The following is a 72089-nucleotide window of genomic DNA, read 5'->3' as shown; positions in this document are numbered from 1 at the left end:
GAGATGTTGTGTTCCAGCACTTTATTCCAACACGAGACGTTGTATTCCAGTATATTATTCCAACATGAGACGTTGTGTTCCAGTACATTATTCCAACATGAGACATTGTGTTCCAGGACATAACTCCAACACGAGACGTTGTGTTCTAGTATATTATTCCAAGACGAGACTTTGTGTTCCAGTACGTTATTCCAACAGGAGTCGTTGTGTTCCAGAATATTATTCCAACATAAAACATTGTGTTCCAGTACATCGCTCCAACATGACCCGTTGTGTTCCAGTACATTATTCCAACACTAGACATTGTGTTCTAGTACATTATTCTAACATGAGACAATGTGTTCCAGTACATTATTCCAAAATGAGACGTTGTGTTCCAGTACATTATTCCAACACGAGACATTGTGTTCCAGTACATTATTCCAACACAAGACATTGTGCTCCAGTACATTATTCCAACATGAGACATTGTGTTCCAGTACATTATTCCAACATGAGACGTTGTGTTCCAGTACATTATTCCAACACGAGACGTTGTGTTCCAGTAGATTATTCCAACATGAGACGTTGTGTTCCAGTACATTATTCCAACACGAGACGTTGTGTTCCAGTACATTATTCCAACACGAGATTTTGTATTCCAGTACATTATTCCAACATGAGATGTTGTATTCCAGTACATTATTCCAACACAAGATGTTGTGTTCCAGTACATTATTCCAACACGATAAATTGTGCTCCAGTACATTATTCCAATATGAGACGTTGTTTTCCAGTACATTATTCCAACACGAGACGTTGTGCTCCAGTACATTATTACAACACGAGACGTTGTGTTCTAGTACATTATTCCAACATGAGACGTTGTGTTCCAGTACATTATTCCAACACGAGATGTTGTGTTCTAGTACATTATTCCAACACGAGACGTTGTGTTCCAGTACATTATTCCAACAGGAGTCGTTGTGTTCCAGAATATTATTCCAACATAAGACATTGTGTTCTAGTACATTATTCTAACATGAGACCATGTGTTCCAGTACATTATTCCAAAATGAGACGTTGTGTTCCAGTACATTATTCCAACACGAGACGTTGTGTTCCAGTAGATTATTCCAACATGAGACGTTGTGTTCCAGTACATTAATCCAACACGACCCGCTGTGTTCCAGTACATTATTCCAACACGAGACATTGTGTTCCAGTACATTATTCCAACACGAGACATTGTGTTCCAGTACATTATTCCAACATGAGACATTGTGTTCCAGTACATTATTCCAACATGAGACGTTGTGTTCCTGTACATTATTCCAACACGAGACATTGTGTTCCAGTACATTACTCCAACACGCGACATTATGTTCCAGTGTTCCAGTACATTGTTCCAACAGGAGACGTTGTGTTCCAGTACATTATTCCAACACGAGACGTTGTATTCCAGTACATAATTCCAACACGAGACGTTGTGATCCAGTACATTATTCCAACATGAGACGTTGTATTCCAGTACATTATTCCAACACGAGACGTTGTGTTCCAGTACATTATTCCCACACGAGACGTTTTATTCCAGTACATTATTCCAACACGAGACATTGTGTTCCAGTACATTTTTCCAACATGAGACGTTGTGTTCCAGTACATTATTCCAACATGAGACGTTGTGTTCCAGTACATTATTCCAACAGGAGACGTTGTATTCCAGTACATTATTCCAACACGAGACGTTGTGTTCCAGTACATTATTCCCACACGAGACGTTTTATTCCAGTACATTATTCCAACACGAGACATTGTGTTCCAGTACATTATTCCAACATGAGACATTGTGTTCCAGTACATTATTCCAACAGGAGTCGTTGTGTTCCAGAATATTATTCCAACATAAAACATTGCGTACCAGTACATCGCTCCAACACGACCCGTTGTGTTCCAGTACATTATTCCAACACTAGACATTGTGTTCTAGTACATTATTCTAACATGAGACATTGTGTTCCAGTACATTATTCCAACATGAGACGTTGTGTTCCAGTACATTATTCCAACACGAGACGTTGTGTTCCAGTACATTATTCCAACACGAGACGTTGTGTTCCAGTAGATTATTCCAACATGAGACGTTGTGTTCCAGTACATTATTCCAACACGAGACGTTGTGTTCCAGTACATTATTCCAACACGAGATTTTGTATTCCAGTACAATATTCCAACATGAGATGTTGTATTCCAGTACATTATTCCAACACAAGATGTTGTGTTCCAGTACATTATTCCAACACGATACATTGTGTTCCAGTACATTATTCCAACACGAGACGTTGTGTTCCAGTACATTATTCCAACACGAGACATTGTGTTCTAGTACATTATTCCAACACGAGACATTGTGTTCCAGTACATTATTCCAACAGGAGGCGTTGTGTTCCAGTACATTATTCCAACACGAGACGTTGTGTTCCAGTACACTATTCCAACATGAGACATTGTGTTCCAGTACATTATTCCAGGGCCTGTTAATCTACATCCTTGGGTACTTAAGGAAAGGGCCCTAGAAATAGTAGATGCATTGCTGATCATCTTCCAACATTCGATAGAATCTGGAACAGTACCGATGGATTGGAGGGTAGCTAATGTTACCCCACTATTCAAAAAAGTTGAGAGAAAATGGGGAATTACAGACTGGTAAGCCTGACATCGGTAGTGGGGAAAATGCTAGAGTCCATTATAAATGCTGTAATAGCAGAGCACTTGGAAAACAATGACAGGATCGAACAAAGTCAACATGGATTTACAAAAGGTAAATCATGCTTGACTAATCTACTGGAATTTTTTGAGGATGTAACTGGTAAAATAGATAAGGGAGAACCAGTGGATGTGGTGTATTTGGACTTTTAAAAGGCTTTCGATAAGGTCCCGCATAAGAGATTAGTGTGTAAAGTTAAGGCACATGGGATTGGGGGCAAGGTTTTGACTTGGATAGAAAACTGGTTGGCACACAGGAAGCAAAGAGTTGGAATAAACGGGTCTTATTCCGAGTGGCAGGCAGTGACTAGAGAGGTACCTCAGGGATCGGTCCTTGGACCCCAGCTATTCACAATATATATTAATGATTTAGACGAGGGAACTAGATGTAATATCTCCAAGTTTGCAGACGACACAAAGCTGGGTGGGCGTGTGTGCTGTGAGGAGGATGCCGAGAAACTCCAGTATGATTTGGACAGGTTGGGTGATTGGGCAGAAGCATGGCAGATGCAATATAACGTGGATAAATGCGAGGATATCCACTTTGGTGTCAAAAACAGGAAGGCAGATTATTATCTGAATGGCAATAGATTGGGAGAAGCGGAAGTGCAACGGGACCTGGGTGTCCTTGTGCACCAGTCGCTGAAGGTAAGCATGAAGGTGCAGCAGGCGGTTAAGAAGGCAAATGGTATGTTGGCCTTCTTAGCGAGAGGGTTTGAGTACAGGAACAAAGATGTCTTGCTGCAGTTGCACAGGGCCTTGGTGAGAGCACATCTTGAGTATTGTGTGCAGTTTTGGTCGCCTTATCTGAGGAAGGATGTTCTTGCAATGGAGGGAGTGCAGCGAAGATTCATCAGGCTGAAACCTGGGATGGCAGGAATGACATATGAGGAGAGATTGGGTCAATTGGGCTTATACTTGTTGGAGTTTAGAAGAATGAGAGGGGTTCTCATTGAAACTTCTAAAATTCTGACAGGACTGGACAGACTAGATGCAGGAAGGATGTTTCCGATGGTCACGGAGTCCAGAACCATGGGTCACATTATAAGGATAAGGGTTAAGGCATTTAGGTCAGAGATGAGGAGGAATTTCTTCACCCAGAGAGTGGTGAACCTGTGGAATTCTCTCCCACAGAAGGCAGTGGAGGCCAATTCATTAAGGATATTCTAGAAGGAGTTGGATATATTTCTTAAGGCTAAAGGGATCAAGGGATATGGGGAGAAAGCATTGAATGGCAGAGCAGGTTTGAGGGGCCGAATGGACTAGTCCAGCTCCTATCTTCTATGTTTCTATGTTTCTATTCCAGTACATTATTCCAACACGAGAGGCTTTGTTCCAGTACATTATTACAACATGAGACGTTGTATTCTAGTACATTATTCCAACACGAGACATTGTATTCCTGAACATTATTCCAACACTAGATGTTGTGTTCCAGTACAATACTCCAACATGAGATGTTGTGTTCCAGTGCATTATTCCAACACGAGACATTGTGTTCCAGTACATTATTCCAACACGAGACGTTGTGTTCCAGTACATTATTCCAACACGAGACATTGTGTTCCAGTACATTATTCCAACACGAGACGTTGTGTTCCAGTACATTATTCCAACACGAGATGTTGTGTTCCAGTACTTTATTCCAACACGAGACGTTGTATTCCAGTATATTATTCCAACACGAGACGTTGTGTTCCAGTACATTATTCCAACACGAGATGTTGTGTTCCAGTACATAACTCCAACATGAGACATTGCGTTCCAGCATATTATTCCAACATGCGACGTTGTATTCCAGTACATTATTCCAACACGAGACGTTGTGTTCCAGTACATTATTCCAACACGAGAAGTTGTGTTCCAGTACATTATTCCAACACGAGATGTTGTATTCCAGTACATTATTCCAACATGAGATGTTGTATTCCAGTACATTATTCCAACACAAGATGTTGTGTTCCAGTACATTATTCCAACACGAGACATTGTGTTCCAGTACATTATTCCAACATGAGACGTTGTGTTCCAGTACATTATTCCAACACGAGACATTGTGTTCCAGTAAATTATTCCAACATGAGACATTGTGTTCCAGTACATTATTCCAACACGAGACATTGTGTTCCAGTAAATTATTCCAACATGAGACATTGCGTTCCAGTACATTATTCCAACACGAGACGTTGTGTTCCAATACATTATTACAACATGAGACGTTGTGTTCCAGTACATTCTTACAACACAAGACGTTGTGTTCCAGTACATTATTCCAACACGAGACGTTGTCTTCCAGTACATTATTCCAACACGAGACGTTCTGTTCCAGTACATTGTTCCAACACGAGATGTTGTGTTCAGTACATTATTCCAACACGAGACGTTGTGTTCCAGTACATTATTCCAACAGGAGACGTTGCCAGTACATAATTCCAACACGTAACGTTGTGTTCCAGTACATTATTCCAACATGAGACGTTGTGTTCCAGTACATTATTCCAACATGAGACGTTGTATTCCAGCACATTATTCCAACACGAGACGTTGTGTTCCAGTACATTATTCCCACACGAGACGTTTTATTCCAGTACATTATTCCAACACGAGACATTGTGTTCCAGTACATTATTCCAACATGAGACATTGTGTTCCAGTACATTATTCCAACACGAGACATTGTGTTCCAGTAAATTATTCCAACATGAGACATTGTGTTCCAGTACATTATTCCAACACGAGACGTTGTGTTCCAGTACATTATTCCAACATGAGACATTGTGTTCCAGTACATTATTCCAACACGAGACGTTGTGTTCCAGTACATTATTCCAACACGAGATGTTGTGTTCCAGTACATTATTCCAACACGAGACATTGTATTCCAGTACATTATTCCAACATGAGACGTTGTGTTCCAGTACATTATTCCAACATGAGACATTGTGTTCCAGTACATAACTCCAACACGAGACGTTGTGTTCTAGTATATTATTCCAAGACGAGACTTTGTGTTCCAGTACGTTATTCCAACAGGAGTCGTTGTGTTCCAGAATATTATTCCAACATAAAACATTGTGTTCCAGTACATCGCTCCAACACGACCCGTTGTGTTCCAGTACATTATTCCAACACTAGACATTGTGTTCTAGTACATTATTCTAACATGAGACAATGTGTTCCAGTACATTATTCCAAAATGAGACGTTGTGTTCCAGTACATTATTCCAACACGAGACATTGTGTTCCAGTACATTATTCCAACACAAGACATTGTGCTCCAGTACATTATTCCAACATGAGACATTGTGTTCCAGTACATTATTCCAACATGAGACGTTGTGTTCCAGTACATTATTCCAACACGAGACGTTGTGTTCCAGTAGATTATTCCAACATGAGACGTTGTGTTCCAGTACATTATTCCAACACGAGACGTTGTGTTCCAGTACATTATTCCAACACGAGATTTTGTATTCCAGTACATTATTCCAACATGAGATGTTGTATTCCAGTACATTATTCCAACACAAGATGTTGTGTTCCAGTACATTATTCCAACACGATACATTGTGCTCCAGTACATTATTCCAACACGAGACATTGTATTCCAGTACATTATTCCAACATGAGACGTTGTGTTCCAGTACATTATTCCAACATGAGACATTGTGTTCCAGTACATAACTCCAACACGAGACGTTGTGTTCTAGTATATTATTCCAAGACGAGACTTTGTGTTCCAGTACGTTATTCCAACAGGAGTCGTTGTGTTCCAGAATATTATTCCAACATAAAACATTGTGTTCCAGTACATCGCTCCAACACGACCCGTTGTGTTCCAGTACATTATTCCAACACTAGACATTCTGTTCTAGTACATTATTCTAACATGAGACAATGTGTTCCAGTACATTATTCCAAAATGAGACGTTGTGTTCCAGTACATTATTCCAACACAAGACATTGTGCTCCAGTACATTATTCCAACATGAGACATTGTGTTCCAGTACATTATTCCAACATGAGACGTTGTGTTCCAGCACATTATTCCAACACGAGACGTTGTGTTCCAGTAGATTATTCCAACATGAGACGTTGTGTTCCAGTACATTATTCCAACACGAGACGTTGTGTTCCAGTACATTATTCCAACACGAGATTTTGTATTCCAGTACATTATTCCAACATGAGATGTTGTATTCCAGTACATTATTCCAACACAAGATGTTGTGTTCCAGTACATTATTCCAACACGATACATTGTGCTCCAGTACATTATTCCAACATGAGACGTTGTTTTCCAGTACATTATTCCAACACGAGACGTTGTGTTCCAGTACATTATTACAACACGAGATGTTGTGTTCTAGTACATTATTCCAACACGAGACGTTGTGTTCCAGTACATTATTCCAACACGAGACGTTGTGTTCCAGTACATTATTCCAACACGAGACATTGTATTCCAGTACATTATTCCAACATGAGACGTTGTGTTCCAGTACATTATTCCAACATGAGACATTGTGTTCCAGTACATAACTCCAACACTAGACGTTGTGTTCTAGAATATTATTCCAAGACGAGACTTTGTGTTCCAGTACATTATTCCAACAGGAGTCGTTGTGTTCCAGAATATTATTCCAACATAAGACATTGTGTTCTAGTACATTATTCTAACATGAGACAATGTGTTCCAGTACATTATTCCAAAATGAGACGTTGTGTTCCAGTACATTATTCCAACACGAGACGTTGTGTTCCAGTAGATTATTCCAACATGAGACGTTGTGTTCCAGTACATTAATCCAACACGACCCGCTGTGTTCCAGTACATTATTCCAACATGAGACATTGTGTTCCAGTACATTATTCCAACACGAGACATTGTGTTCCAGTACATTATTCCAACATGAGACATTGTGTTCCAGTACATTATTCCAACATGAGACGTTGTGTTCCTGTACATTATTGCAACACGAGACATTGTGTTCCAGTACATTACTCCAACACGAGACATTATGTTCCAGTGTTCCAGTACATTGTTCCAACAGGAGACGTTGTGTTCCAGTACATTATTCCAACACGAGACGTTGTATTCCAGTACATAATTCCAACACGAGACGTTGTGATCCAGTACATTATTCCAACATGAGACGTTGTATTCCAGTACATTATTCCAACACGAGACGTTGTGTTCCAGTACATTATTCCCACACGAGACGTTTTATTCCAGTACATTATTCCAACACGAGACATTGTGTTCCAGTACATTATTCCAACATGAGACATTGTGTTCCAGTACATTATTCCAACACGAGACGTTGTGTTCCAATACATTATTACAACACGAGACGTTGTGTTCCAGTACATTCTTACAACACGAGACGTTGTGTTCCAGTACATTATTCCAACACGAGACGTTGTCTTCCAGTACATTATGCCAACACGAGACGTTCTGTTCCAGTACATTGTTCCAACACGAGATGTTGTGTTCAGTACATTATTCCAACACGAGACGTTGTGTTCCAGTACATTATTCCAACAGGAGACGTTGTATTCCAGTACATAATTCCAACACGTAACGTTGTGTTCCAGTACATTATTCCAACATGAGACGTTGTGTTCCAGTACATTATTCCAACATGAGACGTTGTATTCCAGTACATTATTCCAACACGAGACGTTGTGTTCCAGTACATTATTCCCACACGAGACGTTTTATTCCAGTACATTATTCCAACACGAGACATTGTGTTCCAGTACATTATTCCAACATGAGACATTGTGTTCCAGTACATTATTCCAACACGAGACATTGTGTTCCAGTAAATTATTCCAACATGAGACATTGTGTTCCAGTACATTATTCCAACACGAGACATTGTGTTCCAGTAAATTATTCCAACATGAGACATTGTGTTCCAGTACATTATTCCAACACGAGACATTGTGTTCCAGTACATTATTCCAACATGAGACGTTCTGTTCCAGTACATTATTCCAACATGAGACATTGTGCTCCAGTACATTATTCCAACATGAGACGTTGTTTTCCAGTACATTATTCCAACACGAGACGTTGTGTTCCAGTACATTATTACAACACGAGACGTTGTGTTCTAGTACATTATTCCAACACGAGACGTTGTGTTCCAGTACATTATTCCAACACGAGACGTTGTGTTCCAGTACATTGTTCCAACACGAGACATTCTATTCCAGTACATTATTCCAACATGAGACGTTGTGTTCCAGTACATTATTCCAACATGAGACATTGTGTTCCAGTACATAACTCCAACACGAGACGTTGTGTTCTAGTATATTATTCCAAGACGAGACTTTGTGTTCCAGTACGTTATTCCAACAGGAGTCGTTGTGTACCAGAATATTATTCCAACATAAAACATTGTGTTCCAGTACATCGCTCCAACACGACCCGTTGTGTTCCAGTACATTATTCCAACACTAGACATTGTGTTCTGGTACATTATTCTAACATGAGACAATGTGTTCCAGTACATTATTCCAAAATGAGACGTTGTGTTCCAGTACATTATTCCAACACGAGACATTGTGTTCCAGTACATTATTCCAACACAAGACATTGTGCTCCAGTACATTATTCCAACATGAGACATTGTGTTCCAGTACATTATTCCAACATGAGACGTTGTGTTCCAGTACATTATTCCAACACGAGACGTTGTGTTCCAGTAGATTATTCCAACATGAGACGTTGTGTTCCAGTACATTATTCCAACACGAGACGTTGTGTTCCAGTACATTATTCCAACACGAGATTTTGTATTCCAGTACATTATTCCAACATGAGATGTTGTATTCCAGTACATTATTCCAACACAAGATGTTGTGTTCCAGTACATTATTCCAACACGATACATTGTGTTCCAGTACATTATTCCAACACGAGACGTTGTGTTCCAGTACATTATTCCAACACGAGACATTGTGTTCTAGTACATTATTCCAACACGAGACATTGTGTTCCAGTACATTATTCCAACAGGAGGCGTTGTGTTCCAGTACATTATTCCAACACGAGACGTTGTGTTCCAGTACATTATTCCAACATGAGACGTTGTATTCTAGTACATTATTCCAACATGAGACATTGTGTTCCAGTACACTATTCCAACATGAGACATTGTGTTTCAGTACATTATTCCAGGGCCTGTTAATCTACATCCTAGGGTACTTAAGGAAAGGGCCCTAGAAATAGTAGATGCATTGCTGATCATCTTCCAACATTCGATAGAATCTGGAACAGTACCCATGGATTGGAGGGTAGCTAATGTTACCCCACTATTCAAAAAAGTTGAGAGAAAATGGGGAATTACAGACTGGTAAGCCTGACATCGGTAGTGGGGAAAATGCTAGAGTCCATTATAAATGATGTAATAGCAGAGCACTTGGAAAACAATGACAGGATCGAACAAAGTCAACATGGATTTACAAAAGGTAAATCATGCTTGACTAATCTACTGGAATTTTTTGAGGATGTAACTGATAAAATAGATAAGGGAGAACCAGTGGATGTGGTGTATTTGGACTTTTAAAAGGCTTTCGATAAGGTCCCGCATAAGAGATTAGTGTGTAAAGTTAAGGCACATGGGATTGGGGGCAAGGTTTTGACTTGGATAGAAAACTGGTTGGCACACAGGAAGCAAAGAGTTGGAATAAACGGGTCTTATTCCGAGTGGCAGGCAGTGACTAGAGAGGTACCTCAGGGATCGGTCCTTGGACCCCAGCTATTCACAATATATATTAATTATTTAGACGAGGGAACTAGATGTAATATCTCCAAGTTTGCAGACGACACAAAGCTGGGTGGGCGTGTGTGCTGTGAGGAGGATGCCGAGAAACTCCAGTATGATTTGGACAGGTTGGGTGATTGGGCAGAAGCATGGCAGATGCAATATAACGTGGATAAATGCGAGGATATCCACTTTGGTGTCAAAAACAGGAAGGCAGATTATTATCTGAATGGCAATAGATTGGGAGAAGCGGAAGTGCAACGAGACCTGGGTGTCCTTGTGCACCAGTCGCTGAAGGTAAGCATGCAGGTGCAGCAGGCGGTTAAGAAGGCAAATGGTATGTTGGCCTTCTTAGCGAGAGGGTTTGAGTACAGGAACAAAGATGTCTTGCTGCAGTTGCACAGGGCCTTGGTGAGAGCACATCTTGAGTATTGTGTGCAGTTTTGGTCGCCTTATCTGAGGAAGGATGTTCTTGCAATGGAGGGAGTGCAGCGAAGATTCATCAGGCTGAAACCTGGGATGGCAGGAATGACATATGAGGAGAGATTGGGTCAATTGGGCTTATACTTGTTGGAGTTTAGAAGAATGAGAGGGGTTCTCATTGAAACTTCTAAAATTCTGACAGGACTGGACAGACTAGATGCAGGAAGGATGTTTCCGATGGTCACGGAGTCCAGAACCATGGGTCACATTATAAGGATAAGGGTTAAGGCATTTAGGTCAGAGATGAGGAGGAATTTCTTCACCCAGAGAGTGGTGAACCTGTGGAATTCTCTACCACAGAAGGCAGTGGAGGCCAATTCATTAAGGATATTCTAGAAGGAGTTGGATATATTTCTTAAGGCTAAAGGGATCAAGGGATATGGGGAGAAAGCATTGAATGGCAGAGCAGGTTTGAGGAGCCGAATGGACGAGTCCAGCTCCTATCTTCTATGTTTCTATGTTTCTATTCCAGTACATTATTCCAACACGAGAGGTTTTGTTCCAGTACATTATTACAACATGAGACGTTGTATTCTAGTACATTATTCCAACACGAGACATTGTATTCCAGAACATTATTCCAACACTAGATGTTGTGTTCCAGTACAATACTCCAACATGAGATGTTGTGTTCCAGTGCATTATTCCAACACGAGACATTGTGTTCCAGTACATTATTCCAACACGAGACGTTGTGTTCCAGTACATTATTCCAACACGAGACATTGTGTTCCAGTACATTATTCCAACACGAGACGTTGTGTTCCAGTACATTATTCCAACACGAGATGTTGTGTCCAGTACTTTATTCCAACACGAGACGTTGTATTCCAGTATATTATTCCAACACGAGACGTTGTGTTCCAGTACATTATTCCAACACGAGATGTTGTGTTCCAGTACATAACTCCAACATGAGACATTGCGTTCCAGCATATTATTCCAACATGCGACGTTGTATTCCAGTACATTATTCCAACACGAGACGTTGTGTTCCAGTACATTATTCCAACACGAGAAGTTGTGTTCCAGTACATTATTCCAACACGAGATGTTGTATTCCAGTACATTATTCCAACATGAGATGTTGTATTCCAGTACATTATTCCAACACAAGATGTTGTGTTCCATTACATTATTCCAACACGAGACGTTGTTTTCCAGTACATTATTCCAACATGAGACGTTGTGTTCCAGTACATTATTCCAACACGAGACATTGTGTTCCAGTAAATTATTCCAACATGAGACATTGTGTTCCAGTACATTATTCCAACACGAGACGTTGTGTTCCAATACATTATTACAACACGAGACGTTGTGTTCCAGTACATTATGCCAACACGAGACGTTCTGTTCCAGTACATTGTTCCAACACGAGATGTTGTGTTCAGTACATTATTCCAGCACGAGACGTTGTGTTCCAGTACATTATTCCAACAGGAGACGTTGTATTCCAGTACATAATTCCAACACGTAACGTTGTGTTCCAGTACATTATTCCAACATGAGATGTTGTGTTCCAGTACATTATTCCAACATGAGACGTTGTATTCCAGTACATTATTCCAACACGAGACGTTGTGTTCCAGTACATTATTCCCACACGAGACGTTTTATTCCAGTACATTATTCCAACACGAGACATTGTGTTCCAGTACATTATTCCAACATGAGACATTGTGTTCCAGTACATTATTCCAACACGAGACATTGTGTTCCAGTAAATTATTCCAACATGAGACATTGTGTTCCAGTACATTATTCCAACACGAGACATTGTGTTCCAGTAAATTATTCCAACATGAGACATTGTGTTCCAGTACATTATTCCAACATGAGACATTGTGTTCCAGTAAATTATTCCAACATGAGACATTGTGTTCCAGTACATTATTCCAACACGAGACGTTGTGTTCCAGTACATTATTCCAACATGAGACATTGTGCTCCAGTACATTATTCCAACATGAGACGTTGTTTTCCAGTACATTATTCCAACACGAGACGTTGTGTTCCAGTACATTATTACAACACGAGACGTTGTGTTCCAGTACATTATTCCAACACGAGACGTTGTGTTCCAGTACATTGTTCCAACACGAGACATTCTATTCCAGTACATTATTCCAACATGAGACGTTGTGTTCCAGTACATTATTCCAACATGAGACATTGTGTTCCAGTACATAACTCCAACACGAGACGTTGTGTTCTAGTATATTATTCCAAGACGAGACTTTGTGTTCCAGTACGTTATTCCAACAGGAGTCGTTGTGTTCCAGAATATTATTCCAACATAAAACATTGTGTTCCAGTACATCGCTCCAACACGACCCGTTGTGTTCCAGTACATTATTCCAACACTAGACATTGTGTTCTGGTACATTATTCTAACATGAGACAATGTGTTCCAGTACATTATTCCAAAATGAGACGTTGTGTTCCAGTACATTATTCCAACACGAGACATTGTGTTCCAGTACATTATTCCAACACAAGACATTGTGCTCCAGTACATTATTCCAACATGAGACATTGTGTTCCAGTACATTATTCCAACATGAGACGTTGTGTTCCAGTACATTATTCCAACACGAGACGTTGTGTTCCAGTAGATTATTCCAACATGAGACGTTGTGTTCCAGTACATTATTCCAACACGAGACGTTGTGTTCCAGTACATTATTCCAACACGAGATTTTGTATTCCAGTACATTATTCCAACATGAGATGTTGTATTCCAGTACATTATTCCAACACAAGATGTTGTGTTCCAGTACATTATTCCAACACGATACATTGTGTTCCAGTACATTATTCCAACACGAGACGTTGTGTTCCAGTACATTATTCCAACACGAGACATTGTGTTCTAGTACATTATTCCAACACGAGACATTGTGTTCCAGTACATTATTCCAACAGGAGGCGTTGTGTTCCAGTACATTATTCCAACACGAGACGTTGTGTTCCAGTACATTATTCCAACACGAGACGTTGTATTCTAGTACATTATTCCAACATGAGACATTGTGTTCCAGTACACTATTCCAACATGAGACATTGTGTTCCAGTACATTATTCCAGGGCCTGTTAATCTACATCCTAGGGTACTTAAGGAAAGGGCCCTAGAAATAGTAGATGCATTGCTGATCATCTTCCAACATTCGATAGAATCTGGAACAGTACCCATGGATTGGAGGGTAGCTAATGTTACCCCACTATTCAAAAAAGTTGAGAGAAAATGGGGAATTACAGACTGGTAAGCCTGACATCGGTAGTGGGGAAAATGCTAGAGTCCATTATAAATGATGTAATAGCAGAGCACTTGGAAAACAATGACAGGATCGAACAAAGTCAACATGGATTTACAAAAGGTAAATCATGCTTGACTAATCTACTGGAATTTTTTGAGGATGTAACTGATAAAATAGATAAGGGAGAACCAGTGGATGTGGTGTATTTGGACTTTTAAAAGGCTTTCGATAAGGTCCCGCATAAGAGATTAGTGTGTAAAGTTAAGGCACATGGGATTGGGGGCAAGGTTTTGACTTGGATAGAAAACTGGTTGGCACACAGGAAGCAAAGAGTTGGAATAAACGGGTCTTATTCCGAGTGGCAGGCAGTGACTAGAGAGGTACCTCAGGGATCGGTCCTTGGACCCCAGCTATTCATAATATATATTAATGATTTAGACGAGGGAACTAGATGTAATATCTCCAAGTTTGCAGACGACACAAAGCTGGGTGGGCGTGTGTGCTGTGAGGAGGATGCCGAGAAACTCCAGTATGATTTGGACAGGTTGGGTGATTGGGCAGAAGCATGGCAGATGCAATATAACGTGGATAAATGCGAGGATATCCACTTTGGTGTCAAAAACAGGAAGGCAGATTATTATCTGAATGGCAATAGATTGGGAGAAGCGGAAGTGCAACGAGACCTGGGTGTCCTTGTGCACCAGTCGCTGAAGGTAAGCATGCAGGTGCAGCAGGCGGTTAAGAAGGCAAATGGTATGTTGGCCTTCTTAGCGAGAGGGTTTGAGTACAGGAACAAAGATGTCTTGCTGCAGTTGCACAGGGCCTTGGTGAGAGCACATCTTGAGTATTGTGTGCAGTTTTGGTCGCCTTATCTGAGGAAGGATGTTCTTGCAATGGAGGGAGTGCAGCGAAGATTCATCAGGCTGAAACCTGGGATGGCAGGAATGACATATGAGGAGAGATTGGGTCAATTGGGCTTATACTTGTTGGAGTTTAGAAGAATGAGAGGGGTTCTCATTGAAACTTCTAAAATTCTGACAGGACTGGACAGACTAGATGCAGGAAGGATGTTTCCGATGGTCACGGAGTCCAGAACCATGGGTCACATTATAAGGATAAGGGTTAAGGCATTTAGGTCAGAGATGAGGAGGAATTTCTTCACCCAGAGAGTGGTGAACCTGTGGAATTCTCTACCACAGAAGGCAGTGGAGGCCAATTCATTAAGGATATTCTAGAAGGAGTTGGATATATTTCTTAAGGCTAAAGGGATCAAGGGATATGGGGAGAAAGCATTGAATGGCAGAGCAGGTTTGAGGAGCCGAATGGACGAGTCCAGCTCCTATCTTCTATGTTTCTATGTTTCTATTCCAGTACATTATTCCAACATGAGAGGTTTTGTTCCAGTACATTATTACAACATGAGACGTTGTATTCTAGTACATTATTCCAACACGAGACATTGTATTCCAGAACATTATTCCAACACTAGATGTTGTGTTCCAGTACAATACTCCAACATGAGATGTTGTGTTCCAGTGCATTATTCCAACACGAGACATTGTGTTCCAGTACATTATTCCAACACGAGACGTTGTGTTCCAGTACATTATTCCAACACGAGACATTGTGTTCCAGTACATTATTCCAACACGAGACGTTGTGTTCCAGTACATTATTCCAACACGAGATGTTGTGTCCAGTACTTTATTCCAACACGAGACGTTGTATTCCAGTATATTATTCCAACACGAGACGTTGTGTTCCAGTACATTATTCCAACACGAGATGTTGTGTTCCAGTACATAACTCCAACATGAGACATTGCGTTCCAGCATATTATTCCAACATGCGACGTTGTATTCCAGTACATTATTCCAACACGAGACGTTGTGTTCCAGTACATTATTCCAACACGAGAAGTTGTGTTCCAGTACATTATTCCAACACGAGATGTTGTATTCCAGTACATTATTCCAACATGAGATGTTGTATTCCAGTACATTATTCCAACACAAGATGTTGTGTTCCATTACATTATTCCAACACGAGACGTTGTTTTCCAGTACATTATTCCAACATGAGACGTTGTGTTCCAGTACATTATTCCAACACGAGACATTGTGTTCCAGTAAATTATTCCAACATGAGACATTGTGTTCCAGTACATTATTCCAACACGAGACGTTGTGTTCCAATACATTATTACAACACGAGACGTTGTGTTCCAGTACATTATGCCAACACGAGACGTTCTGTTCCAGTACATTGTTCCAACACGAGATGTTGTGTTCAGTACATTATTCCAACACGAGACGTTGTGTTCCAGTACATTATTCCAACAGGAGACGTTGTATTCCAGTACATAATTCCAACACGTAACGTTGTGTTCCAGTACATTATTCCAACATGAGACGTTGTGTTCCAGTACATTATTCCAACATGAGACGTTGTATTCCAGTACATTATTCCAACACGAGACGTTGTGTTCCAGTACATTATTCCCACACGAGACGTTTTATTCCAGTACATTATTCCAACACGAGACATTGTGTTCCAGTACATTATTCCAACATGAGACATTGTGTTCCAGTACATTATTCCAACACGAGACATTGTGTTCCAGTAAATTATTCCAACATGAGACATTGTGTTCCAGTACATTATTCCAACACGAGACATTGTGTTCCAGTACATTATTCCAACATGAGATATTGTGTTCCAGTACATTATTCCAACACGAGACATTGTGTTCCAGTACAGTATTCCAACCTGAGATATTGTGTTCCAGTACATTATTCCAACACGAGACGTTGTGTTCCAGTACATTATTCCAACATGATGCGTTGTGTTCCAGTACATTATTCCTACACGAGACGTTGTGTTCCAGTACATTATTCCAACACGAGATGTTGTGTTCCAGTACATTATTACAACACGAGACGTTGTGTTCCAGTGCATTATTCCAACAGGAGATGTTGTGTTCCAGTACATCATTCCAACATGAAACGTTGTGCTCTAGTACATTATTCTAACATGAAACGTTGCATTCCAGTACATTATTCCAACACGAGACGTTGTATTCTAGTACATCATTCCAGCACGAGATGTTGTGTTCCAGTACATTATTCCAACACGACCCGTTGTGTTCCAGTACATTATTCCAACACGAGACATTGTGCTCCAGTACATCGTTCCAACACGACCCGTTGTGTTCCAGTACATTATTCCAACACTAGACATTGTGGTCTTGGACATTATTCTAACATGAGACAATGTGTTCCAGTACATTATTCCAACATGAGACGTTGTGTTCCAGTACATTATTCCAACATGAGACATTGTGTTATATGTACATTATTCCAGCACGAGACATTGTGTTCCAGTACATTATTCCAACATGAGACATAGTGTTCCAGTACATGATTCCAACATGAGACGTTGTGTTCCAGTACATTATTCCAACATGAGACATTGTGTTCCAGTACATTATTCCAACATGGGACGTGTGTTCCAGTACATTATTCCAACATGAGACGTTGTGTTCCAGTGCATTATTCCAACACAAGACGTTCTTTACCAGTACATTATTCCAACAGGAGACGTTGTGTTCCAGCACATTATTCCAACACGAGACGTTGTGTTCCAGTACATCATTCCAACACGAGACATTGTGTTCCAGTACATTATTCCAACACGAGACGTTGTACTCCAGTACATTATTCCAAAATGAGATGTTGTATTCCAGTACATCATTCCAACATGAGACGTTGTGTTCCAGTAGATTATTCCAACACGAGACGTTGTGTTCTAGTACATTATTCTAACATGAGACATTGTATTCCAGTACTTCATTCCAACATGAGATGTTGTTTACTAGTACATTATTCTAACATGAGACATTGTGTTCCAGTACATAATTCCAACATGAGACGTTGTATTTCTGTACATTATTCCAACAGGAGACGTTGTGTTCCAGTACATTATTCCAACACGAGACGTTGTGTTCCAGTACATTATTCCAACACGAAACGTTGTGTTCCAGTACATTATTCCAACACGAGACATTGCGTTCCAGTACATTATTCCAACACGAGACGTTGTGTTCCAGTAGATTATTCCAACATGAGACGTTGTGTTCCAGTACATTAATCCAACACGACCCGTTGTGTTCCAGTACATTATTCCAACATGAGACATTGTGTTCCAGTACATTATTCCAACACGAGACGTTGTGTTCCAGTACATTATTCCAACACGAGACGTTGTGTTCCAGTAGATTATTCCAACATGAGACGTTGTGTTCCAGTACTTTAATCCAACACGACCCGTTGTGTTCCAGTACATTATTCCAACACGAGACATTGTGTTCCAGTACATTATTCCAACACAAGACATTGTGTTCCAGTACACTATTCCAACATGAGACATTGTGTTCCAGTACATTATTCCAACAGGAGACGTTGTGTTCCAGTACATTATTCCAACGCGAGACATTGTGTTCCAGTACATTATTCCAACACGAGACATTGTGTTCCAGTACATTATTCCAACACGAGACATTGTGTTCCAGTACATTATTCCAACACAAGGCGTTGTGTTCCAGTACATTATTCCAACACAAGACATTGTGTTCCAGTACATTATTCCAACACGAGAAATTGTGTTCCAGGACATTATTCCAACACGAGACGTTGTGTTCCAGTACATTATTCCAACACGAGACATTGTGTTCCAGTACATTATTCCAACACGAGACATTGTATTCCAGTACATTAATACAACACGAGACGTTGTGTTCCAGTACATTATTCCAACACGAGACGTTGTGTTCCAGTACATTATTCCAACACGAGACGTTCTGTACCAGTACATTATTCTAACAGGAGACGTTGTGTTCCAGCACATTATTCCAACACGAGACGTTGTGTTCCAGTACATCATTCCAACACGAGTCGTTGTGTTCCAGTACATTATTCCAACACGAGACGTTGTACTCCAGTACATTATTCCAAGATGAGACGGTGTGTTCCAGCACATTATTCCAACACGAGCCGTTGTGTTCCAGTACATCATTCCAACAGGAGACGTTGTGTTCCAGTAGCTCCGGTTTCCTCCCACAGTCCAAAAATGTGCAGGTTAGGTTGATTGGCTAAGATAAAATTGACCCTTAGTGTTAGGGGGATTAAATACGTGGGGTTACGGGGATAGGGTGGGTTATGTGTTGGTGTAGGGGTTACGGGGATCGGGTTGGATATGTGTCGGTGCAGGCTCGATGGGCCGAAATGGCCTCAATCTGCACTGTGAGGTTTCTGTGATTCTGTGATTCTGTGATTATTCCAACATGAGATGTTGTGTTCCAGTACATTATTCCAACATGAGACGTTGTGTTCTAGTACATTATTCCAACACGAGACGTTGTTTTCTAGTACATTATTCTAACATGAGGCATTGTATTCCAGTACATCATTCCAACATGAGATGTTGTTTACTAGTACATTATTCCAACATGAGACGTTGTATTTCAGTACATTATTCCAACAGGAGACGTTGTGTTCCAGTACATTATTCCAACACGAGACGTTGTGTTCCAGTACATTATTCCAACACGAAACGTTGTGGTCCAGTACATTATTCCATCACGAGACGATGTGTTCCAGTACATTATTCCATCACGAGACGATGTGTTCCAGTACAATATTCCAACACGAGACGATGTATTCCAGTACATTATTCCAACACAAGACAATGTATTCCAGTACATTATTCCAACACGAGACATTGTGTTCCAGTACATTATTCCAACATGAGACGTTGTGTTCCAGTACATTATTCCAACACGAGACGTTGTGGTCCAGTACATTATTGCAACATGAGACGTTGTGGTCCAGTACAATATTCCATCACGAGACGATGTGTTCCAGTACATTATTCCATCATGAGACGATGTGTTCCAGTACAATATTCCAACACGAGACGCTGAGTTCCAGTACATTATTCCAACACGAGACGATGTATTCCAGTACATTATTCCAACACGAGACGTTGTGTTCCAGTACATTATTCCAACAAGAGACGTTGTGTTCTAGTACAATATTCCAACACGAGACGTTGTGTTCCAGTACTTTATTCCAACACGAGACATTGTGTTCCAGTACATTATTCCAACATGAGACGTTGTGTTCCAGCACATTATTCCAACACGAGACGTTGTGTTCCAGTACATCATTCCAACACGAGACGTTGTTTTCCAGTACATTATTCCAACACGAGACGTTGTACTCCAGTACTTTATTCCAAAATGAGACGTTGTGTTCCAGCACATTATTCCAACACGAGCCGTTGTGTTCCAGTACATCATTCCAACAGGAGACGTTGTGTTCCAGTAGCTCCGGTTTCCTCCCACAGTCCAAAAATGTGCAGGTTAGGTTGATTGGCTATGATAAAATTGACCCTTAGTGTTAGGGGGATTAAATACGTGGGGTTACGGGGTTAGGGTGGGTTATGTGTTGGTGTAGGGGTTACGGGGATCGGGTTGGATATGTGTCGGTGCAGGCTCGATGGGCCGAAATGGCCTCCATCTGCACTGTGAGGTTTCTGTGATTCTGTGATTCTGTGATTATTCCAACATGAGATGTTGTGGTCCAGTACATTATTCCAAAATGAGACGTTGTGTTCTAGTACATTATTCCAACACGAGACGTTGTTTTCTAGTACATTATTCTAACATGAGGCATTGTATTCCAGTACATCATTCCAACATGAGACGTTGTTTACGAGTACATTATTCTAACATGAGACATTGTGTTCCAGTACATTATTCCAACAGGAGACGTTGTGTTCCAGTACATTATTCCAACACGAGACGTTGTGTTGCAGTACATTATTCCAACATGAAACGTTGTGGTCCAGTACATTATTCCAACATGAGACGTTGTGGTCCAGTACAATATTCCATCACGAGACGATGTATTCCAGTACATTATTCCAACATGAGACGTTGTGTTCCAGTACATTATTCCAACACGAGACGATGTATTCCAGTACATTATTCCAACACGAGACGTTGTGTTCCAGTACATTATTCCAACACGACACGTTGTGTTCTAGTACAATATTCCAACAGGAGACGTTGTGTTCCAGTACATTATTCCAACTTGAGATGTAATGTTCTGGTACATTATTCCAAAATGAGACATTGTATTCTCGTAAATTATTCCAACATGAGACGTTGTGTTCTAGTACATTATTGCAACACGAGACGTTGTGCACCAGTACATTATTCCAACAGGAGACGTTGTGTTCCAGTACATTATTCTAACATGAGACGTTGTGTTCCAGTACATTATTCCAACACGAGACGTTGTGTTCCAGTACATTATTCCAAAATGAGACATTGTGTTCTAGCGCATTATTCTAACATGAAACATTTTGCTCTAGTACATCATACCAACATGAGACGTTGTGTTCCAGTACATTATTCCAACACGAGATGTTCTGTTCCAGTACATCATTCCAACATGAGACGTTGTGGTCCAGTACATTTTTCCAACACGAGACATTGTGCTCTAGCACATTATTCTAACATGAAACGTTTTCCTCTAGTACATTATTCCAACACGAGATGTTGTGTTCTGGTACATTATTCCAACACGAGACATTGTGTCCCAGTACATTATTCCAACATGAGACGTTGTGTTCTAGTACATTATTCCAACATGAGACGTTGTGTTCCAGTACATTATTCCAACAGGAGACGTTGTGTTCCAGTACATTATTCCAACATGAGACGTTGTGTTCCAGTACATTATTCCAACAGGAGACGTTGTGTTCCACTACATTATTCCAACACGAGACGTTGTGTTCCAGTACATTATTCCTACACGAGACGTTGTGTTCCAGTACATTATTCCAACACAAGATGTTGTGTTCCAGTACATTATTCCAACACGAGACGTTGTGTCCCAGTACATTATTCCAACACGAGAAGTTGTGTTCCAGTATATTTTTCGAACACGAGACGTTGTGTTCCAGTCCTTTATTCCAACACGAGACGTTGTGTTCCAGTACATTATTCCAACATGAGACGTTGTGTTCCAGTAAATTATTCCAACATGAGACGTTGTGTTCTAGTACCTGTACATTATTGCAACACAAGATGTTGTTTTCCAGTACATTATTCCAACATGAGACGTTGTGTTCCAGTACATTATTCCAACACGAGACGTTGTGTTCCAGTACATTATTCCAACACAAGACGTTGTATTCCAGTACATTATTCCAACATGAGACGTGTTCCACTTGTTTATTCCAACACGAGACGATGTTTTCCAGTACATTATTCCAACACGAGACGATGTGTTCCAGTATATTATTCCAACACGAGACGTTGTGTTCCAGTACATTATTCCAACACGAGACGTAGTGTTCTAGTACATTATTCCAACACGAGACGTTGTGTTCTAGTACCTGTACATTATTGCAACACAAGATGTTGTTTTCCAGTACATTATTCCAACATGAGACGTTGTGTTCCAGTACATTATTCCAACACGAGACGTTGTGTTCCAGTACATTATTCCAACACAAGACGTTGTATTCCAGTACATTATTCCAACATGAGACGTGTTCCACTTGTTTATTCCAACACGAGACGATGTTTTCCAGTACATTATTCCAACACGAGACGATGTGTTCCAGTATATTATTCCAACACGAGACGTTGTGTTCCAGTACATTATTCCAACACGAGACGTTGTGTTCCAGTATATTATTCCAACACGAGACGTTGCGTTCCAGTACATTATTCCAACACGAGACGCTGTTTTCCAGTACATTATTCCAACACGAGACATTCTGTTCCAGTACATTATTCCAACACGAGACGTTGTGTTCCTGTACATTATTCCAACACGAGACGCCGTTTTCCAGTCCATTATTCCAACACGAGACATTGTGTTCCAGTACATTATTCCAACACGAGACATTGTGTTCCAGTACATTATTCCAACACGAGACGTTGTGTTCCAGTAATTATTCCAACACGAGACGTTGTGTTCCAGTACATTATTCCAACATGAGACGTTGTGTTCCAGTACATTATTACAACATGAGACGTTGTGTTCCAGTACATTATTCCATCACAAGGCGTTGTGTTCCAGTACATTATTCCAACACGAGATGTTGTGTTCCAGTACCTTATTCCAACATCACACATTGTGTTCCAGTACATTATTCCAACACGAGACGTTGTGTTCCAGTACATTATTCCAACACGAGATGTTGTGTTCCAGTACATTATTCCAACACGAGACGTTGTGTTCCAGTACATTATTCCAACACGAGATGTTGTGTTCCAGTACATTATTCCAACATGAGACGTTGTGTTCCAGTACATTATTCCAACACGAGACATTGTGTTCCAGTACATTATTCCAACATGAGACGTTGTGATCCAGTACATTATTCCAACACGAGACATTGTGTTCCAGTACATTATTCCAACATGAGACGTTGTGATCCAGTACATTATTCCAACATGAGACGTTGTGATCCAGTACATTATTCCAACATGAGACGTTGTGATCCAGTACATTATTCCAACACGAGACATTGTGTTCCAGTACATTATTCCAACATGAGACGTTGTGATCCAGTACATTATTCCAACATGAGACGTTGTGATCCAGTACATTATTCCAACATGAGACGTTGTGATCCAGTACATTATTCCAACACGAGACATTGTGTTCCAGTACATTATTCCAACATGAGACATTGTGATCCAGTAAATTATTCCAACATGAGACATTGTGTTCCGGTACATTATTCCAACACGAGACGTTGTGTTCCAGTACATTATTCCAACACGAGACATTGTGTTCCAGTACATTATTCCAACATGAGACTTTGTATTCCAGTGCATTATTCCAACACGAGACGTTGTGTTCCAGTACATTATTCCAACATGAGACGTTGTGTTCCAGTACATTATTCCAACATGAAACGTTGTGTTCTAGTTCATTATTCCGACACGAGACTTTGTATTCCAGTACATAGTCAAACATGAGGCGTTGCGTTCAGTATATTTATCCAAGATGGGGTGGCTTTTTCAGTGTATCTTTGTAAATTTTTAGAAGCAGCCAGATATCTATCTTTTTAATGGTGATGTCACTGAATATCAGTCTGCATCAAGAAGCACATAAAGCCCCACAACTAAATGGTGCAATACTGAACAATCTCTCCAAACAGTTTCTGTTTACTACATTCTGTAACAAGCTCTATTATTAAAAAAAAAAAATTTTTACTCTTTCTGTAATACGACTGCTGCAATGATTAGGAAAATTTAATTCAGAACATTTTAATTGTTGCTGATAACCACAGCACTGTTCCAAGTGGTGATAGACTAAAGGTCACCTACGTAATTGTCCAAATAATAGTATCCAACGATATTTAACGAAGAATAAGCGGCTGCTAGGAGCGTGCAACAGCACAGCCTGTGGTGTAGTCAAGGATGCATGGAAGGAACAGTTAGAAGAAATCCAATTTTGCAAATCACCTGAAGACCAGCAGTGCATTACACCCTTGAACACAAGGTACAAACCATTTTCTCCTTTATCGTACACAGAGCGGATAATGTATGTAACCCACATACAGCAGGTATCCAAGAGTGGGGCCCACATAATCATGGATGAGAGCAAGCTGTGCAAGCCTTTCACAGGGGCAATAAATTCCAATGTTCTCCTTAAAATACAAGAAAATGTATTCATTATATTTTAATTCTGACTAATATAAGCATGGAAGGTACATTGATGGTGAGGATTATAGTTAAAATACAGGCAGCACTTTCTGCTAATATAGATCATATTCTACAGTCAGATTCAAAACTCACCATGAAGCAATTCTAAATTTCTAGCTTACTTATTTTTGACATTCTCAATAATGCAAGAATATAAAAAAGTGTTATTGGTGTGCAGCAGGGAGAGCAAATCCTGTGGTCACTGAGCTGAGTACATGATGGGTATTTTGCATTCACTCAGTTACTATTTCTATATATTTGTTTTCTTTTTGAATCTGTCTGTAGAATATGATCTATATTAGCAGAAAGTGCAATTGCAATGAATTCAATTCTGAAACAACATATAATTCTTTGTCTGTTTGGTATTTTATACCAACTTTTATCATTTAGAATAGTGATTCTCTTCCTCACTAACTCTTCGTTTCATGGTCTTCACTTCTCCTACCATCTCTAGTTATGCAACAAGTTTATATTTATTCCAATAACCATATTTTGAGGCAATTCATTCTGCATCTGCCGATCACAGAGGTGACCAATTATTGCCTGTATATTTTCTTCCTTACCATGTTGCATTGCATTTCATCAGTTATTTCCACTGATTTGTATATGGCTATTATATCCTGATAGCTTTTATTTATTTAAACAAATAAGCTGAAAAATCTTTTGGGTATCTCAGTATCTGGTGCATCTGCTGCTCTGAGCAGAGCAAAGGCCCCCCTCCAGTTCCCCCATCTTCTACAACAATTAAGGAGGCCAAAACTGGGCAGTTAGATAATCATGACATAACCCGATCAACAATAATCAGCTTTCCTTTGTTCTCACAGTTTGTTTGTACACCTGTTCAAATATATTAACATTTAAAATTAACAATGCAAATTTAATGACATTAATAAAACAATTCACAATTTTTTTTAAAGTTGAAATATAAGTTATTACATTAGAAATGCAAGGGTGGTATTTTTTTGAGAGAGTATGTTAACATTAGAAAATGGTATTTTATTTTAACAAGGAGATAAGTAAATAATTTTACCACAGAGGGAGCTACAACTCTTCACAGTTAAACTGAAGCATTAGGGAATCAATGCATAAACCAGATACAATATCTTGTGTGTTGAAAGATTCATCAATAAATCGATGTCTATTATCCAAGTAATAAAATTAAACAGGCCTAAAGTGTGAAAGTGGCGGCCCAGCTACCACAGGCCTGAGCCATGGTGAGGATCAGACAAAATAATCACCAACTACCAGTCTCAGTTGACATTCAATAGGAAAGCATTTGTGAACTATCCCTGGATAGCCTCAGATTTGTGAGTGCAGTGAACAGGAGAGGAAATGTCAACAATTGTTTGTGAAACTGAGCACACCTGGTGAACACAGCCAGGAGTTCTTATCATTCGGCTATCCATTGTCCAAACCTTACATTTTCCAGACCTACCTGCAACTTAGCTGCTCCGGTTACAATTAAGTTAACTACAGCATTTCATAAAACTTCTATTGTTTTGGTCTGGGACAACACCATGATTAAAGACATCCACCATTTTATGTAGTATTTGTCATATAAAATGAGGTCAAAAGATTGCTTTACAAGATGGAGAGATGGACGCCCAGAAGGAAAATGGAGACAAGGGAAAGAGGAGACTGAAGGCACAGATAAAGACATGGGCCTAGAAATTCACTGGTGCCCCGTTTGGGGCACCAAGCTCGCCTGGGCGCCGGAATTACCGCTCCGGACGGAGCCGCTTGCGCCAGCGCAATATTCAGTTTCAGCACCCCAAACAGAAGCGGGGTGCTGCTCGAGGCGCCCCGCGTCCCTCTTGGGGCGCTGAAACTGAATATCGCAGTGCAACATGCATGGCGCGCTGCGGTACTGCAGGCCTTCCTCCCCTTCTTAAAGGGGAGGGGCCTGCACCAGCGCGATCAGAGATCGCGAGTGCCGGCAAAAGAGCCCGGCACCGAGGAGAGGTGCCGGGCTCTTGGGACACAGCCGGCACTGCCCGGGGGGATCTCAGGAGGCCGGGGATGGCGGCGCGAGGAGGTGCTGGCAGGCGGCCAGCAAAAAAAATGGCCGCCCCGCACCTCCCCTTTAATTAGCACCACTACCGCCGCAGGTCGGCCCCCCATAACCAGTCGCAGATTGCGACCGGCGTTACAGCGGGGGGCGCGACCCAATATCGCGATCGGGGCGGTAGCGGGGTGCTGCGCACACCAATGATGTCATCGGTGGCGGCGCAGTGCTACAGGCTAACGCCGCCATTAACGCCCCACTAAATTTCGCGGGAGGCGTGGCCAGTGGCGCTAAATTCACTAAGTGCCCTCTTTGGGCGTTAACTGGTGGCGCAGCCCACTGAATTTCTAAGCCATGGATTTTGAGGGAGATAGAAAGCAAAAGTGATTTGCGGAGAGAATTCCAGAGAAGTAGGGATTCAGTGAAAGATCGGCATCTAGAGATGGTGCAGAGGAGGGTGGGAGGGGGAACAAGCGGATAGCAGAAAATTTCAAAATGTGCAGACACCAAATTGAAGGGATATATTTAATAATGAGGAAGAATGCAACGAATACAACAAGGTATTAATAAACGTGCAGAATGGGCGCTTAATTGCCAAATGAATTTCCATATAGATAAGTGTGCGTTGATGCATTTTGGTAGGAAGAATAAGGAGGCCACATACTGCTTGGAAAATAAGAGTCTAAGGGCTAGAAATTCATTATAGCCCAGGAATGGGCAGTGAAATTAGAAAAGCTGGAGTATTAGCGCCAGGCTCGAATGCTTTAGACTGCACAAAAAATTAAGACTCACTGCTCAAAGAAATGATTAGAGCGCTAATTTAAACCTTAAAGCCCAAGCTCATTGGCATTACACTCAAAGGGTGAACCAATATCAGGTGCAGTCTAATCGCATTTCATCACTGCCACAGGCTTTTTCCAGTTCTTAAAGGGGAGGTTCATTGATGCTGCAGAAACTCATTCTCAGCATTGCTGGCTGTGCAGCTGCCTCAGCAAACAACAGCAGGTCAAGTAGAAGAAGCCAGACAACTCAAGCAGCAGATCCATGCCGCCGGGAGAGAGCCTGCAGATTCTGCGATCAAGCATTGGAGGTGTTGGTGTTCGCAGTGGAGAGATGGAGGGTGGTGCTCTACCCGGCAAGTGGCAGGAGGCCCTGGCCGCAAGTCTTCTGCACCATGTGCAAGGAGGTAGCAGCACGTCTCGGGCAGCACTGTGGTCGCCAGGACTCACACACAGTGCAGGAAGAAATTTAACGACCTCAGTCGGGTGGTCAGAGTGAATCAATGCTTCAACAAATGCTACATACCGCCATCTCAACCACAGTCTTCAGACACTGCCCAAAGCACTACACCCCCAGCACTCACCTGCCAACAATCTCGACCTACCAACACTCACACCCACATCTCATACCTTGCACACAATGACAGCTATTCAACTATGGCAGGCACATCTCCCAAACATATTGCTCCACACTCACTCATACACTTTCCTCTCTCTTGCAGGCCAAGGTGGCTCACAACAGGAGGGAGCAGGAGTACACAGGTGGGGGACAAGCCGACACCCAACCACTGTCTGCGCTGGAGGAAAGAGTGCTGCTGCTTATTGGGTGCCAGGTGGTGGGTGCTGTGGCCACCGGTGACATTGACCCCCTTGGGGACAACAACGGTATGTTCATCCCTACTCCTTTTACTCACATCCCACTTCCCTCTCACCCCACAGGACTCAAATGAGGACCTCGATGGGGAGGCATTTAGAAGAAGGGTGATGGGCATGCACACTGAGATGATAGGTGCAATGGCAAGGGTGCCTGAGAGCATCTCGGCAATGATAAGGAGTGTGGAGGAGTCCGCCTCCAGCATTCGCACTTTCCAGCTAATCATGCTGTACGCATGCATTTCTCCCTTCCTGCCTGCTCCCCTCACCTTAACCTGACTCTTGTGCCTTTATGCTTTCAGATAATGAGCAAGCACCTGAGTAGCCTGTCCCTGAGGGCACCGTTGAGAGCGAGGCGGGAGAAGAGGAGGAGGAAGAACACACCGCGTCATTGCATGTCTGACCTATAGGCACCAGCTCAGATACTGGCACTACGCGTTCTTTAGAGACTAGTATAGTAGCGGGATCTGCACAGGGTGAGGCACCGGGGACGAGTGGGCTGCAGCAAAGCCAGGGGGAAAGAGTAGCTCAGGGGCCAGCTGCCCGATGGGCGAGTTCGCGCGTGAGTTCTGCTCCGCAGGACTCAGATGAGGACCTCGATGGTGAGGCATTTAGAAGAAGGGTGATGGGCATGCACACCGAGATGATAGGTGCAATGGTAAGGGTGCCTGAGAGCCTCTCGGCAATGATAAGGAGTGTGGAGGAGTCCGCCTCCAACATTGCACAGAGCTCTGCGCACACCATGGAGCCCATCATTTTCAGTCTGCAAAGGATGGTAGACTCCCAGAGAGACCGTGGCGAACCAGACCTGATGCCACGTGTGATGGGCAATCTGGCAGCTTCCATTGCAGCACAGGCGGAAGCAACGCAACGTCTTAGTGCTGTAATGTAGTCTATGGTTGGTGCCATCCAATCTCAGACTGTTGTCATGCAGTCTCAACTTGATGCCACGCAAGATCTGACTACTGCCATTGTGCCTGGGTCTACCACCGTCGACCGGGACTTTAACGGTGTCGCAGCAGGCCCGCAATCTGTGCTGCAACAGATTGCCAGGGATGCTGAGATGTTGCCCCGGGGGAGTGGCAGTGGGTCAGTGGAGCAGGAACCTGCTGTCCTCTCTCAGGATGACAGCATTCCTGCTCCCACCACTGCTGCTCCGCCATTGCCCTTGTCACTGCCTGTCATCCAGACAGCCCAGACTGCTGTCGCTCATTCTGAGGCTGTGCAGCCTACAGCCGGGCCTTCCGGGCCCAGAGCTGCTCTAGGGCATCCTGCAAGGCCATCTGAAGTCTCCCGGATGGACACTCAGCAGCTTTCCACCAGCCCTGTTGCAGCCATTGGGCCAACACTTCATAGGAGCTCTACAGTAAGCAAAGGCACAGTAACGAGAAGCACTAAGGGATTGCACAAGGGTGAACAATTCATATTGTTGTTGTAAATATGTGTTCAATTATTAGTGATAAATGTATTAATTTAGTTTGGATTCTTTTGTGGTGTGTCTCATTTCAGCTTTGCGCTGTGATATGGCATGTGACAGAGATGGAGTGATGGGGATGTGGTGAGCAATGGGGATCTGGGATTTAATTTATTGGAACGGCAGTCTGATGAGGCGCCCTTCCCAAAGGCCGATTGAGTGGCTGCCTCCTCCCTTGCTCCTGTTCCTCCTCCTCCTCGTCCTCCTCTCCTTCTACCTCCTCCTGAGGTGGTCCCGCAATCCCTGGTGGCAAGGGCTGGGCCCTCATGATGGTCATGTTGTGGAGCATGCAGCAGACCACCACGAAATGGGACACCCGCTCCAGCGAGTACTGGAGGGCTCCTCCCGAGATGTCAAGGTAGCAGAACCATTGCTAGAGCACCCCAATGGTCTGCTCAATGATGTTCCTGGTGGCAGCATGGTGTGTTGGGGTTGCGGAGGGGAGTCATGAGCCAGGTGCAGAGCAGAAAGTCCTTGTCTCCGAGCAGCCAGCCACAAGCTTGACGTGGTGGCTGGAAGAGTGCTGGCACACCGGACTGGCGCAGAATGAAGGCATTGTGGCTGCTGCCAGGATAGCGGCCATTGACATTGAGGATTCGCTGTCTGTGGTCGCATACCAACTGCACATTAAGTGAGTGGTAACCTTTGCAGTTACGGAAAGTCTCAGGATTGTTATGCAGTGCCTGCAAAGCCACGTGGGTGCAGTCAATGGTGCCCTGCACCATGGGGAAGCCCGCTATCCTAGAAAAGCCACATGCCGCTGGTCCTGCTTCTCTCTGGTGATGGGAAGGAAATGTAATCCCTTCTCCTACTGTAGAGAGCCTCAGTGACCTCCCTGATGCAGGGATGGACGGCAAACTGCGAGATGTTAGCTATGTCTCCTGTTACAGACTGGAAGGATCCGCTAGTGAAGAAATTGAGGGCGACGGTAACCTTGACGGCCACTGAGAGCACCGTGGTCACCCTGATCTGGGGCTGGAGGTCTGGTTGCAGGAGGTGGCAGAGTTCTGTGACCACCTCCTTGGTGAAGCGGAGCCTTCTAATACACTGCTCCTTGCTTAATTGGAAGTAGGAGAAGTGCTCTCGGAATAACCTCAGAGGGGAAGGTTTCCTGTTGAGAACCCTGATGGCCCTCCTCCTCCCTCTGGCCACATGTTCCAGTCTTTCTCGCTGCCTCTGCTCCCTCCACTGTAGATCCTGGAGGGCCAGGTCGACTGCCAGTACAGCCCCCATTAATGTAAGCCAAGTGTAGCACTTTGATCTTTTTTAAGAATAAATGTAACTACGTTTTAGTTACCACAACACTCCTGATACAAAAGAACATTTAAATTACTGAATTACACTGTAGCAAATGTCAAACTGACAAGAAAGCACTGAAACTCCACTAACCTGACAGCTGCGACTCATTACTCATGATCCTTTTAAATAACGTCCCTAGAGCCGGCTTCCACCTGCTTGACGCCTCCTCTCCCTGTTGCTGTCTGGTCGAGGCACTAAGGCAGGTGGCGAAAATCAATTTTGCAGATCGGGTGCCCAGTGAGCGGCACACTCACTGACACCACGTTCTACCTGGCGCTGAAGTCCCCGGCGGTACCTCGTACCAGCGGCGTCTGGATTTGCCATGCGTCGCTGGATTTGCCTAGCCCTGCATCAGCGCCCCGGTAGCGGCAGCTAACCAACTGAATTTTCCCCCCCAAGTGGGGTAGAGAAGCAAAGGGATCTAGGTGTACAGATACACAAATCACTAAAAGTAGCGGCGCAGGTTAATAAGGCCAGAAAAAAAAGCAAACAAAGCACTGGGGATTATTACTAAAGGGATAGATTTAAAAAGCAGAGAAGTTATGTTAAACTTATATAGAACCTTGGTTAGACCACACTTGGAGTATTGTGAACAGTTCTGGTCTCCATATTATAAAAAGGATATAGCGGTGCAAAAATTTTTTCACAAAAGTGATACCAGAACTGAGAGGATATAATTACTTAGAAAAGCTGGAACAGGCTGTGGCTCTTTTCTCTAGAAACGAGGTGTTTGAGGGGTGACCTGATCGAGGTCTTTAAAGTTATGGAAGGGTTTGATCGGGTAGAAGTAGAGAAAATGTTTCTACTTATGTGGAGTCCAAAACTGGAGGTCATAAATATAAGATAGTTGCTAATAAAACCAACAAGGAATAGTTGAGGCGATTAGCATAGACTTACCTTAAGGGGAAGTGAGATAAGCACATGAAGGAGAAAGGAAGAGACGGGTATTCTGATAGGGTAAGATGAACAGGGGTGGAGGAGGCTTGTATGGAGCACAGTCCAGTTGGGCCGAATAGCCTGTTTCTGTGATGTAGACTCTACGGGGGTAATTGTAACCCCAAAAAACAGGTGGGTTGGGGTCGGGTGGGAGGTTAAAGTGTTAAAAAACTGAATTCCGAACCCGACTCCAACCTGCCCACCTCCGGTTTTAACAGAGGCGGGACGGGGGGGCGGGCAACCAACCCGCACACAGGAGGCAATATTATAATGAGACTGGCGTACCTCAGATTTAATCACCGTTTTAAATTTAACTCCGGTTGGGCGGAGTTCTCAAGCCTTGAGGAACCCGCCAGCTAAAGTAAGACGAGGACTGCTGGATCTAGGAATTAAGTGCCTTTACACTTACCTCCTGGATCCAACATCCCTCCCTCACCCACCCGCTGATCCCCCCACGAGGCCTCCAATCCCCCAGAGGCCTCCAATCCCCCACACAAAGCCACCGATCCCCCCACAAAGCCGCCGATTCCCCCCCACGAGGCCTCCGATTCCCCGCTCCCCCACCCCCCCGAGGCCTCCAACCCCCACACGAGGCCTCCAACCTCCCACACGAGGCCTCCAATGTCCTCCCCCACCCGAGGGCTCCGATCCCCCCTCCAGCCCCCGATCACCTTCCTATACTCCCCCCTCCAACCCTGATCCTCTTCCCCCCCCGATCCTCCTCTGGTCGGCCCTGATCCACTCTCCCGCGGCCAATGATCCTCCGGCCCCGACCCTCCCATCTCCCAATGCTCCTCCGGCCCAACCCTCCCCCACCCCCCGATCCTCCAGCCCCGATCCTCCCATCACCCAATGCTCCCTCGACCCCGATCCTCCGACCCTGATCCTCTGGCCCCGATCCTCTGTCCATCTGGTTGGCTGCGGGTGGGAAACCGAGGTTTGAAATACAAATCAGGCCTTACTGTTAAATTCAGCAGGGCCTGCGGGAAACCCATTCTCCCAGGTTTCCCGACCACTTTCTAACCCCGCACACCCCCCACTCCCCACCCCCAATCGCTCCCAACCCACCTCCAGATTAAAATTCTGGTCTTTGGCCCTGATATTTACAGATATTAACTGCAGGGCATCTTTTTAATTTTTTCTGCAGGTTTCCCACCCGACAGCCTGCTTGATTGACAAGCTGGCTGCCTGTCAGGCGGGGGGAAAGGCTTCAGGTGATCGCAGGGGTGTGGAGGTGAGAGGGGGGGGCCTTGGAGAGATCATGGGGCGGGGGTGGTTCACAGGGTAAGCTTGTTGGGCCTGGAGGAAACACTCCTGCTCCTGCTGGCCCACAAACAGTACTGTAAAGGCGCTTACCTTATGGATGCAGCCCTTCTCGTCTCCTTTTAGCTGCCGGGTTTCTCAAGGCTTGGGAAACCCAGCCGACATGAGTTAAAAATAACGTTCTTAAAAGGTTTCAACAACCGACCAACCTCCTGAGAGCTGATTGGATGCCTGCCGCCCGTCCCGCCTCCGTTAAAACCAGAAGTGGGCGGATTCAAGGCAGCTTGGGTTCAGATTTGAAATTGTTAACATTTTAACTTCCCACCCAACCTAAACCCACCCGTTTTGGGGGGTTAGAATTCCCCCCATGGCTTTCCTTAGTAATTTGGCCATTTCAATGCTCGGATTTGTAAAAGTACATCTTATTTTCTTACATGTCCACTTCTGAATTTTCCAGTGGAATGGTGTGTAAGACCACCCTTGAAGAGTAGCCCACACGTTTGGTGCTTGACTATGAACATGCAAAATGGACAGGAAAAGACCAACTAGTCCATCCAGCCTGTATCCTACAGACATGGTGGAACCTACATTGATCATCAACCCATGCCCCAGTCATGCAATATCCAAGGAGAGGCGGAAAATCCATAGGCCAAATTAGGAAAAAAAAACTCTTGGAAAATTCCTCTCCAACCCCAAAGGGAAACCAAGCAAGTTCCAAGAGCCTACAGTAACTGATAACACTCGGGACTTCTGGCTCCATCTAACTTCTACAATTCACGATGTCTCCACATGCAGGAACTCATCCAGCTACCTCTTGAAAGTCTGTGAAAAATCCATATGCACACACATACTTTCTGGCTACTGCACTCTTGACCAAGCCCCAGCCATCTGGGCACTTCTCAATTGTGGCTTTGCAAGAACTGGAGTTATACTAGTCATGCCAAGTTAGATTCTCACACTTTGTTGCTTTCATGAAATTAAGAATCAGATTACCTTTGGTCTCTCATGATACACTGGTCTTTTTGTGTCAACACACATCAGAAACAAGCAAGTTCTTGCAGATGCTCCTGCCATTATAGCGAGCCATTGGATACTGGTGTACACCTCATTTTATGTAAGGTGGAGGGTATTTTACACTGCTTTCACACTAAAAGTTCAGTTTCATTGCTAAGTGGTTTTGGTTTCATACACCATCCCGAGCTTCTGGAGTGTAAATCAAGTGTCAAGGTCCAATACAGCTCTAAAGTGAAGTGGGGTGAGAGAGTAACTCCCTCAAAGAGTCTCACTCTTCTTTGCTCCAGTATCAGATCAAATCCTCACTCCAGAGTCAGGCTGCATTTACACTATAACTGCAGAGTCAGTGTATAGAAAAACCATTTCACACAGACACTACTGTTATAGCGTGTGTGAATCCTGCATGGAAAAAAAATTATCTGGTCTGAAAGAGTGAAAAATCATGCATTTTGGGTGTGTTATAACTCAGAGAACACAAAGATTGGAATACAGTGCAATGCAGTTACTGTACACCAAGAAGTTCAGCTGTCACTATAAGCCCTAAAAGAAAAACTCAAGCAGTTTATCAGCATCATGTTCCCTACAAAATGCATTACATGCTTGAACTGTGCACCAGCCTGCGACATGCTACACAATATTTACAGGCAAAATTCCTAAACCAGTTTTAATCCCTCTGTGGAATGTTATGCCAGACAGTGACAGTCCTTAAAACTTCCAGGATGACATCATCTGATTTGAGCTGCAGTAAAGTTGGGCTTTAGAGCATTAGAGGAATAATGAAAAGTTGCATCTATAAAGCCTCTTTCATGGCAAAATGTCTCAAAAGCACTTAACACAATTAATTACTTTTTTGAAGTTCAGGTTCTGTCGTTATGTAGGCAAAATAATATACCATGTACATACTATAAAGTCAACAATAGATAAACCATTAATTTTGGGTCGCAAGGTCTATTGCGATAAGCATATGATGAATTATAATGCTTCACAGAGTTTTCTACTGCAATTGTACATGTTCATTAACACTATCACTATACACCACTATAACATACTACTATCATTCACTGGTATACTGTACAGTACCATACATGTTCTAGGGTAGCTCAACCCCTTGGATCAGTTTTCTAGCTCTGCTTCAGAAAAGTGATGCAGGATTCAGTGAAACTGTTTATTTGACGTCAACTTGAACCACTGTCCAACACAGTAATCAAATCTCCTGACGCTGCTTGTTGCGGAAAGGAGGCCATTGAGTTTGAGGAAAGCGGATGAGCTTATCTCCGCACCTTACGAGATTAAATATTGGGTTATCCTAAAAAAAATGTTTTCTACAGAGCAAAACTAGTCATGCCAAGTTAGGTTCTCTGTTTATAACATTAACTATTGAAGCAGACTCAAATTCTTCATGTTTAAATAATAAAAGGAGCTGCTGTTTCAATATATATATATATATACACCACTGAAACAATTTTACATGAAACCATTCTGCACTGATTCAGCCAATGAATCTGCATTAAACAGTTCAAAATGTTACACCTATGGTAGACACCATGTTTGATGGCTCAATTATAACCGATCTTCTCTTCATGGATAGTACAGCTATGGTGTCTGCTCTGTTGAGTTTCTAAATGGTAGCCCTAGGGACTCCTTCAACACATGCTTTAAAAGCCTGAGGAATTCACCCTAGTTAAGTCTTCATAATAAATAAGTAATGGGTAAATGAGCCAAACTCAAAGCAATAGCTTTGAGCAATTTGAACAGAATGCAGGTATGGAGAAATAATGTCAAACCTAATTGCTTTAAAACATTTACCAAATTAAAGCAGAATGGGTGTAGGTTCAATATCTGATACTTCTTTATAATACTACGCAATCCGCTTAGTGGACTGTTCACATTTATTCAATTCTGACTAATATTCAGCCACTTTTAAATGCTGCACTTGGAAGTAATATCCCCACGTTTCATATACTTTGAACACAACAAACAGATTGCTTAATGCTCATGTGGTAGAGCAGGAAAATGTCAAGTAGTCTTTCAACTGCTGCACTCTATAGGGATGCAACTTTGGTTGAATTTAATATGGAGCAATTGACTTTGTTTGCAAAATATTTCAGTAATAACTAAAGTTGGACTCATCCAATGGCTCGGCGAGTTTATCCAGTTGTGTAGCTGAGCCAAGGGTCCAAATCTGATATCTGCTCTGTGTTGAGTTAGCTGATCTCCACCAACATGGTGGTAAATTGAGTTCAGTGCCCTTGGCATCATGGGAGGAAAATTGGCCAGGGTTCTATCTGGCAATCCCTGTTTGAAGTGTGCATATGTGGGCATTAGGTGAGGAAACAGTCAGGCACGGCTACCTCGGTTGAATAGCCGACTGGCATTCACTGTGAAGAACCACACGGCTGATTAAAGGCCACTTGGGCAAAGTACAAGAAGACAAGGCCATCTGTGGATCTATATCCCAGCAAGGAGTCAAAGGCTCCAGGAGAGGAAGGGAGAAATCTGGCATGGGAAAATGTTGTTCAAAAAGTTGTAAGGGGACTTGGTAGTACAGTTTCTTAGCCTCTCTCTCTGGGTCTAGGTTTGGACCCAGCTAAAACTTATTGTGGGTAATTTTGACTTTGGGCAATAATGGATCAGCCATAGAAATGAAAATCGGGAGAGATGTATAATGGGCAGCTGATCCGATTTTCGGTCATTTTACTGCAGGTGTAGTAAACGTTTAGGCCCAGGCACGTTGATGAGGTTGAGTTACTCGGCATCGAACTCTGCTATATGAGTTGGGAATGTTTGAGGACGATGCTGGTTGCCCAAAGTGTTCCATTTTCCCATCACCAGCATTCTCACCTTAATTAACACAATTTTTTTAAGTTGTTCAGATTTTAAGTTAGTCATGCATTTTGTGAGGTGTTAAGCAGCACAAACAGGCAGGCTACTGCTAGACCGTACCCCTGTGTACAGATGACCTACTGCAGGAGGCATCATGAAGCAATGACACTTACAGGAGCCACCCTGTAACAGCTCAACGGCGTCCTTAACCATTCCAGTTAGTGCACTGTCAAGTTGGACTCAATCACCACTTTCAAACAGCTGTAATTCAGCCAGTTGCTAAGTAAGTTGATATTTTCACTGCAGTGATTGGGGACAACAGTAAGGGAGTTGAAAACACTGGGCTCAATTTATAAAACTGCTATGGTGGGCATGGAGGAACAGGGGAAGTCACTCATCTTTTGTTGGAAGATTCATCACCCATACATTTATGTAAAATATTGTGTGATGCCTTCATCTAGCTCTTGCACTAATTTTTGCTTAAAGGGGACAGACTGAAGCAGGAGCAAAATGCTCCGTTACTTTTAACAGTTTCAGTGACCCATAAGCTACATGTTTGACCCCATTTTAATTAAGAACAGTTTAATGCACAAATATTCTAGAATCCTAATCCAACTCTGAATGTCTTCTTAAAAAACAAAGAAAAACATTATTCTACCACCAGTTGGTAAGAAATTGATGGTAATGAGCTTGACATAAACATCATATGCATGTGCCTTTTGCAATACAACATCAATGAACATTCAAGTAGCACACTGTGAACATTCAAGCGTCAGCTGTGGCTCAGTTGGTAGCACTCTCGCCTTCTGAGTTAGCAGGTTCAAGTCCCGCTCCAGAAACTTAAGCACAAAAACCTAGGCTGATACTCCTGAGGTCCCCACAGAATCCAGTCTTCAGCCAATTCGATTCACTCCACGTGATATCAAGGAACAGCTGAGCGCACTGGATACAGCAAAGGCTATGGGCCCTGACAACATCCCGGCTATCGTGCTGAAGACTTGTGCTCCAGAATTAGCCGCACCTCTAGCCATGCTGTTCCAGTACAGCTACAACACTGGCATCTATCCGACAATGTGGAAAACTGCCCAGGTATGTCCTGTTCACAAAAAGCAGGACAAATCCAATCTGACCAATTACCACCCCATCAGTCTACTCTCAATCATCAGCAAAGTGATGGAAGGTGTCATCGACAGTGCTATCATGTGGCACTTACTCACCAATAACCTGCTCACTGATGCCCATTTGGGTTCCGCCAAGACCACTCAGCTCCAGACCTCACTACAGCCTTGGTCCAAACATGGACAAAGGAGCTGAATTCCAGAGGTGAGGTGAGAGTAACTGCCCTAGACATCAAGGCAGCATTTGACCGAGTGTGGCATCAAGGAGCCTGAGTAAAACTGAAGTCAATGGGAATCAGGGGGAAAACTCTCCACTGGCTGGAGTCATACCTAGGACAAAGGAAGATGGTTTTGGTGATTGAAGGTCAATCATCACAGCCCCAGGACATCACTGTAGGTGTTCCTCAGGGCACTGTCGTAGGCCCAACCATCTTCAGCTGCTTCATCAATGAACTTCCCTCCAACATAAGGCCAGAAATGGGGATGTTCGCTGATGACTGCACAGTGTTCAGTATCATTCACAGCTCCTCAGATAATGAAGCAGTCCATGCCCGCATGCAGCAAGACCTGGACGATGTTCAGGCTAGGGCTGATAAGTGGCAGGTAACATTCGCGCCACAGATGTGCCAGGCAATGACTATCTCCAACAAGCGAGAGTCTAACCACCTCCCATTGACATTCAACAGCATTACCATTGCCGAATCCCCCATCATCAACATCCTGGGGGTCACCATTAACCAGAAACTTAACTGGACCAGCCACATAAATACTGTGGCAACAAGAGCAGGTCAGAGGCTGGGTATTCTGCGGCGAGTGTCTCACCTCCTGACTCCCCAAAGCCTTGCCACCATCTACAAGGCACAAGTAAGGAGTGTGATTGAATACTCTCCACTTGCCTGGATGAGTTCAGCTCCAACAACACTCAAGAAGCTCGACACCATCCAGGACAAAGCAGCCCACTTGATTGACACCCCATCCACCACCTTAAACATTCACTCCCTCCACCACCGGCGCACCATGGCTGCAGTGTGTACCATCTACAAGATGCACTGCAGCAACTCGCCAAGGCTTCTTTGGCAGCACCTCCCAAACCTGCGACCTCTTCCACTGTGCACCAGCAGGTGCATGAGTACACCACCACCTCCAAGTTCCCCTCCAAGTCACACACCATCCTGACTTAGAAGTATATCACCGATCCTTCATCATCGCTGGGTCAAAATCCTGGAACTCCCTACCTAACAGCACTGTGGGAGTACCATCACCACACAGACAGCAGCGGTTCAAGAAGACGGCTCACCACCACCTTCTCAAGGGCAATTAGGGATGGGCAATAAATGCTGGCCTTGCCAGCGACGCCCACATCCCATAAACATTTTTTTTTTAAGTCACTCTTTGTGCTCAAGTCTGGTCAGCAGGCTATTCAACAACAAAAGCATCACAGCAGGGCTCCAATTGTGTCCTCATTTCACATCCACACACACTCACTTCAATCGGGGGGGGGTCACTTGATAGCAATCAGGAGTGGGAACACTGGTTGATTTTCCCTTTTCTAGTCCTGGGAGCTGATGGCAACTGTAATGTCCCTACCATTATCCTAGCTGAGACCAACTCACTTAGCACAATCCAGCAATCAAATCTGATCCACACTAAAGCTAGGCATTGCAAAAACTCACTGAGCTATCAAAAGGAGCCTAGTTTCCTCTTCCTTTTCAATGTTTATTTAAATGTTAGGGGAGAATCCTAAAGTGCCTCGTGAAAATTGTCACCTGCTCATTTAATTTCTACATAATTAGCCGTTTCTGTTGCAGTGGGACGTATCTTTACAAATCATTATCTTTTTTCAGGATGTCCATTCTGGGAGCAGTGATGGAATACTCAGAATCTTACAATCTTAGAAATTTGTGATTAGTAATCAATAATGGAGAAAACAAGATTCTGGGTGAGAGATTTTTTTTGTTTCTGAAAGAGCCATGGGCGACCATTACTATACGAAACATCCCATCATTTTGGTTTTTTTTAAAGAAACACTGTCATCATGAAAACCTCCTCCTATTGTTTATGCTCATTGATGTAAATCACATAGAAACATATCACTATGTAATTTGAGTATGATGTCATAAGCTCACAGTCTTTCTGCCTGTTTTCCTTCCTCCCCGAACAAAAATAGATTTAGCAAACAGTTTCTTCATGATGACTACACATCGTTGTTGCTAAGATGTAAGAACTGGAAAGAAATAGGGAGGCAGTGATATAAATATTTTTGAATGAATAAATTATATTCCTAAGGAATTACCGATGAGTATTTTTGATAGCTGAAAAGAATGCTGAGCTAGTATTGATATGAATCATTCACTTTGGTTGGAAAAGGTCTATTTATACATCTGAGGAGCAGATTTTAAAGACATAACGGAAAGTTGCTTCCTTACTATTTGAAGTCAGAACATTTGAGAACTGTACTGCCAACATATTTTAAAAATTGTAACAGATTTTCTGTACAAACATATTAAATGGCCCAGAAATTCGGGTCTCCATGGGTGAGTACGCACGGGGTACTCACCCGTAAGCCCAATGGAAGTGCCGGTTTCCTGCATGCACTGCGCATGCGTGGGAAACCGGCACTTCCGTTCCCCTGAACGAAGGGGTTCAGAGGTCGAATGCGTGCGTGGGAGAGGCTGCGCGTGCACATCGAACTTAAGTTTTTTTTAAAGGTTTTCCCAGGAGGTTAAGTCCCCAGAAGTTAGACATATAAAAAGCAGGTGTAAGGCCTGCTTTTTACAAGGTAAGTGGTGAATTAATTAAAATTAAAACATATTTTCCACAGGTTTATTATTTTTAAATACTTTAAAGAAAGGTAAGTTTATTTTTAGCCCCGTTAGAAAATAAAATTATTTTTTTCAAAAATTTAAATTATTGTTTAAAAGTTATTTCATGTAATTTATAGTTTATTTAAAAAATGTGATTTAAAAAAAAAATTATTTGAAGATTTAGTGATGTTATGGGGCCCGTAGTATTTCTAAGTTTTGACAGGTCTTCCTGTCAGACTTATGAATGGAGCATTCCCTGCTCCGATTGGCTCCCCATGAACCACGTGATCCCAGGGGACGCATCGAACTAACTGCGCCCCTGGGATACGCAAGCACTGCGCGCCGGCAGCTGGAGCAGGCCCAGGACCGGAATTCCACGGGGGCCCACAGCTCAACGGCCGGCGCGCAAGGCAAGTGCAGGTCGGGGGCTTGCACCCGTGGGAAGCCCCTGACCCGAATTTCTGGGCCAATGAGTATAGAATATGCCCCACACAAATTTTCAACTAAATCTATCTAACTAGAAGTCTAGCATCTAGTGTGCATCTGTTACACTTTAATGTATACAAAATCCACGTCATATTTGCTTGATTGGCTCAAGTATGAATCTTAAGTAAGCAACAAGTCACAACTGCTGTAACTAAACAATATGATTTCCCAAAATATTACTGAACAGGTAAAGTTACCAATCGACAGCTAGCAAGGATAATGCAAAATACTTTTTGAAAATTCTTTCATTTACCATTTTGCTTTCTCAGTAACTCATATTGTTAATTTAACCGTGATATTTTGCAATTAGTTCCTTTATGATATTTAAGCCAATCAAACGTCACATACTTTTGCACGTGTAATGGATGAACAGGAGACACAGGACATTTAATTAGATAGATTCAGTAACCCAAGGATATAATAACCAAAAATAAAGTTTGTAAAGTAACAAATAAACTTAAAATACGCAAAAAAAACTTTTAAATTTCATCTGATGCTTGAAATCTAAGCAAGTTAACCAATTACGTTTTGCACCCAGAAGCCTCAGAGACCTTGGATTTTGCTCTTTTCTTGTTTTCCCTGTTTTGTGTCTTCTCTCTAATTTTGGGGGACTTTATTCTTGCGCACACTTTCAGACCTCTGCACAGGTGTGCCTGCAATGCTCAGCAATGGAGGAGGAGTGACTCATGTATCTGGCACATCATTAAAGACAGATACAAATGTAGGTTTGAAGTCTGGATCTTTTGGTATTTGTTAAGCAGATGGTTGGGATGAATAATACTTTGTTTTGATAAATTGACACATTCTGTCAGGACTCTTAAATTTGATAAAAGGTTCCTCTGCTGTTTAACAAAAAAGGCAATTTCTTTCTTGCAGTGTAACAAAGATGGGATTATATAAAACAAATATGTTGTTGATGAACAGTATGTATTTTCAGGATTTGGAAATGTTGGGATTGCATGATGCTACAACTGCCACCAAAGATGCCAACCACTATACAAATTTTCGTGGGATATGTGGAACATTCTTCGTTCCAGTCCTACTCAGGTCCCCTCCCTCACCTCTTTTTCCGGTACACTAATGACACTATCAGTGCCGTTTCCTGCTCTCGCCCTGAACTAGAAAATTTCATTCACTTTGCTTCCAATTTTCACCCTTCCCTCACCTTCACATGGTCCATCTCTGACTCCCTTCTCTTCCTCGACTTCTCTTTCTCCATTTATAGGGATAGGCTATCGACAAATATCCACTGTAAGCCCACTGACTTCCCTAGCTACCTGGACTACACTTCCTCCCACCCCGCTTCCTGTAAGGACTCTATTCCATTCTCCCAGTTTCTCCGTCTCCGTCACATTTGTTCTGACGATGCCACCTTCCATGCTAGTGCTTCCGACATGTCTTCCCTTTTCCTCAACCAAGGATTCCCCTCTACTGTGCTTGACATGGCCCTCGGCTGTGTCTGTTCCATTTCCCACACTTCTGCACTCACCCCTTCCCCTCCCTCCCAGAACCACAACAGGGTTCCCCCTGTCCTCACTTTTCACCCCACCAGCCTCCACATTCAACGGATTATCCTCCGCCATTTCCACCAATTCCAGCGTGATCCCACCACCAAACACATCTGCCCCATCCCTCCCCTTTCAGCATTCCGAAGGGATTGCTCCCTCGGCAACACCCTGGTCCACGCCTCAATCACCCCCAATACCCCTTCCCCTTCCCATGGCATCTTCCCGTGCATACACAGGAGATGCAACACCTGCCCTTTTACATTCTTCCTTTCCACTATCCAGGGCCCCAAACACTCCTTACAGGTGAAACAGCGATTCACTTGTACTTCTTGCAATTTAGAATATTGTATTCACTCCTCTACATTGAGGAGACCAAACGCAGATTGGGTGGCCCCTTTGCGGAACACCTCCATTCAGTCCGTAAGGGTGACCCCTAGCTTCCGGTCGCCTGTCACTTTAATTCTCCGCTCCACTCCCACTCTGACCTCTCTGTCCGCGGCCTCTTACACTGTTCCAATGAAGCTCAACATAAGCTCAAGGAACAGCACCTCATCTTTAAATTAGGCACTTTACAGCCTTCTGGACTCAACATCGAGTTCCACAATTTCAGAACATAACCTCTGCCCCTAATTTTTCAGATGGCAGCTGCTATTCCCATTTACTCCTCTTCTAGGCCCATCTTTTGTTTCTTTACTTGTCCCATTACTGTCTCCTTTTGCTTTGTACAATCATACCTTTTGTCATTTAATCTCTCCTGCCTTCCAGACCTTCCCTTTTGTTCTTTCCTCCCCTCCCCCCTTTCCCTGCCCCTGCACTTGCTTAAAATCTGTTACATCTCTAACTTTTTCCAGTTCAACGAAAGGTCATCAAACTGAAACGTTAACTCTGTTTCTCTCTCCACAGATGCTGCCTGTCCCGCTGAGTATTTCCAGCATTCTCCATTTTTGTACCATACTAATTATGTTGTGTTGAGGCAAGTACATCAACTTCCTATTTGCCAAGGACACACTGGACAATGAAGCACAGCCTATGATTCATCCAACCTACTCATCAGACACGGATTACTTTGAACAGTCAAGGAATTTGGTACTGAAGTGGATAAATCCTTTAAATGATACAGCACAGATAAAACTACACACCTTAGGAGTGAGATATGTGAGTCTTTCTCAATGAATGGGCATGAGCATAATGAGAGAGAGGATATTGCATTGTTTGATTCATCATGTGCAACACCATGTGAGGTCTTCTTGCAAGGAATATATACCTCCTAGCAATGCCATGCCTATGATAACCATAGGATGGGTAAATAACAGACAGCATCTAACAAAAAGTAGCTTATTCACATCTAGCAATGATCCCAATATGAAATCTTCCTGGTGGTAAATACATAATCTCATGAAGGAAAGAAAGGCTAACAGTTCTTGATTTACAACTTCACAACTACCACCCCTACCACCGGCCCGACAACTACAACCCTGACCACCCCCCACCCTCCACACACACACCAGCAGCACATGTCAATTTCAGATAAATTTCAGAAAACCTTTGAGTATTGGTGGGAAGGTTGTTAGTATTGTATACAAGAAGGCTGGACTAGCACTCCACTGTGGTGAAATCTGAAAACATTGATGTTACCTCTCACGCTTCCTAATGAACCATGCATTATCTGTATGTATAGTCACCCAATGCAATTGGCCCAAAATATTTTAATTCACTTTAACTTCCTCCACCCCCGTCCCACCCCCCCCCTCCCCCACTCCCCTTATGCTCCAAGTATTGGACAAACATGAAGGTCAATAGCAAGTTACTTTGTAGCTAATATTTTACCCAAGTTTCACATACATAACAGATATTGTAGCCATTATCATTGAATTATAGACATGCATAACAGCCTTGAATCCACAATAGCATTGAACCAATTTAGGTATCACTGAAGAAGGGCATGGACAAAACTAGAAAAGAAAATAATGAAAAGCAGTTGATGCTTTTCAGTGCAGAACAACATAAATTCCTGAAGGAGAGACAATACATTGTAATTATTTACCTGTGTTGTCTCAATGTGCATTTAAATTCTTACTAAATTCTATATTCCACCATGGTTCACCATCATACAGTGGAAATGTTTATACAGGAATAAAATAGATAAATGAAAAAGGATCATTTTTGTTGACTTCAGCATGCAGACATTGAGAGATATAAAGCAAAAAATGGCATACCTGAAATTCATCCTGTATCCCGCTCATTAAAATAATCCAAATGCCACTGTCTTCACAACCAATAGTTCCCATTTTTCAAATTCAGGAAAATCCCAGATCCAATTTGTAAAAAAACAATTGCCAGAGAAGTCAAGTCCAATTATATCCCATTTTGGCCAGCTCATCATTCAGCCATTGTTCCCAATATCTAACATTGAAAAATGATGTACACCTCATAATATGTCTCGCAATTTCCTCCATCAGGTTGTGGGTCCACAATAGCACAGGTAAAGCATGTAAATCCACTGTCATTCGGCTGTCAGAAGGTGTAAAGATCCATATTGCCGATTGATCCAGGCATGTTCTTGGGATGGGTACTAAACCCTGTGCCAGTAGCTCCCTAGCAGAAGAAAACAATTAGTTAGCCAGTTAAAACTTAGATCTTTTCTACATTCTAAATTATTTAACTTTTATTCCACCTAAAGTGGAGCATCCTCAATGAATTAAATACCCCATGTACCCTGTAAAATTATTCATGGGTAACTTTTGTTGAACAAGGATCACCTGCATTATAAAGCCCAGTAGGCAAACAATATATGTCCAGAAAATGGAAGTGAAACCGCAAATGGATATTAGAAAGCTATAGGATGTTCTGTACCTAGACTTCCAGAAAGCTGTTAAGACAAAGTTCTACTTAAAAGTTTGTTACTTAAGCTTAGTTATGGAAATTCAGGGTAAAATCTGGAAATGGATAAGAAACGGTTAGATACTGGGATGGGAGGACTAATGGGTTTTGTTCTCGATGGATGAATTAGGATAGGTCAAAAGACCATTCTCATCTGTATCTGCTGTGAACGCTGTATGGATGGTTCAATCTTGATAGGCTGGTCATGAGCCTGCTACTGACGGGAGAGCAGTACATGACTGATGTCCGATTACAGCTCATTTCAGTTATGGTTTCTCCAAAGAATTGGGAAATTTTAACCAAGGCTAAGCAACCTTTTCAAATGACCTTTTCAAAGAATTACTCCAATAAGTTAATTTTTGATTTGAGAAATGGCTTTTACTTGGTCATTGAGATGGAGCCTCTTCAGGAATAGTTAATACTGTAACTTTAAAGAGATTTGGGGAAAGAATGTCATGTTTTAAATAGTCATTTCTATCATGATTCTTTTTTTTTAAGTTAGTATTAAATTGGCAATATCATTTTATCTTAAAAGTAAAACTGCACTGTACAGAACTGGCAAGAACTCCATCAGCATCCCAAGAAATAATTAATAAACCTTCTCTTTCCAATATGTGAGAATTTGCATGTCATACGTGATGGGCATTCATTTAATTTACATCCCTCACCCTCTCCAACTCTCAACATTGTACTGTGTTATTCCATTATAGTCAGCAACTTAAGATTCCATCAGTAGATTGACAGCATTAAATTGAATTGTGATTGAAAGCAACATGGGATGAGAAAGGGAGAGAAAAGAAAGAAATAAACAAACAAACAAACTTTCATTTACATATGATCTCTGTTTTGCCCTTACTGCCCCAAGGTGGGTGAAATTAAATGTAATTTTTACCTTTGTGACAGTAAGTGATTTTAAACAAAGGGTATTGATGGAATCACAACTCACTTTACCTCACAATTTAAAAAAAATCAGTTTACTTCCAATCAGCAGGTGCAATGTGGGTACAAAAATAATGCAATCACATATACTTTTAGGTCACAATCCCATCCAGTGCCAATGGGCTTGAAGGAACCAAATCTGCACTGTGTTTTATTCCAATCCATTTCTTTGTGCAGAATAGTGAAATGTCACACTATTTTTTTTAAACTGATAGGTGCAAAAGTAAGCGAAAACAACTAAAAATGTGACCAATCTTTGACTTTAAAGCAAACACTAAAGAAAATCAATGTAAGTGTAGTTTGATGGGAGCTGTTGAAACCATGATGGAACTCTGTCTAGTTCTGCTTGGAATGGTCTAAATATATTCCACAATTAAATCTCTTAGTTATACCTCTCTTTCGTTATAGTCCAATAAAGCATATTTTTAATCATAATGATTCTGTTACCACCATACATTTACTCTTTATTCAAATATTAAATGCATTTGAAATATTGTAAAGGAAACCCTTTTTGTTAAACTTTTGTTGTGGGATTAGTTCTTTTAAATATTTTTAAAAATCCATTCTGGGGCAAAAGCTATTACAAAACAAAACAAGAAATAAAAAGAAATCAGGAGAAAATGAAATTTTTGAATTAGATACACTATAAGAAAAATAAATCAACGAATTATTAACTGGGTAAATGCGGTACTATACAATGGTCCTCTATCACGAGGAGTCCTTGGGTAACAAAAGAACAGGGAGTGGCTGAACTCTGTTTAAAATCGATGAAAGTAAAGAAGCTCCAAATCTTAGCTAGAAAATTAATGATCATTGACTTACCCCAATTCCAAGTAACTCTCACTTTTATCTAGTTAAGAATGTGTTGTGAATTTCTGGTCGCACAATACAATGTATCTGCCTGGAGTCAGTATAGTGACCCCATGATCTATTGTTTAACTTCGGCATTGTAAACTACACCCGAGACCTAATGTACAAGTCATCCGTTTGGCTAAATTTCTAATGTTCCATATAACATAATAAACAGCAAGATTAAACATCTCTGAACTAGAATCTAGTTGCAAAAGGTACCAGACATACATAGCATTTATGCTGTCTCCGCTGATTTAACGGCAGTGCAAAGCATCGCAAACTATTTTGTTAATTCAAGATTCCTGATCAACGTGTTTCAATACCTTTATTTGATAAAGTTGCGCCATACATATTTTAGGCAAGTTCAAACTTCCGTTTGTAGTCCATATGAAAAGCTAAATATTCTTCCAATATAAGTAGCAAAACTATTCAGATCGGTCTTTGTCCAAAAAAAAGCCACACACGGGGGACAAAGAGAAAGAGGAAGCGAGTAACAGACAAAGGCTGACAGTGATAGGAGTTCAAGAAGGAACAGTTCGTCCCACAACCTTAAACAAAGAACTTGCATGTTTTGGATTAGTCCTGGACGATTTCTATCCTTAAAATCTCCAATATAGGACTCAAGACATATGCAAAAGTGATGTCCATGTATTTTTTCTCTGTTGATAACTGCTCACAGAGGTGCTCTTCTTACCTTGACTTGAGGTCCACCGTCGATATGAATAAAATCGAATTATATCCATCCCAGATACTAACTCAGCGTGTTTAAACCCCATTGTTTTGGAGTGGAGAAGCTATATTTGGAAACTAGCATTTATTGACAATCTGGCGCATTAACTGTTGCTCGAAGGAAAACGACGCAACTTTTGCAGCACGAAGTTTCAAACCAGCGCAAACATACATTATCCTCAAAAGAAACACAAGAAATGCTGGTGTTATTGTTATTAATTGAGAAGAGAGAGAGGAGCCCGGGGTGTTGTGATATTTATTTGTAGTCCTTGATAAACGACTGCTGCTAACTACTGTAAAACAGGCGACAGCTCACAAGTGCTCGTGATCAAATACTTGTCTTCACAAGTTCGATTTCACTGTCATTTTTTTTATCCCCGTGCCTTTAAAATGTTCCGATTATGAGATATTTTCAATCTGAAATAGATGCAAAACTGTCAACAATTCCTTATTAAAGCGCCAAGCAGAGGTCACCAATGGAAATCTAGACGTGATATTTCCGCCGATTTCATCTTTGTTTCATAACATCACCCGCCACAAATCACCAACTATTCACCTTGCATTTCGATGTAAACGCAATTCGATGCCAGTTGGTGTTCGATGTAGTCACTGTGAGTAGTTACTGAGGCCCGTGGCTCTTTTTTAAGACGAATTACAGTGTGATGAATCCAAACTGAGAACAAAGACTTGCTCAGGCCTTCCGAGTTCAATATCAGCCGCTACAAAGGAGGCGGCAGTTCGCCACTCACTTCCTACCTGTTGCACGCATACTGTATATATTTTAAAAACAAGAATCTCTTCTATTTCCACTATTTTTGCCACGCCTGGCGCGGAATCAAAACGAAGCCAGACCAAACAAAAAGTTTATCACGGGCTGCTTGACATTAAACTGATCACCGCCCTGTAACAAAAAGGGGGCCATTCCATCAACTTTCACTCTCTCCAGCGCGGGTTTTAAATCTTCCCTTTATACCGTCACGTAGAGTAAAGCTGTCAAGACATTAGTGGGGGGGGGACATCCTTAAAAAAAACTTACCCCAGAGGCATGGAAATGGTCATCACCTGCAGCCCCAGATCGCAACCCCTCCAAGAATGTGGAGAGTGCTGTGTGTCTGAGGGTTAATTCTCTCTGATCTCTGTCAAGCCTCTCTGACTAGAACAAAGGAAACTCCTCTCGCCACTGCGTAAAAGGCTTTTGTATTTAACTTTGGTGCTGACGCGCTCACGCACTCTCTCCTCTCACAGCCGCTCGCAGCCCAAATTCTCACCATCCTATAGCAGTGACATCCCCCTCCCCACACACACACACCCCAAGACAACTCCCATCTCGCTAGAGTTTGTTGTGTTTTGGTTTTGAGTGCTGTTTTAGGTGGAGCTTGGATTTTTTTTAATATAAAGTTTGGAAGCCTTGACAACAGTTTGCCTTTGTCCTCACTTGAGAAGAGATTCTGGCCGCGCCTTTGCTGGTTTGTAGCCCCTTAAACCCCGCCCTGGGAGGGGGAAACACAGGAGCTGGGAGATCATCCAGAGGAGGGAGGGAGAGAAAAAGAAAAAAAAGTTCAGATCCGAAGCCTGTAGGCTAGTGGGGGGGGGGGGGGGGACATGATTGTGGAGATTGCAGCGAGCTCGTGTGTGAGAGAAAAGGGGAACAAGGAACAACAGAGATCTTCCGAGAGCAACAATATCCGAGCGACAACAAGGGACATCTCGGCATCACCTCCAGTCAGTGTGACAAGACCTCGGAATCCCAGGCAGCACACTCCGGCAATGACAAGGAGATTAGTCCCAACGCAGATTACGGTATCTGGTCAAAGAGAAACAGTCTGGACCATTCACAGAAACCCAAGCACGTCAGCGTGTACTTTCGTGTGATTACAGATTCAATATCAGCCTAAAGGGCCCTTAGAAAGGGAGAGCTTCCCGGAAATAAAAGCAACTGAAACTGCGAGCCCGACTGGAAAGTCTCTCGTTCCTTTGCAGAATTTATGGCATCGTCACATTACCTGAGCTCTCTTTTTTTTATATAAATGCAACAATGGATAAGGGCATTGAAGGGTTGGTAAACATTTCATTACGGACTGATTGAGACTGGTCTACCAATTTATCTCTCCTTGGCAATCACAGAGAGCACGGCGCGGTGATCTATAAGCTCCAACACTTGTTAACACTTTTCCATTCAGAATTGTGCACGGATTGTTGGAATGTTGGGTAGAGGGAAGAATTATTTAGCAGCGATCTCAACGTTTTATGTTAGCAAATTAAACCTGGCATTAACAACAACAACTTGCATTTATATAGAACCCTTAACGTAGTAAAATGTCCCAAGGCGCTTCACGTGAGCGTTGGAGCCAGGTAAGGAGATATTAGGACAGGTGACCAAAAGCTTGGTCAAAGTGGTAGGTTTTAAGAAGCGTCTTAAAGGAGGAGAGGTGGAGAGGTTTAGTGAGGGAATCCCAGCGTTTAGAGCCGAGGCAGCTGAAGGCACCGCAGCCAATGGTGAAGCAATGGAAATCGGGATGAGGAGGTTACAGAGATAGGGAGGGTTGAAAACAAGAATGAGAATTATAAAATCGAGGTGTTGCAGGACTGGGAGCCAATACTGATCAGCAAACACAGGGGTGAACTGGACTTGGTGCGAGTTAGGATATGGGCAGCAGAGTTTTGGATGATCTCAAGTTTATGGGGGGGGGGGGGATGCAAGGTGGGATGCTGTGCTGGCCGGAGAGCTTTGGAATAGCTGAGTCTAGAGATAACAAGGGCATGGATGAGGGTTTCCACAGCAGATGATCTGAGGCTGGGTGGAGATGGGCGATGGACAGTGATGGAAATAGGCAATCTTGGTGCTGGAGAGGATATAGGGTGGGAAACTCAGCTCAGGGTCAAATATGATGCCAAGATTGTGAATTGTCTGGTCCAGCCTCAGACAGTTGCCAGGGAGAGGGATGGAGTCAGTGGCTAGGGAACGGAGTTTGTGACAGCCAGCGACAGAAGACAATGGCTTCAGTCTTCCCAATATTTAATTGGAGACATTAAGAAATTAATTAAGAAACACATACTGACCTAATCAGGTAACAAAAAGCCTGAAATAAGTTATTTGGGTATTAACAGTAAAGTTACAATTGCTGATCTCAGGAGATTCTCATCCCGTCATTTAGTCGTGGATTGGAACTGTACTTCATATAACAATTGTCAAAGGTCAACTATCTCTCAGCCTAACTGTTGTCAAGCTAGCAGAGTTCATAAATAACCAGTTATTTACACCAATTTGTTGATGTCACCCATGAGCTGTGATTGATAAAGTTAATTTATTTTTTAGTACTTCACTAATGACGACATGTGCTTCTTGTACAAAGTAATCGACCGTGAGACTCCCACCGCCACCGCCCACTTGTACTCGGAATAATCCCCCCCAGAGCAATCCTCCACAGCAACCGTGACTGTGGAGCGAACAGCCCATCAATCTCTGGTGCTACTGGCGACTTCTGACAGGCCCGAAAGACGAGCATAAATGATCGTAGAAGCACAGGTATAAATCAAGTGAACAGAGGAATAAATAATTCTCCACACAGGGGTATAAACGGCACATACAAATAATCAGCATAACCCGAGCATCAATAATCACAATAAGGAGAGTGATGGGACCATATAACCACAATACAATAACACAAGCTGAAACACGAGTGTAATTAAGCATATAGAGTATAACAACACAAACACGAGTGTAAATAACCATATAACCAGAGCATAAGTATACAAACACGGCATTGTACATAAACATAAGTGTAAGCAGTTAAATAAACATCGATTTGGCGTTAGTATTGCTTCCAGATGATCATATAATAATGTATGGATGTTCAAATTTACGTTTGCACGCTAAATACTTCAAATGCCTCGGTGAGCCAGTTCCTGTATCAGTGGAAACTTGTATATAAAAATGTCGCCTGGTATTATACTGGGTCAGAATCGAAAGCAATATGAGTTAGCTCAAGAAGTGTAATTCAGTGCAGGCAGTGTCTTCTTCTTCTTCTTCTTAGGCAGTCCCTCGGAACGGAGGATGACTTGCTTAAAAATGAGTTTGCAGGTGACTGATGAGTCCAATGCGGGACCTACAGTCTCTGTCACAGATGGGGCAGATGGTGGTTGAAGGGGCGGGTGGGTGGGGTGCTTGGGTTGACGTGCGCTCCTTGCGCTGCCTGCGCTTGGCTTCCGCTTGCTCCTGGCGAAGAGACTTGAGGTGTTCGGCGCCTTCCCGGATGCTTCTCCTCCACTTTGTGCGGTCTTGGGCCAGGGATTCCCAGGTGTCAGTGGGGATGTTACACATTTTCAAGGAGGCTTTGAGGGTGTCCTTGAAGCGTTTCCTCTGCCCACCTGGGGCTCTCTTGCACCTATAGAGGTAAAGCGAGTTGTCCACAGTGCCTCAACTGATAGCACTGCGGCCTCTGGGACAGAAGGTTTTGTTTAAGTGTTGTTATGAATTAAACACATCATCTTGACTTCTCATACTGTTGGAAACACCATCTTTTGATTAGACATTAAAGTTGCCCCTGTTTACCTGATCCTGTGGCTCTGGTAGATATTGAAGATCCCGTAGCACTATTCAAAGAAGAGCAGGGAGCTCTCCCAGTCTTGCCGCCAACATTCCTCCCATACCTGCTTTGGAAATAAGTATATTAAGGAATATGGAGAAGGGATGGGGAATTGGGATTAAAATGACGAAGAGCTGCCATTGTTAACACAATGGTAGAGCACACTGGATGGGCCGAATGGCTTACTCTGATTCCTATCGAACAGGCAATACCAAAAGCAGAATAACTGGTGGGTTATCTCATTGATGCTTGTAGAAGTTTGCTGTTCATAAAATGGCTGCCATGTTTGCCTACATAACAACAGTCACTGCACTTCAATGTAATTCATTGCATGTGAAGCAATTTGAGATACTTCTGAGACCTATAAAATGCTATATAAATGCAAATCTTTTCTTTTCCTTGTCCCACAGTGAGCAATTAATAATTATGAATAGCAGATAACTTACTCCAAGATTGTATCCATCCACCCCACACACACATGACTATATAATCCTACCTCTGCTGACTTTGCATTCTTCTGGTCCCCCCACCCCCAATTCCCCCATCTTCTGATGGTGACTCTGTGATGAAATAACTCTGTGTTCTGGATTGTCTGTTGTTGTACTTGTTAATGTCTGTAAATGTTTTACAGGTGTAACCACTAATGTTCCTCCCTAGCTCCACCTTTATGGATCCTCCTGATTGGTGTGAGTCTTATTTATAAGAGCTGGGTTTTACTCATAAGGGCTGGGTCGGTGATGAATGATGGTTGCCCTGTGTTAACTTGATGCCAAGATTCTTACTTAATAAAAGCCTTTAGTTTTAAGTTGTAACCTCATGGATTCAGGCAGTTATTTGGCACATCAGACTCACACTGGGGCATGATTCTATGGGCACCAGTAGCCCTCAGGTACCTCACCCAAGTGGCCATGCTTGATGTGTGAGCTTAAACATTGAATGTCATTGGACATCACAGCCAAACCTAATCCTGTCAGTGCTCCCCATTCCTGGCAAGGGACTCTGGGCAGCAATCAGCTCTGGAAATCCTCCCATACAACAAGAATGCTGAGACCAATTGTAGCATGTACAGAACCATCCTTCTATGATCAGCTAATTCAACACAGGTCAGAACCGTAACCTGGAATCTTCCTGGTCCGCACAGCTCAGCACCACACCAGGGAGTCCATTTACCTATAACACATAAGAGAAACCCGAATCTTAACCCTGAATAGGGCAAGTTTTTCATCTATCTCTTACATGTTTGCTGCTTATTGAAACTGCAGTCAAAATTATAATCGAGTCTAATAACAAGATGGTTGTCAGTTATTTCATTAAATGCTGCTGAAGCTGCACTAAATTGAACACTTTAATAGATGGAAGAATGTGTTCAATAATATAAACTGAAATAACCCCAATGTCATTGAAGTTTATGGTTTGAAAACCCTTTTATAGTTTACAGTATGCAGTTATCAGGTCTATTACAGAAGATTTGTAATTCTTTTAAAGTTTCATTTTATTATTACCATTTTACTATTGGGCTAGAATAGTATTGTGTTACCCGATAAAAAGGAAGCCTCTGTTGTGGCTCTACAAATGCTATAATTTGGTGCCAACTCCTGTGGTATTTCCACAGTCACCAAGGGATTCCATATCATTACATATATATGCTGGAGCATCATCACTACCTTCACTCTCCTGCTTTCTATTTGTAGGACCGAATGTTGTGCAGAATCAAGAGATTAAATGTGATATAAAGTAAAATACTACATTCTTTTGCTTTCAGCCATTGTTGATTGGTCTCCATATATATTTATTCATGGCTCTATAGAGAAAAAGATTTGTATTTATCTTATCACATAGCTCATTATTTTTGCATACCGTAAATTACTTTGAAGTACACTGAATATTGCAATATAGACAAATACACTCTCCATTTTGCACACAAGAATATCCCACAAACAACAGTGAGATGAATAAGCTTTTATTTTGTGATTTGGCTGGGGGAGTTTAGGACACGAGAAAAACTCCCTGATCTTTTTTGAACAAAGAGCTTTATCATAAGATCTTTAACATCCAACTGATGTACACACCACAGGAACAGGCAGACGGGATTTCAGTTTATTATTTCATCTGAAGGACTAACCCCCAAAAATGCAGGACTCCCTCAGTGCCACACTGGAATGCAAAGCTATGCTCTTAGGCCCTGGATGGGGCTTGAATCCACAATCTTCTGATTCAGAGGCAAGACTAACTGAGCCAAGTCATCAAGGTGCAGCCGAACTTAGTATGTGTGTCTGTATTTCTCTATCCATCCATAAGGAATTAGAAGGTTTTCTGATTGTTAGTTACACCAGAAACGTGAAACTGAGCCGCACTAACCATGAAGGTCACCGGTTCAATTTCCGATCTTCTCTAAGTTACCCCAGCGAGGGCAGCAGTTGGGACACCACAACTGTGTCCAATATCCCCGCAAGTAGAAAGAAAAGAAGTCACCAGGATTTTCAGTCCTGGTTGCTATGTATTGAGACCTGCTAGAAAGATGGCAAGCGTAGATGTCAGGTAAAAGCCAGTTTTGGGCTCAGCTGTGATTTCCCCAATAGCTTGCCAACACATTATCTGTGCTCACACATGAAGAATGGAGAGCTGCTGGCTCCTATGGAACAGTACCCCAGCCTGAGTCATCACCTTAAGAAAAGGATAGATGAAAATGTGGGTGGGGCTTGAAGGGAAAGAACATTAGAAACCATGAAAAGGTAAAAGATCATCGACCCTATCACACCTGCTCCATCCACAGACCAAGTACAATCTATTGTAACTAAGTATTTCATTTCCCAATCCTGTAAACTAAACCAAGCAAAATTCCAGAATACATATCTAAACTTATGTTCCACATCCTTGCTTGATATAGTATTTCAAAGCTTTCCAGCAACTCTTGAATTGCTGAATTTTATCATCTCTATATTATACCTACCATCATGATCAATGCACCTATGCTTTATTGGCATGAGGCTTGTGAAATTAGAGTCATTTCAAGCAAAAACAGTATGCTGCTGCTAATGTTGTGGGATCTTCCCCATGTACATTGCAGGGTGGATTGTACAGCATCGGTGTAACAATTGCATTGATGATTAAAAGCACTTTAATAATCTTATAAGGGGTCCCGGGAGACAGTGCTCAAAATGGAGATCCTTGATCTTTTTTCTCCTCAGCTCTGTCACTTTAGCTGATACTCCTAATCAAGTGTTCTTTGTCGGTCGGAGTCTAATAACTCCCACAGCTGAAACTGAGAGAATCCAGTTTCAAGGGTTTTGTTTTAAGTAGAGATCTCATAACAGCTCATGAGACCCATGAAAATGATGTGTCCAATCTGTTGCGATTGCACAGTACTGTTGACAGTGCCAGCGCCAGTATCCTGCAAGTGCCTTTAAAGTTGTGATTTTCAGATCTGGCTGTAGACCTTCTCTGACATCCAGCAAAGGTCTATATAGAGCAGTGATGTAAAAAAAATGGAATCTAATTTAGGTAGCATTGTTGACTCTGGAAGAGAAGGTGCACAACGCCACTTGAGGTGATTCTCCAATCCTCCAGCATGTCCAACTATCACCTATCCCTCTCAAAGAGAAGGGTGAGGGAGGGTGTAAGTGAGTTCTCTTTGAGATAAAATTGGCTTCATAATGCCATGCCAGGTGATTAGAACCCAGTAGATACTCAGCTGCAGACTCTGCAATCTAGTATCTGAGCCAGAAAGGTCTGCGGCATTCCAGTGCCCAACTAATAACTGACTGGTATTAATGGAACTTGAGAGGATAGACCTGTCACTACACATTAGGATTCTTCCCATTTGGTTCCTGGTAACCCAGCAAGCCAATGGCTATGGTGATCCTAGATCAGGAGCGTTCAAGCTTTTTGGAGTATTGAGGTGCTTCCTAGGGTGCTTCACGTGGCACATCAAAAAGTTTAAATCAATATTCCTATGAATTTGCATATATTTCAGATCTTAGTGTTCTGATTTAGACAACCAAGCTACAATGCTAAGAACAGACCTTTCCAAAACTTTACTCTCACAAAATTCAAACAACACAAATCAGCGCGTAAGAAATATAAGCACAACTACTCTGTGTTGTCTAGGCTTCATGATCCAGATTACTGTGGGCTATAATTTGGATACCCAAGTTCTAGCTGAACAAGCAGCAAGAAGTTTACCAATCTTGCTTACTGATAAGCTGCATGGTTTTAGCTGGCCAACCTCCACCAACACTGCGATAGACACTTGAGGGACCCAAAGTTTTAGTGGTTGCTAACACCTACCAAAGTGTGCACTCAGCATCACAATACTTCCCCATGGATTTCTCAGTAGTTTTGCACTGTGACAGTCAGGTTATTTTTTAAAAATTCTACACCAGTATTAAGTGCTACCTCTTTACAAAAATATGCATTGGGAGACTAATGGTTTACAAAAATGAAACCAAGTTGCCCTGGCCAGATAAATCAAAGCAGTATAGTTGTGAGCATGACACTGTGCCCACAACAAGAATGGCTTGTTGACTAAAAATACCAGCCCCTGATCTGTGGTCTATTTAATCATCATAGCACATTGCATGCATACTGGAGGTCTTTGGTATTTTAGAAGTTTTCCTTTTTGGGAGAAAGCTTACCATTTGGTGTACAACTGAGATATGCTTTCAGGGGGTGGGGGGTGGTTGCACATGCTATTTCAGTGATGTGGTTGTGTCCCGAATGGGTTTGGCACCATCATATGCACCAGGTAATTAATTTTAATGTAAAACTGAAAGTAGTGAATTAGGCAAAGAAGTATTTGGTACAATACCAAATCAGTATATGACCCGAAATGGCAAAAGCTCCTCTTGTGCAGTTAAGCAACCATGGTAATTAGATAAGGTAAGAGACATTATCAAGGTAGAAGAAAAAGAATGCACAAATGCAAGGCAAAGTGGAAATCCAGCAAACTAGGAGAGCTATAAAAAGCAGCAAAAGGATACAAAGACAGTAATAAGAGATACAAAAAGGAAAATGAAAATAAATGTTCAAGGCATATGACAGCTAACAGTAAAAGATATTACAAATATCTTAAGTTAAAAAGAGTGATAAAGGGGAATGTGGACCGATTAACGACACAGGTGAGACTATAATGGACAATAAGGAAGTGGTAGATTGTTAAATGAATACTTTCTGTTTTTACATTAGAGAAAGAGGAAAAAGTACCAGTGGTGCAAGGGAACCTAAAAATAAGTCAAAGGGAGGAACTTATTGGATTTAATGTAAGTTTTTAAAAATTGTATTGGAGAAAATAATGGGACTTACTATATACAAATCTCCAGGATCTGATGGTTTCCACCTCAGAGCATTAAAAGAAATTGCGGATGCATTTATCATAATTTTCAAAGCTTTCTAGATTCAGGAATTTATCACCAGAATGTTACCAGGGATTAGAGAGGTAAATTATGAGGACAGGTGGCATAAACTTGGCTTGTATTCCCTTGAGTATAGAATGGGTGATCTAATCAAGGTGTTTAAAACATTAGAAGGGTTTGATAGGGTAAATATAGATAGATTGTTTCCTCTGATGGGGAGAACCAAATATGAGCAGACATAATCTTAAAATTAGAGCTAGCCCATTCAGGAGGGAAATCAGGACGTACTTTTTCACACAAAGGGTAGTAGAAATCTGGAATTCTCTCCCAGGCTGTGAATGCTGGGACAATTGGAGCTATCAAGATTTAGATTGATAGATTTTTATTAGGTAAGGGTATCAAGGGATATGGAGCTAAGGCAGATAAATAGAGTTGAGCTCCAGATCAGCCATGATCTAATACAAAGGAGAAACAGGCTGGATGGGTTGAATGGTCTATTCCTGTTCCTATGTTTCAGTCTGCATGAATGTATCATAAATCTGATATTGAATATCAAACCCTGGATGATAAAAATTATTCAGCTGGAAAAAACAGATTGATAACACTGCTGTTCATTCTAAAACTGAAACAAACCTGCTGCTTCTGTTAACTCGAACCCCAAATAAGCCTGCTGTTTCTGTTAACTCGAACCCGAAGCCAACCTGCTGTTCCTGTTAACTCGAACCCGAAACCAACCTGCTGTTCCTGTTAACTCGAACCCTAAACCAACCTGCTGTTCCTGTTAACTCGAACCCTAAAACATGCCCACTGTTCCTGTTAACTCAAACCCTAAAACATGCCCACTGTTTCTGATAACTCAATCCCTAAAACATGCCCACTGTTTCTGTTAACTCGAACCCTAAAACATGCCCACTGTTTCTGTTAACTCGAACCCTAAAACATGCCCACTGTTTCTGTTAACTCGAACCCTAAAACATGCCCACTGTTTCTGTTAACTCGAACCCTAAACATACCCACTGGTGCTGTTAACTCGAACCCTACAACATGCCCACACTTTCTGTTAACTCGAACCCTAAAACATACCCACTAGTTCTGTTAAATCAAACCCTAAAACATGCCCACTGTTTCTGTTAACTCAAACCCTAAAACATGTCCACTCTTTCGGCTAACTCGAACACAAAAACATACCCACTGTTCTTGTTTACACGAATCCTAAAACATACCCACTGGTTCTGTTAACTCGAACCCTAAAACATGCACAATCTTTCTGTTAACTCGAACCCTAAAGCATGCACACTGTTTCTGATAAATCAAACCCTAAAACATGCCCACTCTTTCTGTTAACGCGAACCCTAAAACATACCCACTGTTTCTGGTAATTCAAACCCTAAAACATGCCCACTCTTTCTGTTAACACAAACAATAAAACATACCCACTGGTTCTGTTAACTCAAATCATAAAACACGCCCACTGTATCTGTTAACTCGAAGCCTAATACATACCCACTCTTTCTGTTAAATCGAGCCCCAAAACATGTCAAATGTTTCTGCTAACTCGAACCCCAAATCATACCCACTGTTTCTGTTAACTCGAACACTAAAACATACCCACTGTTTCTGTTAACGCGAACCCAAAAACATACCCACTGTTTCTGGTAACTCAAACCCTAAAATATGTCCACTGTTTTTTGTTAACTCGAACCCTAAAACAGGCCCACTGTTTCTGGTAACTCGAACACTAAAATATACCCACTGCTTCTGTTAACTTGAACCCTAAAACATGCCTACTGATCCTATTAACTCGAACCCTAAAACATACACACTGGTTCTGTGAACTCGAACCCTAAAACATGCCCACTCTTTCTGTTAACTCGAACCCTAAAACATGGACACTCTTTCTGTTAAATCGAACTCTAAAACATACCCACTCTTTCTGTTAATTCCTACCCGACAACCAACCTGCTGTTCCAGTTAATTCTAATCCTAAAACATGCCCACTGTTCCTGTTAACTCGAACCCTAAAACAGGCCCACTGTTTCTGGTAACTCGAACACTAAAATATACCCACTGCTTCTGTTAACTTGAACCCTAAAACATGCCCACTGTTCCTGTTAACTCGAACCCTAAAACATGCCCACTGCTTCTGTCAACTCGAACCCTAAAACATACCCACTGTTTCTGTTAACTCGAATACTAAAACATGCCCACTTTTTCTGTTAACACGAACCCTAAAACATACCCACGGATTCTGTTAACTCTAACCATAAAACATGCCCACTATTTCTGTCAACCCAAACCCTAAAACATACCCAGTGTTTCTGTTAACTCAAATACTAAAACATACCCACTGTTTCTGGTAACTCGAACCCTAAAATATACCCACTGTTTCTGTTAACACGAACCCTAAAACATGCCCACTGTTTCTGGTAACTTGTACCCTAAAACATGCCCACTCTTTCTGTTAAATCGAGCCCTAAAACATGCCAAATGTTTCTGCTAACTTGAACCCCAAATCATACCCACTATTTCTGTTAACTCGAATACTAAAACATACCCACTGGTTCTGTTAACTTGAACGCTAAATCATGCCCACTGTTTCTGTTAAGTCAAACCCTAAAATATAACCACTGTTTCTGTTAACTCTAACCCTAAAATATGCCCACTCTTTCTGTTAACTCCAACGCTACAACCAGCCTGCTGTTCCTGTTAATTCTAATCCTAAAACATGCCCACTCTTTATGTTAACGCGAATACTAAAACATGCCCACTCTTTCTGTTAACTTGAACCCTAAAATATACCCACTCTTTCTGTTTACTCGAACACTAAAACATACACACTGGTTCTGTGAACTCGAACCCTAAAACATGCCCACTCTTTCTGTTAACTCGAACTCTAAAACATGCCCACTCTTTCTGTTAATTCCTACCCGACAACCAACCTGCTGTTCCAGTTAATTCTAACCCTAAAACAGGCCCACTGTTCCTGTTAACTCGAACACTAAAATATACCCACTGCTTCTGTTAACTTGAACCCTAAAACATGCCTACTGATCCTGTTAACTCGAACCCTAAAACATACCCACTGGTTCTGTTAACTCGAACCCTAAAATATACCCACTGTTTCTATTAAATTGAACCTTAAAACAAGCCCACTGTTTCTGTTAAGGCGAACCCTAAAACATGCCCATGAATCATTCTGTTAACTCCAACTCTACAACCAACCAGCTGTTCCTGTTTATTCTAACCATAAAACATGCCCACTCTTTCTGTTAATGTGAAGACTAAAACATGCACACTCTTTCTGTTAAATCTAACCCTAAACCATAGCCACTGGTCTGTTAACTCGAACCCTAAAACATGCCCACTGGTTCTGTTAATTCGAACTCTAAAACATGCCCACTGTTCCTGTTAACTCCAACCCTAAAACAGGCCCACTTTTTCTGTCAACCCAAACCCTAAAACATGCCCACTGTTGCTGTTAATTCTAACCCTAAAACATACCACTCTTTCTGTTAATTCTAACCCTAAAACATACCCACTTTTTCTGTTAAATCGAGCCCAAAACATGCCCACTGTTTCTGCTAACTCGAACCTCAAAACATACCCACTGGTTCTGTTAACTCGAATACTAAAACATGCCCACTGTTTCGGTTAACTCGAACTCTAAAACATGTCAACTGGTTCTGTTAACTCGAACCCCAAAACATGCCCACCATTTCTGTTAATGTGAACCCTAAAACATAACCATGGGCTCTGTTAAGGCTAACCCTAAAATAAGTCCACTCTTTCGGTTAATTCGAACCCTAAAACATGCCCACTGTTTGTGTTAACTCGAATACTAAATCATGCCCACTCTTCTGTGAACTCGAACCCTAAATCATGCCCACTGTTCCTGGTAACTCGAACCCTAAAACATGCCTACTCTTTCTGTAAACTCGAACCCTAAAACATGCCCACTCTTTCTGTAAACTTGAACCCTAAAACATGCCCACTGTTTCTGTTTACTCAAATCGTAAAAAATGCCCACCGTTTCTGTTAACTCGAACCCTAAAACATACCCACTGTTTCTGTTAACGTGAACCATAAAACATACCCACTGGTTCTGTTAACTCAAACCCTAAAACATGCCCACTGTTTCTGTTAACTCGAATACTAAAACTTGCCCACTCTTTCTGTTAATTCTAACCCTAAACCCTAGCCACTGGCTCTGTTAACTCGGACCCTAAAACATGCCCACTGTTTCTGTTAGCTCAAACCCTAAAACATGCCCATGCTTTCTGTTAATTCTAACCCTAAAACATGCCCACTGGTTCTGTTAACTCGAGCCCTAAAACATACCCACTGGTTCTGTTAACTCTAAAGCTAAAATATGCCCACACTTTCTATTAACTCCAACCCTACAACCAACCTGCTGTTCCTGTTAATTCTAATCCTAAAGCATGCCCACTCTTTCTGTTAAATCAAATCCTAAAACATGCCCACTCTTTCTGTTAAATCAAATCCTAAAACATGCCCACTCTTTCTGTTAACTCGAACACTAAAACATGTCCACTGGTTCTGTTAACTCGAACCCCAAAACATGCCCACTCTTTCTGTTAACTCGAACCCTAAAACATACCCACTGGTTCTGTTTATTGAACCCTAAAACATACCCACTCTTTCTGTTAATTCTAACCTTAAAACATACCCAATGGTTCTGTTATCTCGAACTCTAAAACATGCCCACTGCGTCTGGTAACGCGAACCCTAAAACATGCCCATGTGGCAGAACCACTGAATGACTCTGGATAACTGTATATAATTCCCTTTAACGATGTTCTAACACCAGCCTAAACCTGTACCATTGTGTTAGGCATTACTGTGTTTTGTATATAGAGTTTGCATGTACGGGGCGTGGCCCCTTTAAGAACGCGGGAAAACGCGGGCAAACGCGATGACGTCACGTCGCAAACCACGGGGCTGCCCAGGCAGTCCCTGTGGCATCTCCTTTGAGTAAAGACCTGTTTAATTGTTCTCTGGTGTCGATCTCAGTTATTCGTAGGAATTCGTTAATTCCTACATTGGTGACCCCGTTTTTTGTGAACGTTTTCACAGAAGAAGAGCACAGCATGGAAGCAAACGCTGTTTCACTAAAGCTACCACAGTTCTGGGAGCAGCAAGTGCCCTCGTGGTTTATTCAGGTCGAGGCCCAGTTCGCCCTGAGGAACATCGATGCGGATCAGACCAAATATCTTTATGTGGTCTCCGCACTCGACAGCTCTACCGCCTCTCGGATCATCAGCCTCCTCAAAAAACCCCCAACGGAGCGCAAGTATGAAACCCTCAAAGCGCGGTTACTGCAGGTTTTCGGGCTCACAAAATCGGAGCGCGCCCGTCGATTACTCGCTATGCCCGGGCTCGGGGACTCAAAGCCTTCAGAGTTGATGAGCCAAATGCTCACACTCCTGGGCTCAGAACGGGAATGTTTCCTATTCCGCGAGATTTTCCTCAGCCAACTGCCTGAACAGGTACAAGCTGCCCTGGCCAGATCTGAAATAGAAGACTGCACAACACTCACTGCGGAGGCTGACAAAATTTTCGCTGTAACTCGGCAGTACTGCGCCGCCACGGGGCACCCATCCCCCGCAGACGCCGCCCCAGCTCGTCAGCCTGCTGGGCTGTGTTTCTACCGTGCGCGGCTCGGCGCGAAGGCGAAGCATTGCCGCCCTCCCTGCAGTTTTCCCGAAAAAAACCAACAACTTACACTGCGACCACCGAGGAACGGGTCTAACGGGCACCCCGCGGCCATGATGGCGGTCGGCAACACGGGAAAATTGCTGTTCATCACTGATACTCTCTCCGGTCGTCGTTTTCTGTGCAACACCAGAGCGCAGTGCAGCATTTTACCCGCGTCCGCCCTCGATGTGCAGACGGGGAATCGCAGCCCCGCCCTTGAAGCGGCCAATGGCGGAACTATTCAGACCTTCGGCAGACGGCGAGTGGAGTTGTGCCTCGGGGGGCAACGTTTTCACTGGGAGTTTGTTATGGCCAGAGTTTCCCAGCCCCTCCTCGGCGCGGATTTCCTGTGTGCCAACAGCCTCCTGGTCGATGTCAGGAACCGGCGGCTGATCAATGCAGCAACTTTTAATTCTCTTCCGTGTTACCACAGTAACACTACGTCACGCACCGTCTCCTGTGCGTTCCTGACTCCTGATGAGTTCGCTCGCCTGCTCAGCGAATTCCCCGACCTGACAAGACCCACGTTCTCCTCCACAGCCACAAAACATGGTGTGGAACACCACATCACCACCAACGGCCCCCCGGTCTACGCGCGGGCCCGGCGCCTGGAACCTGGCAAGCTGGCGGTCGCAAAGGCGGTGTTCGCAACAATGGAACGGTTAGGGATTATTCGCCGGTCAAATAGTCCCTGGTCTTCGCCCCTCCATGTCGCCCCGAAGCCTGGCGGTGGATGGCGGCCGTGCGGTGACTATCGACGGCTAAACGACGCCACCATTCCTGATCGGTACCCGATCCCCCATATCCAGGATTTCTCTGCCCATTTGGCAGGGAGCACCGTGTTCTCAAAAGTCGACCTCGTCCGGGGCTACCACCAGGTCCCAGTTCATCCACAAGACATCCAGAAGACCGCAGTCATCATCCCATTCGGCCTCTTCGAGTTTTTACGGATGCCGTTTGGGTTAAAGAACGCCGCCCAGGCTTTCCAACGCCTGATGGACTCCGTGCTGCGGGACCTCAAGTTCCTCTTCGTCTACCTGGACGATATTCTAATCACCAGCCCTGCCAAGGAAGAACATACCTGTCACCTATGCACCCTTTTTCGACGCCTCAGCCAACATGGCCTGATTATCAACCCGGCCAAGTGTCAGTTTGGCCTGCACCAAATTGATTTCCTGGGCATCGCATTACCTCAGAGGGAGCGGTTCCTTTACCTTCGAAGGTAGAGGCGGTGACATCTTTTCCGAGCCCACAGAACATAAAGGCCCTGCAGGAATTCCTAGGCATGGCAAACTTTTACCACCGTTTCGTGCCTAAGGCGGCACTACTCATGCAGCCCCTGTACGAGGCCCTCAAGGGCAAGACTGGCAAGAACCCGGTAGACTGGACAGAGGACATGGCCCGAGCGTTTGCCGACACCAAAAGCGCCCTGGCCAACGCCAACATGCTGGCGCACCCGCTGCCAGCAGCCACCATCGCCCTCACCACCGATGCGTCGGACTACGCAGTCGGTGCCGTGCAACAGCAGTGGGTGAACGGGGCGTGGCAGCCATTGGCATTCTTCAGCCGTCAACTACGGCAGAACGAGAGAGCATACAGCATGTTCAACCAGGAGTTGCTCACCCTTTTTCTGGCCATCCGCCATTTTCGGTTCCTTCTGGAAGGACATCCTTTCACCGCCTTTGTGGACCATAAGCCGCTGACCTTTGCCCTGTCCAAGACCGCCGAACCATGGTCAGCCCAACAGCAGCGTCAACTGACCTACATATCCGAATTCACCACGGATATATGGCACGTGGCCGGTAAGGACAACCGGGTGGCAGACTGCCTCTCCCGTGCGATCGTCAATACGGTTCATTTGGGCATCGACTATGCCCTCATGGCAGCGGACCAAGCCTCAGACCCGGAAGTCCAGGCTTACAGAACGGCCATCACTGGCCTCCAGTTGGCCGACATCAAGTTCCATTCGGCAGGTACCACGCTGTTGTGTGACGTCTCCATACAGGATCCTCGCCCTGTCATGCCGGTCGTCTGGCGCCGCAAAGTGTTCGACGCCATACATGGGTTGTCACACCCTGGAATGAAGGCCTCTCAGAAACTGATGTCAGTGAAATTCATATGGCATGGCATGCACAAAGATGTCCGCGACTGGGCCAACACCTGCGTGGTCTGCCAAAAGGCTAAGGTACAGCGCCACATCAAAGCTCCATTGGCCGCCTTCGCAGTTCCGGAGCGACGTTTTGACCATATCAACGTGGACCTGGTAGGACCACTCCCACCCTCCCATGGTTTTTCACACATCCTGACCATGGTTGACCGCACCACCAGATGGCCAGAGGCGGTCCCCCTGTCATCCACTACTTCGGCGGACGTGGCCAGGGCATTCATTTCCTCCTGGATCGCCCGTTTTGGAGTGCCCGCAGATATTTCGTCGGACAGGAGACCGCAGTTCTCCTCCGAACTCTGGAATGCAGTGGCCCAAGGACTCGGTGTCAAATTACACCGCACCACAGCCTACCACCCACAGGCGAATGGCCTCTGCGAACGCTTCCACCGTTCAATGAAAGCCGCCCTGAGGGCCAACTTCCAGGACGCTGGATGGGCAGACAAGCTACCGTGGGTCCTTTTGGGCCTTCGCACGGCCCCCAAAGAAGACCTTCACTCTTCATCAGTGGAGCTTATCTATGGTCAGCCGCTGCGAGTCCCAGGGGACTTCCTACCAACATCAACAAAGCCATGGTCCGCGTCTGCCCAGCTTGCTAGTCACCAAGAAGCGGCCAGATGTTTCGCACCGGTGCCCACTTCGCACCACGGGCCGCAGAGGTCACACGTTCCCACGGAGCTTCACAAGGCGGAATACGTTTTTATTCGCCATGACGCACATAGGGATCCGCTCAAGGCCCCATACACCGGTTCCTTTCGCGTGTTGGAAGCAGGAGACAAAACCTTCACGGTAGATGTCGGTGGTAAACCAGACCACATTTCGGTCGACCGCTTAAAGCCAGCGCATTTAGACCTCGACCGCCCCGTTGAGACAGCACAACCGCCGAGACGGGGTTGACCACCCATCGTCATTACGGTAGATCAAGTGCGACCGCCCGCCAAACCGCCAGCCGCCCAGCAGCCTCCGCCTCGAGAGTACAGGAGTCGTTCTGACAGGCTTGTCAGACCCCCTCACCGTTTGACTTTGTCCGTTAAAGCGAATTCTGGAGGAGCGCATGTGGCAGAACCACTGAATGACTCTGGATAACTGTATATAATTCCCTTTAACGATGTTCTAACACCAGCCTAAACCTGTACCAATTGTGTTAGGCATTACTGTGTTTTGTATATAGAGTTTGCATGTACGGGGTGTGGCCCCTTTAAGAGCGCGGGAAAACGCGGGCAAACGCGATGTCGTCACGTCGCAAACCACGGGGCTGCCCAGGCAGTCCCTGTGGCATCTCCTTTGAGTAAAGACCTGTTTAATTGCTCTCCTGTGTCGATCTCAGTTATTCGTAGGAATTCGTTAATTCCTACACCCACACTTTTTGTTAACTCGAACCCTAATACATACCCACTGTTTCTGTTAACGCGAACCCTAAAACATGCCCACTATTTCTGTTAACTTGAACCCTAAAACATACCCACTGTTTCTGTTAACTCGAACCCCAAAACATGCCCACTCTTTCTGTTAACGTGGACCCTACACGATGCCCTCTGTTTCTGTTAACTTGAACCCTAAAACATACTCACTGTTTCTGTTAACTCGAACCCCAAAACATGCCCACTCTTTCTGTTAACGTGGACCCTACACGATGCCCACTGTTTCTGTTAACTTGAACCCTAAAACATGCCCACTGCTTCTGGTAACTAGAAGCCTAAAACATGCCCATTGTATCTGGTAACTCGAACCCTAAAACATGCCCACTCTTTCTGTTAACACGTACACTGAAACTTACCCACTGTTCTTGTTAACTTGAACCCTAAAACATACCCACTGGTTCTGTTAACTTGAACCCTAAAACATACCCACTGGTTCTGTTAACTTGAACCCTAAAACATACCCACTGGTTCTGTTAACTTGAACCCTAAAACATGCCATTCTTTCTGTTAAATTGAGCCCCAAAACATGCCCACTGTTTCTGCTAACTCGAACCCCAAAACATACCCACTGGTTCTGTTAACTGGAACCCCAAAACATGCCCACTGTTTCTGTTAACTCGGTGGAGGTAAGGATTAATAAGGGGGAAAAAACGCTGGTGGGCGTAGTCTATAGGCCTCCGAACAGTTGCAACTCTGTTGGCCGGAGTATCAATCAGAAAATAGTTGAGGCTTGTAATAAGGGAACAACTATAATTATGGGGGATTTTAACTATCATATTAATTGGACACATCAAATTGGGCAGGGCTGCCTTGAGGATGAGTTCATTGCGTGTATTAGGGATGGGTTTCTTGAGCAGTATGTAACTGAACCGACCAGGGGGCAAGCAACCTTAGATCTGGTCCTGTGTAACGAGACAGGATTAATTAAAAATGTCCTAGTAAAGGATCCCCTTGGAATGAGTGACCATAACATGGTTGAATTCCATATTGAATTAGAGGGTGAGAAGGTTGGACCTCAAACAAGCGTGCTAAGCTTGAATAAAGGAGACTATGAAGGTATGAGAGTGGATTGAGTAGAGTGGATTGGGAAAATAGATTAAAGGGTAAGACGATACATGATCAGTGGTGATACATGATCAGTGGTGTACATTTAAGGAGTTATTTTACAACTTCCAAAAAATATATATTCCACTGAGAAGAAAAGGGTGTAAAAGAAAAGTCAGCCATCCGTGGCTAAGTAAAGAAATTAAGGATAGTATTCGACTAAAAACAAGGGCATATAAGGTAGCCAAATCTAGTGGGAGGATAGAGGATTGGGAAAACTTTAAAAGACAGCAAAAAATAACAAAAAGATTGATTAAGAAAGGAAAGATAGATTATGAAAGTAAATTAGCAAAAAATATAAAAACAGATAGTAAGTGTTTTTATAGTTATATAAAAAGAAAAAGGGTGGCTATAGTAAATGTTGGTCCCTTAGAGGATGAGACCGGGAAATTAATGGTGGGAAATATGGAGATGGCAAAAACACTGAATGAATATTTTGTATCAGTCTTTACAGTAGAGGACACTAAGAATATCCCAACACTGGACAAACAGGGGGCTATGGGGGGGAGGAGCTAAACACGATCAAAATCACTAAGGAAGTGGTACTCGGTAAAATAATGGGACTCAAGGCGGATAAATCACCTGGACCTGATGGCTTACATCCTAGGGTCTTGAGGGAAGTGGCGGTCGGGATTGTGGATGCATTGGTAATAATTTTCCAAAACTCCCTGGACTCAGCAAAGGTCCCAGCAGACTGGAAAACTGCTAATGTAACACCCTTATTTAAAAAGGGCAGTAGACAGAAGGCTGGAAACTATAGATCGGTTAGCCTAACATCGGTGGAAGGTAAAATTTTGGAGTCCATTATTAAGGGGACAGTAACAGGACATTTGGATATTCAGAATTTAATAGGACAAAGTCAGCATGGTTTTATGAAGGGGAAGTCATGTTTGACAAATTTGCTGGAGTTCTTTGAGGAAGTAACATATAGGGTGGATAAAGGGGAACCAGTGGACGTAGTGTATTTAGACTTCCAAAAGGCACTTGACAAGGTGCCACACAAAAGATTATTGCTTAAGATAAAAAATCACGGGATTGGGGGTAATATTCTGGCATGGATAGAGGATTGGCTATCTAACAGAAGGCAGAGAGTTGGGATAAATGGTTCATTCTCAGACTGGCAATCAGTAACTAGTGGTGTTCCGCAGGGGTCAGTGCTGGGTCCCCAACTCTTTACAATCTATATCAACGATTTGGAGGAGGGGACCGAGTGTAACATATCAAAGTTTGCAGATGATACTAAGATGGGAGGGAAAGTAGTGAGTGAGGAGGACATAAAAAACCTGCAAGGGGACATAGACAGGCTAAGTAAGTGGGCAGAGATTTGGCAGATGGAATACAATACTGGAAAGTGTGAGGTTATGCACTTTGGCAGGAAAAACCGTAGAGCAAGTTATTATCTTAATGGCAAAAAACTGGAAAGTACTGAAGTACAAAGGGATCTGGGGGTCCTGGTGCACGAAACTCAAAAGGTTAGTATGCAGGTGCAGCAAGTGATTAAGAAGGCCAATGGAATGTTGGCTTTCATTGCTAGGGGGATAGAATATAAAAATAGGGAGGTATTGCTTCAGTTGCACAAGGTATTGGTGAGACCGCACCTGGAATACTGCATACAGTTTTGGTGTCCATACTTAAGAAAAGACATACTTGCTCTCGAGTCAGTACAAAGAAGGTTCACTCGGTTAATCCCGGGGATGAGGGGATGGACATATGAGGAGAGGTTGAGTAGATTGGGACTCTACTCATTGGAGTTCAGAAGAATGAGAGGCGATCTTATTGAAACATATAAGATTGTGAAGGGGTTGGATCGGGTGGATGCGGGGAGGGTGTTCCCGATGATGGGTGAAACTAGAACTAGGGGGCATAGTCTTAGAATAAGGGGCTGCTCTTTCAAAACTGAGATGAGGAGGAACTACTTCACTCAGAGGGTGGTAGGTCCATGGAATATGCTGCCCCAAAAAGCTGTAGAAGCTACATCATTACATAAATTTAAAACAGAAATAGACAGTTTCCTAGAAGTAAAGGGAATTAAGGGTTACGGGGAGCGGGCAGGAATTTGGACATGAGTCTAGGTTCGGATCGGACATGGCACTGTGCGTAGCGGAGCGGGCCCAGGGGCCGTGTAGCCTGATCCTGCTCCTATTTCGTGTGTCTAATTCTGTTAGATTCAGGAGATGGTTCTGTGATAGTAGATTGGCGGTTAGGATCAGATCAGCCATGATCTTATTGAATGGCGGAGCAGGCTCGAGGGGCCGATTGGCCTACTCCTGCTCCTATTTCTTATGTTCTTATGTTCTTACGCCCACTCTTTCTGTTAATTCTAACCCAAAAACATACCCACTGGTTCTGTTAAATCGAGCCCTAAAACATACCCAGTCTTTCTGTTAATTCTAACCCGAAACCATAGCCACTGTTTCTGTTAAATCGAGCCCTAAAACTTAGCCACTGTTTCTGTTAACTCAAATACGAAAACATACCACTGTTTCTGTTCATTCTAATTCTAAAACATGCCCACTGGTTCTGTTAACTCGAACCCTAAAACATGCCGACTGTTTCTGTTAACTCGAATACTAAAACATGCCGACTGTTTCTGTTAACGCGAACACTAAAACATGCCCACTATTTCTGTGACCTCGAACCCTAAAACAAGCCCACTGTTTCTGTTAACTCGAATACTAAAACATGCCCACTGTTTCTGTTAACGTGATCCCTAAAACATGCCCACTGGTTCTATTAACTCGAACCCCAAAACATGCCTACTCTTTCTATTAACTCGAACCCTAAAACATACCCACTGGTTCTGTTAACTTGATCCCTAAATCAGACCCACTGGTTCTGTTAACTCGAACCCTAAAACATAACCACCGTTTCTGTTAACTCGAACTCTAAAACAAACCCA

General features: G+C 43.0%; 1 protein-coding gene across 2 annotated transcripts; it reads right to left on the bottom strand.

The window, feature by feature from the left end:
* Positions 1–12537: 12537 nt before the first annotated feature.
* On the bottom strand, positions 12538–50065 carry LOC147117715 (uncharacterized). Of its 2 annotated transcripts, none has more exons than XM_085988931.1 (3): positions 49886–50065; positions 45666–46044; positions 12538–25012 (listed from the first exon to the last, which is right to left on the bottom strand). In XM_085988931.1, the coding sequence occupies exon 3, from the start codon at positions 19343–19345 to the stop codon at positions 18146–18148; it is 1200 nt and encodes a 399-aa protein (XP_085845057.1). In that variant the 5' UTR covers positions 19346–25012; positions 45666–46044; positions 49886–50065; the 3' UTR covers positions 12538–18145. The 2 variants fall into 2 exon arrangements, with proteins under 2 accessions (XP_085845057.1, XP_085845058.1); XM_085988932.1 differs by having other exon boundaries at positions 49886–50063.
* Between the last annotated feature and the right edge of the window lie 22024 nt (positions 50066–72089).

Source organism: Somniosus microcephalus, chromosome 5, assembly GCF_052327205.1.
Source record: "Somniosus microcephalus isolate GS21.2 chromosome 5, FLI_Smic_1.0, whole genome shotgun sequence".
Taxonomy (NCBI): Eukaryota; Metazoa; Chordata; class Chondrichthyes; order Squaliformes; family Somniosidae; genus Somniosus; species Somniosus microcephalus.
This window is presented reverse-complemented; position numbering and strand designations above follow the sequence as displayed.

What these genes read in the sequence shown, in the direction of transcription:
- LOC147117715 (XM_085988931.1), bottom strand. Translation starts at nt 19,345, where the DNA reads ATGATGTACTGGAACACAACGGCTCGTGTTGGAATAATGTGCTGGAAC.